This window comes from Myodes glareolus, chromosome 16 (assembly GCF_982192425.1).
Source record: "Myodes glareolus chromosome 16, mMyoGla1.1, whole genome shotgun sequence".
NCBI classification, from domain to species: Eukaryota; Metazoa; Chordata; class Mammalia; order Rodentia; family Cricetidae; genus Myodes; species Myodes glareolus.
The window spans coordinates 7,035,643-7,096,590 of NC_142041.1; the positions used below are offsets into that span (position 1 = coordinate 7,035,643).

General features: G+C 45.5%; 1 protein-coding gene across 3 annotated transcripts; it reads left to right on the forward strand.

The window, feature by feature from the left end:
- Nucleotides 1-34,354: 34,354 nt before the first annotated feature.
- Ndufaf6 (NADH:ubiquinone oxidoreductase complex assembly factor 6) lies at nt 34,355-60,707 on the forward strand. 3 transcript variants are annotated; one of them, XM_048420138.3, is made up of 9 exons: nt 34,355-34,582; nt 37,911-38,010; nt 41,176-41,298; nt 46,639-46,695; nt 49,198-49,300; nt 50,927-51,060; nt 52,533-52,634; nt 59,505-59,561; nt 60,560-60,707. In XM_048420138.3, the coding sequence occupies exons 1-9, from the start codon at nt 34,386-34,388 to the stop codon at nt 60,686-60,688; spliced, it is 1,002 nt and encodes a 333-aa protein (XP_048276095.1). In that variant the 5' UTR covers nt 34,355-34,385; the 3' UTR covers nt 60,689-60,707. The 3 variants fall into 3 exon arrangements, with proteins under 3 accessions (XP_048276095.1, XP_048276096.1, XP_048276098.1); XM_048420139.2 differs by having other exon boundaries at nt 34,443-34,582; nt 37,911-38,014; XM_048420141.3 differs by lacking the exons at nt 34,355-34,582; nt 37,911-38,010; nt 41,176-41,298 and adding an exon at nt 41,351-41,398.
- The last annotated feature ends 241 nt before the right edge of the window (nt 60,708-60,948 follow it).

The window sequence follows — 60,948 nt, forward strand, 5'->3', positions numbered from 1 at the left end:
ATACTCTCTGTTCGCTCGATTTTATAAAATTTAGTTTTGATGTTACTATTGTTTTTTAAAGATTTGTTTACTTTATGTGGATGAATACTTTCTTCGCATGTATGTCTGACGACTGCAGAGGTCAGGTGAGGGCTTCTGAGCTCCCATAACTGGAGTTATGGACGGCTGTGAACTGCCACGTGGGTGCTGGGAATTGAACCACGGTCCTCTGCGAGAACAACAAATGCTGTTAATCGCTGAGCCAACTCTCCAGCCCGTTATTTTTATTATTTTTAGTTATGTGTGTGGGTGTGTCTGCTTGTGAATGCAGTACCCACACAGGCTGGAGGTGGGGCTCCTGGAGGTGGAGCTAAGGCGGTTGTGAGGCACCTGATGTGGGTGCTAAGAACTGAGCTCTGAAAAGGAGTACGTGCTCCTAAGCACCACGCCATCTCTCTAGCCCCCTCTTATGTGGGTTTTGTTTGGTTGGTTGATTTGGTTTTGTTGTTGGTGGTGGTGTCTTGTTTTGTTTTTATTTTATTATTTTTTTTAAGGTTTTGAGACAGGGTTTCTCTGTGTATCCCTGACTGTCCTGGAACCTACTATGTAGACCAGGCTGGCCTTGAACCTGGAGGATCCTCCTGCTTCTCTGCCTCTGGGAGTGCTGCTATTAAAGACTGGTGCCTCCAGTGCCCACCTGTTTGTTTTTTGAGACAAGATCTCACTATGTAACATAGGTTGGCCTCCAAGTTATGGAAATCCTTCATCCTCAGGTTCCCAAGGGCTGGGATTAGAAATATGAGCCAGCACACCCGAGATACCGTCAAATAGGGGAAAGGACAGACTTGAGCATTAGAGACAATAAAGGTTCTCTCCACTTTTTAACCAGACAATAAAAGTAACTATATATTTATCTTTATATTATGGGATATTTAGAGGCCATAAATCTTGTCTTTTTTAAATATACATTTCCTGTAAAATATTTCAGAGCAATATTTATTAATTTAATTAATTTTAGTGAGATACAACCCTTGAATATGGCACAAAAATCAAGAAGTACCCAGTGAAGCACTAGTCTTTTTTTCTTTCCCTGGTTACAGGTGACCACCATCATTAACAATTTTCATTTGTTTCTCCCCCTTGATGTAGTTCAAGCTGGTCTCACGACTGATTGGTATGTAGTAGCCAGGGATGACGTTGAACTCCGATTCCCACTGTTTCTACCTTCCAGACTTGGTATAGTGGGTACCACCACACCAAGTTCCTTTGTACTATTCAAAGATGTTCTTTGTGATGCAATGCATACATGCATTCTCATGAATGAACACACAATGGGAGCGTGTTCTACATGTATGTACCACACTTTGCCTTTTCTCTATGTATGGATACCATTCCTGTCTCATTATATAAAATGCCCACTGTGAACTTATTTATAGATTATTTATTGTGAGCTGGAGGCATCTTGTGAGATCCTGGCAATTACACGATTCTTACTCTTTGGAAACAGACTCTTTTAGTTGAGAGTTAAAGGAACCTGGGGCATCCTGCCCTTGTCAGCTTGACACACAACCACTAAACCACACTCCTTTCAGGCACACAATGCTGCAGTTAATCAGGAGGGAGAGGAGCAGGACATGCAGGCATCTAGACGGGCTCCGATGTGTCATTAAGGGGCGAGCCTCCAGGTAGACAGGGAGAACAAAGTCATTCTCTGTCGAGGGAGCAGGAAGTACTACGTCCTATCGTTAGACAATGGCCGGGAACTGAAAGTGGCTCGTTAGAGTCAGAGAGAAATGTTGGGTTGGAGGGAAGACTGCCAATTAGACGAGATCATGGTTCTCAAGCCTTTGACCACAACTCACAGCTAACACTTCACATAACCACACAGTGTGTGCGAGCTGGAATGCGTTCGTGCAAGCACATGTAAGCAACGTAGAAAGAACATCAAACAATACCCCTACTAAATGTGCTCAGGTATTTTCCTGCTCAGTTCCAGTTAGTTGTTTTCTAAATGCTAGCCATGACTCTCGGAGCGAGTTTTGAAAACCACTAATAGGCACCATCTGCAAGCTGGGAAACTCTGGGTTATAATATGTCTGAGGACTCTGATATCCAGGCCGGTGGGATAGCTCAGCGGGTGAGGGCACTGGCTGCCAAGTTTGATGAACCGAGTTTGATCTGAGAACCTGCTTGGCCTGGGAGATAATTAACTCCTGCAGGTTGTCTTCTGACCTCCACAAAATATGTCACCAAGAGTCAGTAAGTTTAGTTGAACATTCATTATACAAGAGTGGTGTGGCGGTGTGTGCATGTACTCCCAGCACTGAGGGGCCTGTAGTAGCAAAATTTCTTCCCTCCCTCCCTCTTCCTCTCTTCTTCTCCCCTTCTCCTCTCTTCCTCTCCCCTCTGTTTTTTCCTTCCTCCTTCCCTCCTCCTCTCCCTCTTCCCTCTCTCCCTTTCTCTTTCTTTCGTATGTGCTTTGAAACAGGGTTGCTCTATTATGTGGCTCTGACTGTCCTAGAACTTGCTATGTAGACAAGACTGGCCTCAAACTCACAGAGATCCTCCTGCCTCTGCCTCTGTATGTGCCACCACTCCCAGTTTGAGACAGAAAGATTTTCAGTTTGAGGCTAGCATAGGTTGGACAGCGAGATTCAGGTCAGTCTGAATTATATAATTAGACTCTCCAAACAAAACAAAGGAAAAAGAAAAGGGGAAAGAACCATTCTGCTTGTTGTGCAGAAGATTTTTGTATTTGTTTCATTGGGACAGGCAGACTGAACTTTGACTTGAGTTTCTGATCCTCTGGAACATCTTTGTTGCTGTTGTTGAGTGTGACAACAGAGTTTGTCTTCTCAGAGTTTGGCCATCCTACCTTTAGAGAGCCAGCCTGATCAAGCTTGTGATCACCAAAACTGAGTGCCAGGTCCTGACCCCAGAATGCCTCATCAGGTAATGCTCCATTTCCGTGACCCCCAATTTAGACAACAAACACCTTGCCCTTCCCTGTCTTCCTGCAACAGAAAGGTTTCCAAGTGCCTTAAGATGCGCTCAGTCATGTGCTGTTGCCTGGCCTGTCTGCACAGGCGCTTTTGCCTGATTGCCCTAGGCTGTCTGAAGATTGGATGTTGCTATAAACTGTAGTGGTATTTCATTTGTATTTTAATAAATAAAGCTTGCCTGAAGTTCAGAGAGTAAAACAGCCACACTGATCAGCCTTACAGACCAGGCAGTGGTAAATCCCAGTAGCCACACTAGTTTTCCATAGAGACCAGGCGGTAGTGGTGCACACTTTTAATCCCAGCCCTAGAGAGGATTATAAAATGGGAGGGGACAGCTCTCAGTCACAGTCTCATTCTGAGATTCCTGGAGGCAGGATCACCATTTCAGACTGAGATAGAAGAGCCAGTGGCTTGTTGTTTTGCTTTTCTGACCTTTAGGTTGAACTCCAATTTCTGTCTCTGAGTTTTTATTAATTATGCTACAATAAACTGCTTCAATTTGTCTGTCCAGAACTGACCTCTAACTTCTGAGGCAAACTGAAGAGGAAGCAATGTGAGGAACTCAGGCATTGTCATACATTTAGGGACAAGATTTGATACATTTGCCGTGTGGTTTTATTCAACCAGGATTTCTAGGGCACCAGTTTTATTCTGTTGTTGTTTTTTGTTTTGTTTTGTTTTTGACAGGGTCTCATATAGCACAGGCTGGTCTCAAATGTGTGCTATAATCCTGAGAACTGGGATCATGCACATGTGTGCTGTAATCCTGAGAACTGGGATCATGCACATGTGTGCTATAATCCTGAGAACTGGACTCATACACATGTGTGCTGTAATCCTGAGAACTGGAATCATGCACATATGTACTATAATCCTGAGAACTGGAATCATGCACATGTGTGCTGTAATCCTGAGAACTGGAATCATGCACATGTGTGCTGTAATCCTGAGAACTGGGATCATGCACATGTGTGCTATAATCCTGAGAACTGGAATCATGCACATGTATGCTGTAATCCTGAGAACTGGGGTCATGCACATGTGTGCTGTAATCCTGAGAACTGGAATTATGCACATGTGTACTATAATCCTGAGAACTGGGGTCATGCACATGTGTGCTGTAATCCTGAGAACTGGAATCATGTACATGTGTGCTGTACCCCCAGTTTTATGAGATGACGGGGATCCTGCCTTGTGTATAGAAGGCAAGCAGTCTGCCAGCCAAGCTGCCTGCCTAGCAGCTTTGCAGGGGACTCTACTGTCACATTGAATGCAAAATTGATAGAGGTGTTCCCTGAAGAATTGGCGGAGGTGCTCCCTGGAGAATTGGCAGAGGTGCTCCCTGGAGGAGAGAGCTCCACAGCCGCTGCATTTGCCCAGGTTGGGCCACACCGGGGGTCATATTGATCTGCCCTCATTTACTTGGAAAAACAAGTGCATCAAGGAAAAGGAGAGTCAGTGATTTTTACAGCACTGAAATTATAGTCAGTGAGTTATTTTATTTGGTTTTATGAGCAGTTTGATTTTATTTTTTGAGGTTTCCAGACTGGCCGTGAACTCCCGAGCCTCCTCCTCTACCTTCCAAGGCTGAAATCAGAGGCATGTGCAGGGGTGGACTCAGGGCTCTGTGGGCGGCAACAGCACTCTACCCACTGAGCTAAACCCCTGGCCCATGAATGGCTTTATAGCTCTAGTATGTTTACTTCCTAATTTGTTTATAAAATCTAATTCTGTTCTAGGGGCTGTGGGCGTGTGGCTTTTAATCCCAGCACTCAGGAAGCAGGCAGATCTTTATGGAGACCAGCCAGGTCTATATGACTTCCAGGCCAGGCGGAGTTATACTGTGAGAACCTGTCTCAAAAACAAACTAACAAACAAAAAAATCCTATTGTTCATTTTGGTTTAAAAAATATAAAAGTTTTTTTTTTTTAAAAAAATGATTTAAAATAAATAAAAATCAAACACCCGTCTCTTAATTTACAGTTTTGTTTCTTTGTGAAGGACATACATACGTTTTTCACAGTTATTTATTTTCTTTTCAGGCCAAAAGACCATAGTTTGAGTGTTATACGTGCGCTGGCGAGTTTCCTCTTTTGCGTGGCAGGAGTCCACTTTACATCACTTCACTTACTGAGCTCTCATCTTCAGGGGTCAGCCTACAGCCAGCTGTCATCAGGTAGGGGACGAGGTCAGCCTACAGCCGGCTGTCATCAGGTAGGGGACGAGGTCAGCCTACAGCCGGCTGTCATCAGGTTGGGGACGAGGTCAGCCTACAGCCGGCTGTCATCAGGTTGGGGACGAGGTCAGCCTACAGCCACTGTCATCAGGTAGGGGATGAGGTTGGCTGTCATCAGGTAGGGGACGAGGTCAAGAACACAAACAGCATGGTAGAAGCAGGAGCTGGGAATGTAGCTCAGTGGTAGGGTACATACCTCAAGCAAAGAAGCCTACAAGTACTAACACACACACACACATGCGGCACGCATCCTGTCCGGCAGGAATGAACGCCACTAAAAACGAGAATTCCTTCCCTGGTCACGTCTTTATTCGGAGCATTCCGTTGAGGAAAATTGGGGGAAGGGAAGATAGAGCAGGGACAAGAGAAAGCTTAGAGAGAGGAAGTAGAGTCCAGAGGCAGCCGCTTTTAAACGGTGGAGAGGCTTGAACGCTGTCTTGATTGGTTAATGCCATTCTGCTGGTCTGAGCATGTGCAAGCAAGGGTGCAGGCAATGGGTGCTCAGCCCCACGTGGCCAAGCCAGGTATACCTCCAAACTGCAGGACCACCTGTGCCTCCAGGTGGCTCCCAACACACACACACACACACACACACACACACACACACACATACACGCAGACACACACACGGGGTGGGGGACTAGCTTTGTATCAACTTGACACAAGCTAAAGTTATCTAAGGGGAAGAGACTCAATTGAGAAGATGCCTCCGTAAGATCGGGCTGTTGGCAAAGCTGTCAGGCATTTTCTTAATTAGTGATTGATGGGGAGGGCCCAGCCCACTGTGGGTGGCACCATCCCAGCAATCCAGTAAGAAGCATTCTCCATGGCCTCTGTGTCAGCTCCTGCCTCCAGGTTCCTGCTGTGTTTGAGTTCCTGTCCTGACTTCCTTCAACATGGACGGTGATGTGGAAACACAAGCCAAATAAACCCTTTCCTCCCCAGTTTGCTCTTTGGTCACGGCATTTCATCGCAGCAACAGACATGGAACGGAGTGTGTGGAGTGCCACTCGGACCGGAGATGGCTCTGGGGCTAAGAGCTCGTGTTTTGCCGAGGACCCACAATTCTCAGTGCCCACATGGCAGCTCATAACCATGTATAATGCCAGTTTCAGGGATCTGGTGCCCTCTTCTCGACTTTTTAAGAATGGTGGCGAGATACTCACATACTCGAACACATAAATAGCAAAGCAAAGCACCACAAAGAACCACAGACAGTTACTGTCGTCTTCTGGGCATGCTCGTAGTTGGCTTGGGGGCTTTATTCATTGCTTTTCCTATTGCAGTGTTCTTAAAAACCCCTTGCCTGAAGCTTGCGAACTTTATGGTAGCGCATAGAGTGCAGACAGGCGTTGTGCGCTGCACAAGGTCACTGAAAGTCAAACAAGCCTCTGTTTTGTGTTTGCCGCTTTGCTCTCTAAAGCCAGTGCCTGTCCACCTCCGTATCTTATCCCCTTCATGGCACAGAGACAGGTCACCGACTCCACTGCAGCCACTTTGGATTCCAGGAACTGCAGGGCCTTCCCGGACGGACCATTCCCAGATAAGCACAGTCATCTATTGCGGGTGAAGCTGCCCCTCTCTTCCCACGGCCACAGGGATCCCCTCTAGCGATGACTGGAATTTGGAGCTCTGGGTTCCCCTGTGCAGACCCTGAACTGAGATAATGATCAAAGAGCCGGTAATTGGACCAGGGCTGCTGAAGGGTGCACACCTCTTGACCCTACCCAGTTCTTCTTACCTAAACCTGAAGCTCTTTTACAAAGAAAAATCTCAGCCATGTCTCCCTCAAGCCATTCAGCACCTTGTCTTCTACACAGCCAGACTGCCATATCTCTTCTCATTCCTCCACTGTGGCTCGACTCCTCCTGCTAGGGAGGGGTCCAGCTCTTGCTGCGATCATTGTTAACCATCCTTACTTTCCCTAATACTTTCCCCTTCAGCCAGCGTTCCTTCCCCTTGGCTTCTACGCTCCCAGCTTTTTCTATCCTCCTCCCTCTTCCTCATCTTCCCCCTTCCTCTTCAGCATAGTCTCATTTAGCTCACTCTGGCCCCCCACTCACCGTATAGGCAAGAGTGACTTTGAACTCCTGACTCTACCTCCCAAGCACCGAGATTACACGCACACAGCACAGCTCCCGGCTGTCTCAATGTCTCTTAAAGTCCCTAGCTATACATTTAAAAAAAAAAGGTAAAAGTGCCCATCATAAGATGTGGGGACGTTGTTTGTCCTGGGCTCACTGGCGTCTTATTTGATTTCCTTGGGGGCCTCTTTCCAGCTGTTAGCTCTTGTGCTAGACACCATATTCCTTCCGTGTTTGTGAGCTACTGAATAGGTTGAGAGCAGTGGCTATTCATTTACCCGAGCATTCCTTATTTCTCCGCACGGGGAAGCTGACCCATAAGACACAGCTTCTTGGCCAGAGGAAGTGCTAGCAAATCAGGAGACATGACGTGTGGTTCCTGGCCAACCCCTCTGTGACTGTGATCATTGCTTCACTTTAGCTCTGAGTCCCAGGAGATTTGGGCTCCAGGAATGGATGTAGCATCCAACTGCTGCAATGTCCTGGGTCTCTCAACGTTACTCTTTAAAATTAATTTGTTTTTAAGCTGGACATGATGCCTAAAGCCTTTAATCCCAGCACTTGGGAAGTCGAGGCAGGGGAGTCTCTGTGAGTCCAAGGACAGCCAGATCTAGACATGGAGTTCTAAGCCAGACAAGACCATACACTGAGATCCTGTGCTTGAGAAAAAAAAGTTGTTGTTTTCAATTTTTCAATTTGTTTTTTGAGATAAGCTCTTAGTCTGTAGTCCGAGCTGTGTTCTAACTCACAGCGGTCCTCTGCCCCGTCTCTCTGGTGCTGTGGTTAAAGCCCATCTCCTGCCTCTGTGGACACCCGGTGCTCACCTGTGTCACACGTGTGGTTACTGAGAGCTCTGTAGAGTTCTAGAAAACCTTCCTGGGAAGGAGGCTCAGTGAGGAAGAGCCCCGGCTTTGCAAGCATGAGGACCTGAGCTGGGATCCCCAGCCCCAAAGTAAAAAACAATAAAATAAAGGCAGGTATAACCACACGCCCTGGGGAGAAGAGGACAGACAGGAGATCGCTGGAACTTGCTTACTGCCAGCCTAGCCAAAAAAGAGGCAAGCGCCAAGGTCAGTGAGAGAGTCCATCTCAGGGGAATAAGGCAGAGAGCGGAAGAGGGAGGTGCTTGACATCCGACCTCCTCCCCTGCACACTGGTGCGCGTGTGTGTGTGTGTGTGTGTGTGTGTGTGTGTGTGTGTGTGTGCATGTGTGCGTCCTGCCGCCCTCATCCTCAACAACAACAAACCTCAGGTCCATCCAGTCGGCTCAACAGATAGGAGCACTTGCCGTCTAAACTGTTTCCAGACTACAGTGGAGGAGGGTTATAACAAAAATCCCACAAGTTATCCCCTGACCCTCACGTGTGAGTCGTGATATGTGTGCCCGTGTGCCCCTAAAATAAATAAATATTCTTTAAAAAAAGTAAAAAGAGGGATCTGGAGAGAAGACTCAGCCATGAAGAGTACTGGCTGTTCTTCCAGAGAACCCACACGGCAGCTCACAACTGTCTGAGCTCCAGTTCTGGGGAATCCAGCAGACACACATATAAGCCAAACACTAACGCATATAAAATAAAAATAAATGTTAAAATTAAAATAATAAAATGAGGAGGAGGAAAGGAAACCTCTGGGCTGCTCAGGGCAGGGCTGGTGACAGAAGCCACCTCATTTTACTGTGCCTACCTCTACTTTGAGACCATAAGGAAAACATTAACCCTGGTGTTGAGGAGTAGTTCAGACCCAAACCTTTTTTCTCTTTGGTGTCTTCTGTGTTACCTTCTGTGGTGGTTTGACTATAATTAGCCCCCATAGGAGGTGTGGTCTTGTTGGAGTGGGTGTGGCCTTGGTGGAGGAAGTGTGTCACTGGGAATGGGCTTGGAGGTTTTAAATGCTGGAGCCAGGCCCAGTGTCACTCTCTCTTTCCCTGGCCTAAGGTCTGAATGTAGAACTCTCTGAGAGCTGCCATAGTCATTGTGTCTCTGCACAGCGACAGAAACCCTAAGACACTCTCCTCCATGAGGGGCTGAGACAGGGTCTCATTCTGCCCAGGCTGGCCTTGAAATTTGATGGATTCATTCCATCTTACCCCCTGAGTTCTGAGATTATGTGTTGAGTCGTTATTGTTACCATTGTCATTATTTGGCAGGAGGGGGAGTCTGAGAAGGGTTTTTCTCTGGTGTCCTGGCTGTCCCAGAACTCATGCCAGTTCTCCCAATTCGGCCTCCAGAATGCCGAATCTGCAAGTGTGAGCCACCAAATGCTGCTTCCCTACCTTTCATATGCCCCAAGTCTGCCCGTCTCCTGTTTACCTCACACCACATCTGCCACATGCATTTCTGCCAGTTAATGTAGGTCCACCCCCCACTTACAACGGCCTAAACAGTGTCCTAAACAAGACTTTGGCTTGGTAAACAAGCCTAAAGGTGGGGTTCTGTTTACAAGGAACCTCCCTTAATCCACCCCTCCAATGTCAACCACTTCTATCTAGTTCCTGGTCAGCCTAGCCTGACTCAGCTCGAAGACCCCTCTGTTGACTGTCATGTAATTTTTTTTCCTTGATTTTCGGACGTTTTAGGTTCTCTCTTTCTCTCTGTCCCCTCCCCCATAGCCCTGGTATTTTGAGCCCCAATAAACCTTCCTTCCCATGGAGTGGCCCCGTTCAGTGGTTCTACTGCCCCCAGCTTAGCACTAAGAGGCCCAGATCACTAACACTAAGCTGGATCTGCAAGAATAACTAGGAAGGCCTTCCACGAGGCAGCCCACTTTCAGGAGTTGGGAAGACTAGCCCTGGAAGCAGTGATTAGTGTTATTGGTTGATGTCCATGAAAACTGTTCAGATTTACACTGAAAAAGAATGGACCAGTTGCTCTGTTGTTGCCACTGACAAAGCCGAAGAGGTCTTGGAGCTAGGCAGGATTGAAGCCTGTACCTGGTGCAATGATTCTGTCCTGTCCCTTTAAGAGACAAGCCACGCCCACTCACTCCCCAGTCTGCCCAAGGCAAGCTGATCTTCAGCTTCCAGCCTGAGTCCCTTCCTTCCATTTTTCTCTATCTCTCTCAGAGGCAGCTTCTGTCTCTCCCTTCCCCACATCTCCTCTTCCTCTGTTGCTCTCTCTCTCTCTCTCTCTCTCTCTCTCTCTCTCTCTCTCTCTCTCTCTTCTTCCCCCTTCTCCCCTTCCCCTCCATAACCCAACTTCACTCTGCATGGCATGCCTGTTCATCTCTGTCTCTCACCCATCTCGGCTTCCTGCCTGGGACCCAGCTGCCTTCATGGCTCGCTGCCCACTGCTGCCGCTTTGGGACCTGCAGCATTTTACTTAAACCATTACACCTGGTGTCTCCTGTTTATTTTCTCATGCTGGGGATTGAACCCAGGGCTGCACACATGCTCCCAAGTATTCTGTGACTGAACTACACCCCTTCTCACATTTCCAGGTTCATGTAAAGGTCAGAGCAAGAATTTTGAGGCCACAAAGTAAGGACTTAGGAAGACATTTTACTTCTGGGCCTTTCAGTTTCAAAGGGTGAGCGAGAGCAGAAAGGGTGCGAGATGGGGGGTGAGGGTGGGTGGGGGTGCGCAGAGGAGAGAAATCAGTCACCTGGCCTTGGCCCAGCACTCTGAGTCTTAGAGGCCCCAGAACCAAGATTATTCAAGAGCTAAATGGAGAAAAAGTAGGGATTCTAGAACTAGATGGAGCTCAGGCCCCTGAGGTTTGCTCCGAGCCCCGTCTTTCCGTGGGTTCTTGACTGCGTGGTAGCAGCGCAATGACGGCGCAGCCTTTTCAAGGCTGGTGACGGCGACTCCATAATAATGAAGCAGAGGGAAATCAGTGCCGTCGTATCCAGCTGCGTTAGTCCCAGAGTCGTGGAGTGGTCCTGCTTGGCATGATGGCCTGCTGCCGAGGTGTGCCCGCCTCTAGCTGTCATGCGGTCTGTCCTCTTTTATCCCGATGCCCAACTGGCCTACCCCAGTATGGCCATGCCAACATTTACATAGGTTTACATGTAGAACTCTCTGAATTCCAGACTTGTAGATGCAAACCCTACCAGCTGGCCAGTGCATAGCTCATGCGTATACTTCACACATCAGACAGCATCACTCATGACTGCCTTTGGTTTGCACGTGCCTTCTCTCCATTTCAGCGGCACAGAGGGGTCCTCAGGCGCCTGCGCATAATTCATAGTTGAAAGCAATGTTCTGTGTAAGTAGTTTGCTAGTCCATGCCTTTGGAGAAGTTTGGACTTCGGTCGTGAGCTCTCTTATCCTGGAGCTCCTGGGTCACTAGGTCACAAGAAACGGGGAGGATGGCGCTTCAGGGATTCCCCAAAGCAGGAACAGAGAGAGACAGAACCCCCACTATAACCTCACCTGCCCTTGCCGGCAGAGATAGAACCCTCACCATAACCTCACCCGCCCTTAACAACGGAGACAAAGCCGGCTAATGAAGGTTAAGCAGAGGAGCCAAGGGAGATGTAATTTCAGCAGAGGTCACAAAAGAGGACAAGAAACAGTTGGAATTGACATGCACGGCACAGAGCTCGGCGTGTAGCTCAGTCCCATTCCCCACTCCCCCATGGTCCTCTGTCTGGGGGGGAGTTCTTTGTCTATGTGGGGATGAAAGGGTGCTAGGGATTGGGTCTAGCAGTTCATGCACGCTAAAGCGCACTCACTCTGAAAGCCAATTTCTTCCTGACTATATTTAAAGTTTATTTAACAAGCCATTATTTATTATTTTGAATCACAAAGTAAAGATATAAATCTTGACTTATGTTTCTAAGATAGTCTAAGATAAAGGAAGGGGCTGCTTCCTTCATTCTCTCTCTCTCTCTCTCTCTCTCTCTCTCTCTCTCTCTCTCTCTCTCTCTCGACAGGGCGTGACTAAATAGCCTGGCTATCCTAGAACTCACAGAGATATATCTGAAGGACTCTAGTCAGCCTGAAAATGGAAACATGACGTTCACAAGCCTTGCCCCTTCTTCTCCGTTCTCTCTTTTGCTAAAAACAAAAACAAAACAAACAAACAAATAAAAAAAAAAAACAAAACATGAGATTACATTCCTAAAGCCAGCCCCCAAGGTCTATTCCCTTATTTGGCCACTTCCTCTTCCTGAGGTTGACCACCAAGGTCCAGCTATCAAAGTATCAAAATCCAGCAATCAAAGCCCCCTTTGGCTCACCTAACTAACATGCCCAATTAAAACGAAACACCCCATCCTAACACGGGGTCCCCTTTACCTTTGTAAAGTGCCATTTGCCTGTGTCCCCTATCTGTCTCCTCTCTATACAAGAGGCAGTCCTTTGTCCCTCTGGGACAAACATCCCTTCCCTCTCCTTTGTTCCCTTCCCCTTCTCCCTCACCCTCTCTGTCCTGTCTTGTCTCTTATCCCTGCCCTCTGCCCCTCTTTGACAAATAACTGTAAGAGCTATTACTGAACTCTTAGAGTATCTGCCTCCCTACTGATGGGATTAACGGCCTGTACCACCGCATCTGGCTTTTTTTTAAAGACTTATTTTATTTTGCGTATAATTAGTTTACCTGCATCTCTGTATGTACCACGTGTGTTCACTGTGTCTGAGGAGGTCAGCAGGAGGCATCAGAACCCCTAGGAACTGCGGTTATGAATGGTTGTGAACCACCATGTGGGCTTTAGGAACTCAACCTGGGTCTTCTGCAAGAGCAGCAGGTGCCCTTAACTGCTGAGCCGTATCCCAACCCCACTATTATTTTTAAAGTTACGTGGGGCCAGGCGTGGTGAAACTCAGCTGGTGAGCCAGTGTGTTCCAGGGACTCTCCTGTTTACATATTCATATTCCTGGGTTTTCAGATTCATATTTCATATCCACCCAGTGCTCAGATTAGTCCATCGCTGAGGGAAGTCAGGGCAGACACTCAAGGCAGGAGCCCGGAGGCAGGAGCTGATACAGAGGCCGCAGAGGAACACGGCTTATTAGCTCGCTCCCCATGGCTTGCTCAGTTTGCTTTTCTGTACACCCCAGGACTCCTGCTCAGGGGCATCACTGCTCTCAGTGGGATGCACCTTCCCATAGCAATGATTAATCAAGCAAATGCCCCACACGCTTGTCCAATCTGATGGAGGCATTTTTCTCAGTTGAGGCTCCCTCTTCCTGTGTGACTCTAACCTATGTCAACTTGGCAGAACCCTTAGCTGCAAAGGGAGCAAATCTGAGATTTTTGTGACCCTGGATGCACAGAGTAACCTGTCAGGACATACCCTTCAGTGACCTGTCGGTATTAGCATAAAAACAGACAGGTTGACCAATCTAATCAAACTGAAGTCCCAGACATAAATCCACACACCTATGAACACCTGATTTTTGATAAAGAAGCCAGAAATATACATTGGAAAAAGAAGCATCTTCAACAAGTGGTGCTGAGTAAATTCAAATTCAAATATTTCAGATATTCAACTTGATATGCCCCATTAGGTTGGTATCCATGGGGGCCTGCTTTCTTCTGAAGGGAAATGGAGGAGAGGATCCGGGAAAGGGAGCAGGTTGGCGTGGGGGTGGAGGAGGGGGAGGAGGGGAAGGCGGGGAAATTTTGTGGTTGAGATGTAATATCTGAGAGAAGAATAAATAAATAAATCTTTTAAAAGAGAAAAAATAAAAAAGAAATCATTCCCTTCTCCCTCAGACTGCCAGTGTCATGGAAAGCCAGCCATATCTGTCTTCAGTTTTTGCAGGTCTTCTTTCCTTTGGCCGAAGGCACAGAGATAGATTGTTTCCCTTAATCTTTCTTCCGTCGTTTTAGATTCCCAGAACTGCAGAACTTTCCTGGACAGTTAATTATCCTTGTTGGAGAGGCCACACCCTGGAACAGAAGCTGTCCTCTCAGTGGAACCACCTTGGGTAATAAAGATGTCCTCACACCTCTCCTGGGAGTGTCCTGACTTAGTGGTGGGTGGGGCCGCACCTTAAGCAGGACTGCTTAAGTACACACACCCCATACCCGCTACTAAACCTGTACTGTCTGTCAGTATTTGAATTCAGACTTAGGGTCTTGTTGTCTCTTTCCTTTGTGGTCACAGTGAAAGAGTTTCCTCTCTGCTTCTCACCTTGAAAGGTCTTTTCCATTGAAATACTGGGGCAAATGACTAAGCTTAGCTCTCAGAACCCTGGCTTTAACCCTAATAACTCTGGTTACCTTGAGGTGTGAGCCACTGGGCTGTACTGAACTTATTCTATGGGGTTAAAGTCTTGTGTAGGTATGAGGCTGGCTTAGTGGACACGCAGCATTGAGTGACTCTCTGGTTCTCTTTCTCCCTGTCTCTATCTCTCTGGTTTCCCGAGATAGTATCTTACTATGTAGCCCACTCTGGCCTGAAATGAGAAGCATCCCCCTACCTCATCCTCCAGGAGTTGGGATTATAGGTAGCTACCACCATGCCTAGAGTTCATTTTGTTTGAAATAGTCTTGCTGTGTAGTCCCTGCTGGGCTTGATCTCATGATCCTGTATCTTCTTCCTGTCTTTACTTAATGTTCACAATCAAACGTTTTTTAGTTTGTTAGTTAGTTGGTTTATTTTAAGATGTATTTGTTTGTAGATGTTTTGTGTGTACGAATTACTGTGCACCAGATACATGTGATGCTTTCGGAGGACAAAAGAACGCTCGGGCCCTCTGGAACTAGGGTTACAGATAGGGTAGCTGTCCTGCAGGTGCTGGAAACCAACCCTGGGTCTCAGCAAGGGCAGCAAGTGCTTCCAACGCTGCACCAGCTCTCCTGCCTCTCATGACCTAAACACAGAATATTAGCAGAGCAGGCTCTTCCTGCCTGCCCTATTTGACAGGGAGTAAGTGCTGAGAATATTCATGCATTCATTCCTTTCTGTGGTGATGCCGGGAGTCAGAGTCGGGGCCTTGAGGATGTTCTGTGAACACTCGGTCACTTAGCCACATCCCCAGGCTGGAAGGCTGGTCCCCCTGCCTACTGTGAGTCATAGGAAGGTTAATTCCCGGGTCTAGCGACCTCAGGCGCTGCCCCTCAGCACCGCCCTTGATCTTCCCTTGGGTTTTGCAACCCTTCTCCAACAAACAAAAAAATCTGACCACAGTTGAGAAATAGAGCCTAGAAAAGAGCCCCCTGGAGACACATGCGCAATCTAGGTGGGAGGATTGGTGGCCCTGGGAAGACCCAAACCCTCTGAAAGCTGACACATAAGATTGTAGCCCAGAGGACCATGGGACAGGGCCTTAGTATAACATATAGTTAAAGATGCCAGTTGTCTGCATCTCTTCAGGGAATCTCTCATTTCTCTCTCTCTCTCTCTCTCTCTCTCTCTCTCTCAATGTTCTCTTTTCTTCTTTTTTAAAATTTTATTTAAAAAAACAATTTTTTTTTCATCTTGCATACCAACCTCAGTTCCTAGTCCCTCCCCTCTTCCCGGTCCCTCTGCCTTCTCCCCCACCCCATCCACTCCTCAGAGGGTAAGGCACATTGCCTTGAGGAAGGACCAAGGCCCTCCCTACCATATCTAGGCAAAGCAAGGTATTCGTACAAAGAGAATGGGTTCCAAAAAGCCAGTACAAGCGGTAGGGATAAATCCTGATGCCACTGTGGCCCCACAGCCTGCCCCATACAAACTGTCAGCCACATTCAGAGGGACTAGTTTGGTCCTATGCTGGTTCCTTCCCTGTCTGACTGGAGTTGGTGAGCTACCATTATCTCAGGTAGACTGTTTCAGTGGGTGTCCCCATCATGGTCTTGACCTCTTTGCTCATATTCTCATTCTGCCCACTCTTTGACTGGACTTCTTCAGGAGTTCAGCCCAATGCTCTGCCTCTGCTTCCATCAGTTGCTGGATGAAGGTTCTATGGTGACATTTAAGGTAGTCATCAATCTGCTACAGGGCAAGGCCAGTTCAGGTACCCTCTCCACTATTGCTTAGGGTCTTAGCTGGTGTCATTCTTGTGGATTCCTGGGAATTTCTCTAGTGCCAGGTTTCTTGCGAGCCCCAGAATGGTCCCCTCATCATTTCTCTTTTGTAGTTAAAACTCATGGGACCCCAAAACAAGAGCGTGCTTGAGTCATGTGCTTGCTTGAGCTCACTTCCCCTCTGTGGAGCGTATCTTGCTGTGTGTTGACTTGCAGTAACTACATTTTCAACACTACTTTTCTGTGTCTTCCTCAATTCTTTGTGACACAATGTTAGACCCCAGGTTAACTTGTAAGCCCCATCTACCCGAGGACCTGTTTACTTCCAGGGATTCTGGGAATTGTAGTTCTTGACAAATAACAACAGTGCCTCATGAGAAAGCACAATGGCCTATGGGTTTTGCCTATATAGGCCCACCAACATGTGTCTGGAAACTTTACCTGGAAACTTTCCAGGTGGATGGTCCTGACCAAATTCCATGTTGGTCAGCATTTAATATTTTAATAAAAACTTGCTTTAATTTGGTCAAAATGGTGGAGCTGGTTTTTCTCTGGTGAATTTCAGGATTAATAACAAAGATTCTTGGTATCATCAAGGACGACTCACAAGACCCCTCTGTTGACACCTCCAGCTCCTATGATATTTAGTTAATAATTAATTCCATAGACAGCAGGAATTTCACTTTATAAACTCAAACACATTTTAAAAATATTGTTTATTTGCTCAAAGCCAAGTGGGCATCTGTGTGCCTTTCCTGTACTGGTGGCCTAAAGCCTGGTATCCTTGCTCAGGCTGTTTCTCAACAGATTAGGTTCCCAAACACAAACATGGGAATTAGGTCAAGGCTGGACGTCTGACCTACCTCAACTTGGAAGTCTTCACTCTTCGACTTTTGCCAGACAGATAGGCGAAGTTACTATTATTTTAGTTTGCATTTCTCTGAGTATTGGCACAATCATACATCCATGTTTCTATGACCTGAGGTCTTATTTTGCTCCTTTAAGTAATTTGTTTTAAAAAAAAAACCTTTTAGGGCTGCAGAAGTGGCTCAGTGATTATGTTTGCTGGTCTCCCTGGTCGTGAGGTAAATTCCCAGGACCTACATTGGGTAGCTCATGACTGCCTGCAACACCAGTCTGCGGGGCCCAACACTCTCTTCTGTCATCATGAGACCCATACACGTGACATCGCTCACACACACACACACACACACACACACACACACACACACAAAACCAAAAACAACAAAAACAAAAATAAATCTTTAAAGTCCCTCCTTTTGTAAATAGGGGCACTTAATTATTTCTCCCTTGTGTACACTCCATACGAATGTTCTCTTTCAACTACTGCATGTGCTTTGCCTGTCTGTAGGCTAGCGCAGAGCCCTTGCCACGCTCCTCAGCTCATAGTCCAGCGCTCAGTTTGGTGAATGACAGAGAGTACATCTCGGTGAATGCCGGAGCGAGGCACTTCTGACACCTGCCGCAGGCTGCTTTCTCACATCTACACTATCTTCTTTCTTTCTGTATATTTTTCTCTCCCCTGTGTAAACGAAGGGACAAACAGAAAGTGATGACAGGTGTGAGCCACCGTGCCCAGCTCCAGGGAGCCTCAAACTCCAAATATCCGCATTAAACACCCGAGAAACCGTCCTTTTTCCCCCAATCCTTTTCATGTTCTTGTGTGTGCACATGCCGCAGTGTGCAAGCGGAGGTGAGAGGACAACCGTCGGGGTCAGTTCTCTTCTTCCACCCCGAGGCGGAACCTCTCTTCCCTCTGCTGCTGCAGTGTGGACTCCTAGCTCATTGGTCCACGTGTTTCCCAGAGGCGTCCTGTTCCTGTCTTCCGTGTCATGGTGGCTGTGCTGGGATTAAAGATGTGAGCCACTGCATTTGGATTTTTAACGTGGGCTCTGGGGATCTAAACATAGGTCATCAGGCTTTTGAAGAAAGTGGTTTTACTCAATGAGTCATCTCACTGTGTTGCATGGGGCCTCTTGTTGGTTTCCGGCCACCCAGCTAACTTAGCCCCGAAATAACCACACAGAAACTGTATTCATTAAATCACTGCTTGGCCCATTGGCTCTAGCTTCTCATTGGCTAACTGTTATATTAATTTAACCCATTTCTATTAATCTGTGTATCGTCACGTGGCAGTGGCTTACTGGCAAAGATTCAGCTTGTCTGACTCTGGCGGCAGCTCCAGGGCGACTTCTGACTCTGCCCTTCTTTCTCCCAGCATTCAGTTCTGTTTTCTCCACCTACCTAAGTTCTGCCCTATCAACAGGCCAAGGAAGTTTTTTTATTCATTAAAGAAAAATAAAATAATGAATAAAAGAATTTATTCATTTCACCAAGAAAAGCAACACACAGACAGAAGGACCCCCCCTCCACCATCACTGTTTTCTTTTCAAATAGTTGACTTTGCAAGGTGAAGTTTTGGGTGTTAGTGTTTTAAAACAGGGGAGCCTCTTTCACTGTTCTCTCCCATCTTAGTTGGAGTTTCTATTGCTGTGAACAGACTCCATGACCGCAGCAACTCTTATAAAGGAAAACATTTAACTGAGGGGGCTTGCTTACAGTTTCAGAGGTTCAGTCTATTATCATCATGACAGAGGGCAAGGCAGTGTGCAGGCAGACATGCTGGAGTGGAGTCCTACATCTTGACTTAGAGACAACAGGAAGTTGACTGACTGTCACACTGAGAGAAGCTTGAGCGAAAGAGACCTCAAGGCCTGCCTCACAGTGATGCTCTTCCTCCAACAAGACCACACCTCTTAATAGCGCCACTCCCTTTGGGGATTGTTTTTCTTTCAAACCACAGCTACAGTCTCTGGTTAGGAACACTGTTATGTGATATGAATATAATGTTGTATCCAATCCTCATGGTATTTAAAAATTAGTGTGTATTTCTGTGCGTGTGTTGGGGGGAGAGAGTTTTGCTTTTATATATGTATATGCACCATGTTCATGCCTGGTGCCTACACAGGCCAGAAGGCAGCATGGGATCCCCTAGAACTAGAATTGCAGGCAGTTGTGAGTCACCATGTGGATAATGGGAACCAAACCTGAGGTCCTCTACAGGAGTAAAGTGCTCTTAACCACTGAGCAATCTCTCCAGCACCAGTCTGGATCTTAAATAAATAAGATCTAAAGAGAAGTGCTTCATTACCTCTATTCATGGGCTTTCTTCATTAACTTTCCTGTAGGAAATGGGGACTTCAATTACCATAAAGTCAGAGCAGAAACAAAATCAGCAGGGGGTGTCTTTCTGTGCTTCAAACAAGCCCCAGCATGTGGTTTGGTGACACATTGAGACAGAATGAAAATGACTTGAATTGAGGCTGCTGGCCCTTGCCTGTAATCCCATTACTCCTGAGACGGAGGTGGGAGAGTCAGAAGTACGTGTTGTCCTTGGATACTTACCAAGCTCAGGGCTAGCCTGGGCCGGAGGAGACTTTGCCTTAATACACAGAGAAGTTACTGAATTTATCTTGGTATAGAAGGCAGCAAAAGAGGGTGGAAAAAGCAAAGGGGCAGGGTGAGATGAAAGATGAGAAGAAAAGCGAAATGGCGTGGTAAGCCCTGGGCACAAGAGGTGCTGGGGAGGTAGATGCTCACAGGCAGGCTGCATCCCCAGGCACCTGCCCTAGGGCCTGAAACAGGAATAAACTGTCTATAGCCCACTGCACAGCTGTGCTCCACCCTTCTCCATGTGGGAGTGGCATTATCACAGGACAGCCTGGAATCTGTGTGTGTGTGTGTGTGTGTGTGTGTGTGTGTGTGTGATGTATGTATGTAAACAACAGACACCAAAATATATAGAACTAAAATACAGAATCAAATTTTGAAGTAATGATATAATATATAATATACATATAAATATATGATCTGTGTATATGTGAGTGTGTGTGTATATATATATATATATATATATATATATATATATATATATATATCACTGTTTAAAAATGTTAGATCTACCAGGTAGAGTTGCACGCCTTTAATCACAGCATTTGGGAGGTAGACTCAGGCAGATATCTGTGTGTTTGAGGCCAGACTGGTCTACAGAGTGAGTTCCAGGACAGGCTCCAAAGCTAAAGAGAAACTGTGTCTTGAAAAACCAAGAAAAAAAAAAGTTACATTCTCTGATTAGAAAAAATAAAATGAATGCAGAAAGAGTCTACCATGACCATGTGACATAATCTTCCTCCTTCACATATGCGATTTTATGTATTAAATCTACAAAACATTCCCAGAATGGCTGTGGAACCAAGCATGTCAAAGAACAAAATGGATAAAACTGCAATTTCAGTTTCTGTTATAACAGTATGGGAGGCACCCTCTAGGAAATAGAACAGCAGGCTGGCAAGGTGGCTCAGTGGATTAAGGAACTTGCCTCCGGACCTGATGATTTAAGTTGAATCCCCACAACCCGCATGGTAGATGGAGAGAAATGACCTCTACAAGTTGTCTTCTGACTTCCACAGAATTGAGGTACACACACACACACACACAGAGATAAATAAAATACATGTAATAACAAACAAACCATGTCAGACAATGGTGGCCCACACCTTTAATCCCAGCATTTGGGAGGCAGAGGCAGGTGGAACTCTATGTATTTGAGGCTAACCTAGTCTACAGAGCGGGTTCCAGGACAGACAAGGCTACACAGAGAAACCCTGTCTTGAAAAAAAACTAAACCAAACCAAAATAAAACAAACAACAACAAAAAACAAAACAAAATGTAAAACTTATAAATTAAGTATGATAGTACATGCCTTAAAATCCCAACACCCGGGAGGTGGAAGAAGGAGGAACAGATGTGTGAAGTCATTCTCTGCTATATGGCAATAAAAACCAGTCTGAGTTACAAACCACCCTGTCGAGAGAGAGAGAGAGAGACAGAGAGAGAGAGAGAAATGCGACGACCATCCTCCTACAAGCATTAAATATCAGAAATCTGACTACAGTTTATAGGTGCCTGGGCCCCGGTAAACATGCAACCAGTGCTAAATGCTCGAAAATGTTTGTTGAATCATTACATGACTAACTCTTGGGTGTAACTGTACAATTTTACATTTGACAAAGTGGTAATTATGGGTAAGTATGATAGGAAAAACACTGTGCACTCGAGTTTTTCCTACTCATAACTGACAATGAGTCCCTTAAAATCAGATAAGGTTTGACTAGTGAGTCGGGGAAGCTTTGGTTTTTGAGACATGGTGCCATGTGGCACAGGTTGTCCTCAAACCTGTAGTTTGAGTAGTGGGAGCATTTCATAAGACGCAATGATAGCTTGAAACATTTTTATTTTCTTCCTGGTGTGCCATTCTTCAAGTCCCCCGGTCGGATTTCTCAGCCAGTTGTGGGATGGCAAGGCTAGTTGGTAGCATGATGTATATTGAGCAATCCTCCTTTCCCTAGGGTAGACGTAGCCCTCTGAGCATGTGCCAGGTGATTAGAAGCCCCCCCTCCTCTGGGCAGAGACATCCCATACCAACCCAACAACGCACTTTGCTCCCTCAGCCGGGCATATCTGCACACCGCAGAAGTGCACAGCCAGGTGCCTTGCTTCCAGTGTCAGGGAGACTCGTCTTTCAGAACACAATGCTGGGCGTCCTGCCATGTCCTAGCAGTAAGAGGAAGAATGGGGCAGTCTTCCTTTGGCAGCTGGGGAAGAAGGCCGTGTAAACAGATCACAGCGGAGGCAGGTGAAGTGACCAGAAACACACACAATGTTAGGGCCTGGCTCTGGCCCAGGAAAATCCAGAAAGGAAGAGACAGATAAATATGTAAAGGATGGATAAGAGTTCATGGGGTGGCTAAAGGGTGAGAAAGCTTTGGTGACCAGGACAAACCCAAGGCTCTTCAGGTAGGTACCGGCAACCCCAGAGAGCCAGACTGTAGCTCAAGCCTAGGTCTTGGGTCACACAGTTTCTGTTGAAACTGCCCTGCTATGGTTTTCTTCCTTCCCTCCCTCCGTCCCTCTCTGTCCCTCCCTCCATCTCTCCCTCCCTTCCCTTTGACATGATTCAGATAAACCCTTCGGCGAAGTTTATAAACAACAGAGGATTGGACAGTGTTCATTTGTCAGGACTGTCCCCTGTGTAGCTCCCTTGAGAACTGACACTGCCCCAGGGTGGTTGGTCAGAGGCTGGGGTTCCGGATCATTACTGAAAGGTCTACTTGAAGACACAACACACAGGATGTTCCAGGAAGAGAGAACAGCAGAATACCACAACATTTTGCTGGCCAGATGTAACATCCTTGGTGATAAACAGGTGTAACCCCGGTTATGAAACAGCGCTGATCAGCTGAAGAAGGATTTTGAAACTGCCAGACTGCTTATTGCTCAAGAAATACCAGTTGTTTGTTCCAGAAGCCGTTTCGGGAGCACAGATTCCTTTCCAATTCCCACGATCCTTTCCCTGTCTTGGTGCAGTGCTGCCTGCCAGGAAAATCCAGAGGCCGCGTGTGTGTAGGATAGTCACCCGAGCCACCCTCACTCAGAAAACAACAACTTGTGAGGGTGCTTTGGCAGGAAGTCGGGGTACTTCTGAGTCATTAAGGGAGGACAGTTATATACACATCAATCAAACTGATCGGATAGGGGTGGGGGTGGGAATGAGAGAATGGTCTCAACAATGTTTTTACTACATTTATGTGTGTGTGAGTGAGTGTGTTGTGTGTGTGAGTCTCTGTGAGTGCGTGTGAGTGAGTGTGTGAGAGAGTGTGTTGTGTGTGAGTGTGTGTGTTGTGAGTGAGTGTAAGTATGTATGTGTGTGAGAGTATATGTGTTTGTGTGAGTCTGAGTGTGTGTTAGTGTGTGTCAGTGTTTGAGTGAATGAGAGTGTGTGAGAGAGTGAGTGTGTGTGAGAGAGTGTGTGTGAGAGTGTGTGTGAGTGTGTGTGAGAGAGAGTGTGTGTGAGAGAGTGTGTGAGAGAGTGTGTGTGAGAGAGAGAAAGAGAGAGGGAGGGAGAGAGAGTGTGTGAGTGTGTGTATGTGAAAGCGTGTGAGTGTGTGTGTATATGTGAGAGTGTGTGATTGAGTGTGTGTGTGAGTGTGTGAGAGAATGTGTGTGAGTGTGTGTGTATATGTGAGAGTGTGTGAGTGAGTGTGTGTGTGAGAGTGTGTGAGTGTGTATGAGTGTATATGTGAGAGTGTGTGTGAGTGGGGGGCACGCCTGCCACAGTGCCCATGTGGAGGGCAGAGGACAACTATGGGAAGTTTGTTTTCTCGCTCCCCATGTGTGTGCCAGGCATAGAACTCAGGCTGTCAATCCTGGCAGCCCCACCTCTGGTCTGCAGGACCACCTCCCCAGCCCACGACAGCAATCTTCACTTCTTCCTCTTCAGTAGCATTCTGATATTTCTTTGCTGTTCTGAAACGACCGTGCCTTCTGACCCGCTCATGGAACGAGGGGCCGACTGAAAGCTGCAGTGGGCACTTTTCTGCTTAGTCACTGAGTCAGCAACGGCAGGAACCTCGCCGGATGGGTTTTTCCTCAGTCGCTCCAAACTGGCAGCTGCAGACAGCACACTCCAAGGCCAGGTTCTTCTTTGCTAACTCCTTGAACCAAAGGTGATGTGAGTTAGCAGAGTCAATTGCAGAACCACCTGTGGGTTCTCAGTCTGCAGGAATCCAATGAAGCAGGCACCAGCGAATTCCCCTGTCAGGCCCTTGATCCTCCAGGGCCACAAAAGTCACTCTGACGGACAAAACTGACGAGGAACAAAAACCCAGCCCGCCTTCGTACCCAGGAAGCAATCACCAGAGAACAAGAGGCAAAGTCAAGAACACTGTGTAAACACCGAGAAAGAACATTCCTCCAAAGTAGGAAGGCGTGTTGGAACAGGGCAGGTTAAAGACTAAAGATCCAGGGCACTTGCGGAGAGGCCAGGGATGTGTCCAGTTGTATTTCACAGTCCTGTTAAGGGCGATCCCAGGCCAATGAATACTGTAAACAGAAGTTTCTCTGACCCACCCTGGCCAGCAACTGCCTCTAAATGATCACTCAGAGGCTTAATATTAGTTACAAAATTCTTGGCCAAATATAACAGGCTCATTACTAACTAGCTCTTATATTTAAATGAACAGATTTCTATTAATTTATTGCCGTGTTCCTGTGGCTTCTACCGGTCTGCTGGCATCTTGTTTCCAGGGCAGCTGGCTTGCACGTGTTTCCCAACTCCGCCTTCTCCTCCCTGTGTTCTCTTTATTTGGCTTTCCCCGCTTGGCTTTATTCTCCCTTGCTATAGGCCAAAGCAGCTTTTACTATCAACCAATGAGAGTAACACATATTCACAGTGCACAGGACATCCCACAGCAAACAGTTTCCTGAAAGTGTGTACCAAAGTGGCCTCAAGCACCCCTTAAAGCTCCACGTTTCTGCCATTATGGTCTAGGCCACAGTGATCTCTTACTCGGACAACCCTGTCCCCAGTTTCTGGCTCATTCATATTCAGAGGGAATCCCCTCCACTTCTGGTCTCTTTGAGGATTTCTCTGTTTATTTTATTTAAGTATGTGTGTGTATATGTGTGTGTGTGTGCATGTATGTACATGCATGTGTGTGTGCATGCCTGTATGTGTGTGCGTGTATGTGTGCACATGTGTGTGTGTGCACGTGTGTGTGTATGTGTGCACGTGTGTGCACGTGTGTGTATGTGTGCACATGTGTGTGTGTGTGCACGTGTGTGTGCATGTGTGTGTGTGTGTGTGTACTCCCTCAAGGGTTGGAAGGGAGAGTTACATTCCCTGGAGCTCAGAATGGTTGTGGGCCGACCTGTGGCTGCTGGAAACCAAACCCAGATCCTCTGCAAGAGCTACCAGTAAGGGCTCTTAGCCTCTGAGCCGTCTCTCCAACGCTGCCCTGCCCGGTCCTTGACATCTAATATATTTAAACCTCCCACCCCTGATTTTTGAGAACACAGAATTTACTTTGTATGAGATTTGAAAATGTCAGAGATATTAAAGACTCACAGCTTTGACTCACAGTTATGAGGTGATAATCGCGGATCTGGGCAAGGATTCAACTATAAACTACGACAAAGAGGAATTTGATTCTGTGTCGGGCTCTCGATAGGGAACTTCGCACAGGACTTGTGAGTCATGAGCAGCAGAGGGTCCTTGTCACATGCTTGCTGTGTTTGTCTTACACGCTTGCTCCTGACATGGGGCTCCTAAACCCTTTCAAATGTCACAGGTCGTAGGAGTATCTTTTGTTCTATTGAGGAGACTCTCGCTGGCTTTCTGGGAGGCTTCTGTTTAGGGACTGGTCACGTGTTCCTCTGTGTCCTTTACCGTGTCCATATCTGCGTGTTCATCTGTGTCCTTTACCGTGTCCATCACCTGCGTGTTCATCTGTGTCCTTTACTGTGTCCATCACCTGTGTGTCCATCTGTGTCCTTTACCGTGTCCATATCTGCGTGTTCATCTGTGTCCTTTACCGTGTCCATCACCTGTGTGTTCATCTGTGTCCTTTACCGTGTCCATCACCTGTGTGTTCATCTGTGTTCGTTACCATGTCCATCACGTGTGTGTTCATCTGTGTCCTTTACCGTGTCCATCACCTGTGTGTTCATCTGTGTTCATTACCATGTCCATCACCTGTGTGTTCATCTGTGTTCTTTACTATGGTTTTTACAATTTCTCGGAATCATGTGAGCTATTACATCTAATTACTCTGCCTGGGGAGAAGTCAGGGAACCTTGGATTTATAGCCGTGCTAAACAAAGCATGGGGCTCCTGGGGATCCACTTCTTGTTATATCTGTCATGGAGTCAGTCTTGAGAGACCAAGCCCTTTTAATCTGTGGAATGTGCAGTTGTTGATGTTAAACAATTTCATATGAAGGACTCTCAACTGGTGTTAGATGTATTGTGTGAGTATAGGAAAATGCAATTGCTTCTCTTTTAATAATGGAGATTATATAATTAAAGCTTTACATACATATGCCAATGATGTTCAATGTTTATAAACATTGATGTTTATTGATGTTGTTCAATGTTTATAAAGTTAAACATTTTGTTTATTTTTATTTAAGTCTCAATATTTTAAAAAGTTGTGTTAGGTATGAATTTAACATAATTTAACACAAATACCTTTTAAAATGACTGCAAAAACTGATCCTAAAAATCAGATAGGGATGTTCTCAGACATAGGGCCTTTGCCTAGCGTGTGAGAGGCCCTGGGTTCAATAGCTGGCATTGCCAATCACAATCAAACAAGGCCAATCAAATGGAAAAGTAAAGAAAAAGCAGAAGAAAACAACAGGACAAGAAAAGGGTGAGGGTGGGCTCGCCAGCTAGCTCGGAGTGAGGAAATACCACTGAGCCTCAACTCCTGAGTATAGGGAGCAGTTTTCCCAGGATCACTTTTAAATATCTCCTGTCTTCACCAAACTGTCAGCTTTAAATAATTCTACTTGCGCTGCAGTTGGCAGTTCTGAAGTCGCTGGACACTTAGGAACCACGTCTAATAACCAGTTACTGCTGACCACGTGGCCCTGACATCGGAACAATAAGTGGCTCACAACCACTCCCCAGAGGTTTCTGTTGATACAGAAGGGGTCTTGAGTACTGTTCATCAGGCCTGTCACCAAGAGGGGTGCGGGGCAGAACCTTAGCAGACAACACAATAGTACGGACACAAAATGCACACGTGAGTTCATCCCGTGAAGAGGGAAGCATCTCGGATAAAGGAGGAAGAAACAGGCTACCGAGGAAGTCGTGGTAAGACAACGGCAGAGATACGGAAGACTGTATGCTCTGCAGACGTCACCCATTCGAAAAGAACTCTTAAAACAGCAGCCCGCATCTACCCACACGCATGCATGCAGCCACAATGGAAGAAAAAGGCCATCCATGAGTTTGAAAGAGAGCAAGAGAGGGGGACCATGGGAGGGTTTGGAAGCAAGAAAGAGAAGGGGGAAATAATATAATTATATTATAATCTCAAAAGAATTATTTGAAACTGAGCCCAGTCCAGCATGGTGGCTCACGTCTGTGCTCCCAGCCCTTGAGAGAATGAGCACTGGCGGCTGCCCTGAGTCTGAGCTCATCCTGACCTACATAAGGAGCTCCAGGGCGGTTTAACTACAGGATGAGTCCTGCTCTCAAAACACAAACAAACCTCAAAACAAAAGCAAACTGAATACCTTTCTAAAGACAACACAAATCACAAGTTCAGACTCTAAAAGTGGACCTGGGGGTCGGGTGTGGAGGAGCTCGCCTTGAGTCCCAGCACTCAGGGGCAGGTAGAGCTCCGTGAGTTCCAGGCCAGCCAGGGCTACACAGTGAGACCTTGTGTCAGGGTGGGCGTGGGGTGGGGGAGAAAGGGAGAAAGAGGGAGACCATAGGTAAGTGGTTATAGAAATGTGTATTGTGTATAACAATGGGATAGGAAAGAGCCTGTAAGCAAAGACAAAAACAAAAGAAGTGGAAAGAAATCAGTGGTTTGTGTCCTAGATAAGACTGCAATCCCTCCCGAGTCAGGGCACGCGACTTCCCACAGACACACAGATTCTGAGGCCCGGGAGGCCGTACGTGCATGTGTGCGTGCTCGCACATGCGTGATGATTTCAAGATGGGAGGGAAAGATTCTTTATACCATAACCTCAGGAATGCCCGTGTGGGGTTTTTGAGGGGGTGTGAATTTTCCAATTTTTCTCTTATCGTTTGTTTTACTCTTGTCTTTATTTTTCCTATAAAATTTGAAATGAGCTTCAGGACTCAGGTATGGTGGTGCAGGCCTATAGTCTCAGCACACAGCCTGGGTACAGGTGGAGAGCCTGTCTTAAGGAACTTAAGGCTGAGAACAAAGGGCTAGGGATGGAGCTCAGGGGCACAGTGCCTTCTTAGTCTTAGGTTCCAGCCTCAGTACTGCATGTGCGCGCACACACAGACCACACTCACATAACACACACACACACATACACACACACACACAATCGTTCTGAACCCCCCATTTTTCTCATATCCACAGTTGCACCCACACAATTGTATGTGTGTGTTGTGTGGGTGTTATGTGTGTGTGTGTGTGTGTTCAGTGCTAGGGATTGAACCAGGGCCTCATGTGTGCTGGTCAAATACTACTATTGAGTTAGACACTTAGCCTTTTAATTAGTTATTTTGAAAACTGAATTTGTTTATTGACTATGCGTGTGAAGGAGTGATGGGTTGGGAGTCCTGGCTCTCCTTTACCGGATGGGCTCAGAGACTGAACAGAGGCCCTCAGGCTGGCGAGTATCCCCATCTGCTGAAACATCTCGTCAGCCTCCTTTTAGCTTTTCGTTAAAGCATTTTGGAAGTAGTCCCTACGTGCTCTTATATTTATTTGTGCCTCCTTTAGTTAGTGGAGTGACTTCTTCCTCGGAAGCTCAAAGAAGACTTTTCAAGTCTCATTGAGCAGATCAGAGAGACACTCACTCCAACTGTACCAGCCGCTGGAGTGAAGATCTGAATCCTCGGGAAGAAGAAGGCTTCTGCAGGAGAAAGCAGCTGGTAGAGTGGTCTCCTACCTCTCCTGTGCACCAGAGAGTTCTGGAGTCCCCCATTTTCCCATCTCCACAGCTGCACCTACCCAAGCCATCAGGGAGTCCACTTTGCTTCTCATCAACAAGCCCCCAGCTGGTTTCCCCACTTCTGAGCTAATCCCCAACACAAACCAGAGTTGTGTTTTTCAGATCTAAGACAGATTACATCAAGCGCCTGCTTTCACTTCCCTCGCGGTTCCCTACACGTGGTATATAAAGATCCCCAAATCTAAGCTTTCTCTGGAAAGCCAGGCAGCATTTGACCCCTGGTGACCTCTCTTCTCACAGGGCGCCTCCATTCTTGCTGTGTGAGAGCTGGTTAAATAGCCTTGTAACCACTCTCTTTGGAACAGGAACTGGATTCTGGGCTAAGGGCCTTCGCACCCGCAGCGCCCTCCTGTGGACGATCTTTCCACAAAGTCTATGCCCGGCAGTAAAATTAAAGATGGCGGTTGTTGAGACCTGTACCAGATACAAGTTTATTTCCTCCAGTTATCACCAGATAAATAATGTTGAGTAAATTCCTTAACCTTTCCGCACCTTGTTTCTCTTTCCTAGAGAATGTGGGTGAGGTGGGCCTTGGAGGCTGAGGCAGGAGGATCCCAAGTTTGAGGCCTGTCTGGAGTCCAAGGCCAGCCTACACAACTTAGGGAGACTTCTCTCAAAATAAAACAAACAAATTAATAGACATGGAATTAGTGGTCATTCCCTGGTCTGATTGAAAGCCCTGGCTTCAATGCCTAGCATCACAATAAACAATCTAAACACCAGGCGCGGTGGTGCACAACTATAACTTTAGTGTTCGTGAGGCTGGGGCAGGAGGATCGCTATGAGTCTGAGGGCTGCCTAGGCTACACGGGGAGCACCAAACCAAACGGAACAGCACAGCGAGGCCCTGCCCTAAAAAACAATCGATAAATAAGCAAAATTTAAAAACAAGGGTGGCAGCAGTATCAGTAGGGTGCCAGAAACACCCATGCAGTCGGTCTGGAGCTGGGGATGTGTTAGCCACTATTCTTGTTGTGGCAAAACCTCCACTGTAGATTAACCTAGAGGGAAAGGCTTATTCTGGTCTATGATTTCAGACCAGGAGTCTGTCGTGGTGGGCAGGCATGGCTGCAGGAGCATGCAGTGGTGGTGTCATGGTGGGACAGCATGGCTGCAGGAGCATGGAGTGTTGTCATGGTGGGACAGCATGGCTGCGGGAAGATGCATTGGTGTCATGGTGGGAAGACATGGCTGCAGGAGCATGCTGCAGGAGCATGCAGTGATGACCTCTCACATGTCATGGACCAGGAACCAGAATGTGTGGGTCCAACTAGAAGTGGCTACAGACTCTGGCCTTTAGTGAGCTACTTCTCGAGCTTCTATTTAAGAATTCCAGAATTGCCCTGTGGGGGACATTTCCTATTCAAACCAAATCAGGGGATGTTGTGCAGCATTTTCATGACCTTGAATTGCTCACACCCAAACTCCTGCTGCCTGAGAGTTAATCTTGTTCAAGTTGCTGCTTTAATTTTCTATCCTGTTTGAGTAGATGACCTGTATTTTTTCTTTTCTCTTTTTCTTTCTTTCTGTACTGGGTGGTTTTGTGTGTGGAGTCATCAGAGGAGGGAGCCTCAGCTGAGGAAATGCCTCCATGAGATCTGTCTGTAAGGCATTTTCTCATTTGGTGATCAATGGGGGGAAGAGCTCAGCCCATGGTGGGTGCTGCCATCCTGGGGCTGGTGGTTCTAGGTTCTATAAGGAAGTAGACCAGTAGACCTAGCAAGCCATGGGAAGCAAGCCAGTAAGCAGCTGCCCTCCATGGCCTCTGTATCCGCTTCTGTCTCTGGGATCTTGCCCTGTGTCCTGACTAGCAATAATGAAGTGTAAGCCAAATAAACCCTTTCCTCTCCAACTGACTTTTTGATTGTAGCAATAAAAACTCTAGGACTCTTTTCTTCTTCCCTCCCTTCTCTCTCTCTCTCTCTCTCTCTCTCCCCCTCTCGTGTGCTTTTTTGTTTTTTTTGTTTTTGTTTTTGTTTTTTTTGAGACAGGGTTTCTCTATGTAATCCTGGCTGTCCTGGAACTTGCTCTGTAGACCAGGCTGGCCTTGAACTCAGAAATTCACCTGTCTTTGCCTCATGAATGCTGGGAGTAAAGGTGTGCTCCACCGTGCCTTTATAGTGGCAGCCTATATTCCTATATTCTTATCAATACAATAGCAGTTACTACGTTTTATAATTACTTGTGATCGTTTTTATTTGCTTAAAATTTTACTTTATTCTTGTTAGTATTGGTTTTAACAGATGACAGAAGTTCTGTATCTGGGCACAGCAGCAGCTGAAGCTAACTAAAAAGAACACCTGAGAGGGGGCAGCCACAGACATCTGTGAACTTGAGGTCAGCCTGACCTACATAGTGAGGTCCGGGGCTGCATGGTGAGACTGCCTCAGTGGAGAAGGAGAAGGGGATGGGGAGGACAAAGAGCCTGTCCAATTCTGGCAGTGTAGCCTCTAACGTGTGTGTACATCCTAGCATAGCCTCTAACGTGTGTGTACGTCCTAGCATAGCCTCTAACGTGTGTGTACATCCTAGCATAGCCTCTAACGTGTGTGTACATCCTAGAATCTTAGCCGTTGGGCCAGTGTAAGCACAGAGTAGATACTTGATAAATATCTTGAAATGAACAAAATCATAGTGTAAGAATGTGTGTGATAACATTAGACTAATCAAGTAACATTGGACAGGCCATATGTCAAACCAAAATCTATGCATAAAAAGGGAAAATATCAAAATATGGACAGCAATTGTTTGAATTACAGGTTTTAGTACGACATTTTTAAAATGCCTTTGCCTGTATTTTTCTTTTCTTCTTGCGGGGTGGGACTAGGGCAGGGAGCGTTGAGACAGGGTGTTCTGCAGCCTGGGCAGTCCTCTAATTCAATACACAGGCGAGAATGACCTCGAGCTCCTGATCCCTGCTTCCACACCTCGAGTGTAGTGATTAGCACGGAGAACCAGCTTCCTCAGTGAGGGAGTCTATTGTGTTGGGTTTTTATATATGATCTATTATATACAAATAATATAAAACATGCAAAATAAAATAAAGCTTGAGGGATGGCCCAGTGGTTGAGAGAACTTGCTGGCTTTCTGGAAGTTCCCTTCTGTCTGTTGCATCCAGCTGGGTGGTTGACGACCTGTTCCTTCAGCTCCAGGGGATCTGACACCCTTTTCTGGTCTCCATGGGCACTGATCCCCCAAAATATGACATATAATCATATAATCATGAAAATAAAAATAAAACTTTAAAGGGGGTAGGTGTTGCCAAGACGGCTCAATGTGCAAAGGTCTTTATTATCAGGCATAAAAATCTGAGTTCTATCCATGTTATCCACACGGTGGAAGGACACACACACACACACACACACACATTGTTTTTTTGAGTTTTTACTAAAGGAGGGTCCTCTGATGAGAAACCCAACAGAAGGACATTTAAATGCTGGCATACTGATCCCAGAACTATAAGAAAATAAATTTGTGTTGACATTAAAACTAAACCAATACAGGACAGAGCTCTTGTGACAAGTTAGCCTGACTCTTGGCATGAGGTACGAGAAGCTCTCAACAGAGGCTGTGGAAAAATCCGGGGTAGAATAGTATCTGGACCAGCAGGACATAACTCTTCACAGTGTAGTTATTAATCAACCAAAGAACAGTGAAAAGCAGGCTATATTTGGGAAAATATGCCATTGTGTTTTGTACACGACAAAAGTCAGTGCCAGCCATTACCATAGAGTGGTAACTAAGGTGGCTTGAGGCCCAGTTAATAAATGTGCTTCTGTCGTCTTTATCGGTTCTTTTGCACAGGCAGTGAGCTTCCTGCTTTGACTGTATTCTCGGTGAAAGGGTACCTTGAGCTCAAAGACATTTCTTGATATCAAAGAATTAGACTAAGAATGTATATTCATTTTCATGTATCCACAGCTCCTTCCTTCTTTCCTTCCTTCCTTCCTTCCTTCCTTCCTTCCTTCCTTCCTTCCTTCCTCCCTTTCTCCCTCCCTTTTTCTTTCTTTCTTTCTTTCTTTCTTTCTTTCTTTTAGATAGGTAGCCCACATAGGCTTCCAAACTCACTATGTAGCCAAGGATGACTTTGAATTCTTTTATTTTTTAATTAAAATGTTCTAACTATGTGTATGTGTGGGTGCCCATGGAAGCCAGTGGCCTTGGATCCCTCCTGGAGCTAGAGTTCAGGTGGTTGTGAACCACCTGATGTGGATGCTGGGAGTTGAACTAGGGTCCTCTGGAAAAGTAACAAGTGCTATTTTTTTAAAACTAAAAATAGGGTTTTTCCCCCCCACACACAATAATTCTCGGTATGGTTTCCTCTCCACCTCCTCTCAGATCACTCCCACTTCCCCACCCGCCCACATTCCCCTTCTTTCTCCCATTTATTAGAACATAAATAAGAACTCTTGACCATGGAGCCATCTCTCCAGCTGGACACTCCATCATCGGTCCTTTTGTCCCCACCTCTCAAATGCTGGTATGACATGTGTGTGCCACCATACTTACTGAATGTTCAATTAATAATAGTTGGCAACAAGAATCATTTGCAGTATCATTTCATTTTTATTGTATTTTAAGCATCATATTAGCATATATTAACTATACATAACGGATTTCATTCTGGTATGTACATAATGTATTTTGTATTGGCCTCCTGTTACCCTCTTTTGTCTCCTGCTCCTCTGAGCCATCTCTCTATCTCATCAGGCGCTTATCTGGCTTAGCAAGCTTTCTTATGCACTGACCCATCTCTCCAGCCTCATATTGGAATTCGAGATTCTCCACAGGCAAAAAGGCTTTGATTCCTGGCTGAGTAGCTACTTTCCTTTCTTGGGTTCACAAATTTCTCCTTCTGTGTTGCTTCAGCCTCGCTGTGTAACGTAAACTGGCTTTGAACGCTCGACCCTCCAGTCTCAGCCTCTTAGTCCTGGCTTAATAGATGTGTACTTCCAAGTTTTGACCTTACCTTTATATGAAGAGAGGCAAGGCAAGTCAGCTTCTACAAAGGTCTCGGGACTGGCACTGGGGATGAAGCAAGAAACAAAATAATGATTCTGCCCTCTTGTGTTGTGAGAGACAGCCAACAGCCAGCGGGCTACAGACTGGGATTTGCTGGTTGATAATGGCTGTGTAACCTGTTGTCTCTCCAGCATCTTTGTGTTTTTCTCTTGGAGCTACACTACAGGGCTACCCAGTGGGCAACTCTGGGAGGCCTCTGGGAATATGTGTGGGTAAATCAGTATGGCAGGCTTCCGGCTGTGCAGTTACAAGCTAAGAGCCACGCACGCTCCTACTCCTGTTGAGGACCAAAGGAGGTTGGCATCTCCGGGGTGGAGGGATGCAACGTCTGCCGCTCCTTCTGCTAGAAGCAGGCACGGGCAACTTCTTTTGGAGTTCTGGAGTCCTTTGAGGGCGGACGCTAGAGAGGACAGCCCAACAGCCAAAGTATGGGAGCACAGCGACACCTGGCTCCGGTGGGAGATGCATTCTCCTTCTGCAAGGGCTGAGGGACCTGCCGGGGGCGTGGCCGCCTGCCGGGGCGTGGCCGCCTGCCGGGGCGTGGCCTCGGGGTCGGAGAGCATGCTACGCGGGTGTCATGGCGACTTCCAGGCTTGGTTCTGTCCGCGGCGCCAGGCCGTTCGGTTTGGCCGGTCTGTTCCGTCGCCGGCCGCCTCGGGACGTGTGGGACCGTGTGCGGCGGCTCCCGGGGCCCTCGGCGGTTCGGCGTAGCGTGGCGGCGGCCAGCGGGCCCGGCATTCCGGGTTCCGACCACTACTGCCTGGAGCTGCTGAGGTGAGCGGCCGCGCTGCCCCGGGACGTCCCCGAGAACGGGAGCCTGCGGGGCGGGGAGTGAGCTGGACCGCATCCTCCCCGCCCTGCCTTCTGCCCTGATCTGGGGCTGCGTCCTGCACGCCCTGCCTTCTGCTGACCTCCCTGCGGGTGCCTGTTCACGTGGCCCCGGAATCCTGTCGTGATTTCTTCCCCTGCTCAACGCGTTCCCTGCCTGAACCCTAATTCTAAGGGACCTTGCATGCAATGTAAGCATGCAACCTTTGCTTGCTTAGCACTTTTTATTCATAGGCAGCTAGTGACTTTAACACCGTTGAGTGACCTTGGGGTTCGGTGTGCTCTGCACTATTAAAAGAATTTCACAGGGGCTGAGGATTTAGCTCTGTTGGCAGAATACTTGCCTAGGATGCACCAGGGTTAGAGCAAGGGCGTCATAGAAAACCTGGAACACTTCTTAGTAGAGAGAGAGGCGGGTTCAAGGTTATTGTGGGTCACATATCAGCCTCATGAAGCTGTACTAGAAATTGTTTACAAAATTAAAGTCCAAAGCAAGTTATTTTACAGTCCCTACAAACTGAGAATCCCATCAAGGGTTGTAAGAATTAGAGCATTTAGGAGCTGGAGTTCCTGGGCACTAGGTAAGCGGCGCGGTGCATAGACATTTGTGTACGCAAAAAAACCTCATATACCTAAGAATAAGTACAATTTTAAAAATAAAGCTTTAACAATTAGAGCATTTAGTTCAATTGTTAGCACATAGTTAGGTTAGTATTTAATAGACAGATGATCACACTTTATGTCACATCAAGGGAACAAGGAATTTGCCTGAGATTTACTAGAACAATCTCGTGATGTATCTGGAAATTCATCTGGGAGTTCCTCCATAGACAGTGTGGGGATGTGGGGTGGGCCTGCCTTGGAGTAGAGCCCTGCCAACGTTTATGGTTTAATCACATCTGCCCTCTCTACCCCTGTAGTTTGCCCTTCCCTGATAACAGTGGCAACTGGTACAGTTTTGTTTGATTTGAGACAGGTTTTTTGTTTGTTTGTTTCTTTATTTTGTTTTTAAATTTTTTTATTTTTAGCTTTTCAATATGTTTTCTCTGTGTAACAGCCCTGACTCACTCTGTACACCAGGCTAGCCTTAAACTCACAGAGATCCGCCTGCCTCTGCCTTTGGAGTGCTGGGATTAAAGGCGTGTGCCACCACTGCCTGGCTGAGGCAGAGCCTTTATGTAGACATGGTTGGCTGTGTAGACCAGGCTGGCCTGAAAGTCCCAGCCTCTGCCTCCCGAGTGTCACCGTTTTGGCTTGTTGTTTGTTTGCTTGTTTTCTGCATTTGTTTGTTTGTTTTCCAAGACAGGGTTTCTGTGTAGCTTTGGAGCCTGTTCTGGAACTAGCTCTTGTAGACCAGGCTGGCCTCGAACTCACGGAGATGCACCTGCCTCTGCCTCCCGAGTGCTGGGATTAAAGGCGTATGCCACCACTGCCCGGCGTTTTCTGCTTTTAAACAGAACCACCACCAAAGCTTTATTAAAGTAACTAAATCCCCTTGGATTTGATTAGGGAAATAAATCCTAAACTTTATTAATATAACTAAATCCTCTTGAATTTGATTAGGGAAATAAATCCAAAATGCATTTGCTTCTGTGTTTGGTAGGTATTCTGGGTTTCCCTTCGTCCTCCCAGGTACTGAGATTATAGACTTTGGCTGTTGCCCTGCCATGTTTGTTTGCTACGTTTTCTTGTTTTATGTGTATGTGCTTTGGCTGAATGTATGTATGTAAGTACACTGTGTGCATGCCTGGTGCCACAGATCAGAGGAGGAGCCGTTGTGCTGAGGCCCCCTGGAACTGTAGCTAGTGCTCTTTGCTGCTGAGCCATGTCCCCATCCCCAGGATCTGGTTTTAAAATGTCTGCTTTCCAGGGCCTCTAAGCCAGTGGTTCTCAGTTCCTCATGTTGTGGTGATCCCCAACCATAAAATTACTTCATTGCTACTTCATAACTGCAATTTTGCTACTGTTATGAATTGTAATGTAAACATCTGTGTTTTCCATTGGTCCTAGGCGACCTCTGTGAAAGGGTTGTTCATCCCCAAGGGGTCGTGACCCACGGGTTGAGAACCACCGCCTAAATTTTATTAAAATAACTAAATCACCTTGGATTTGATTAGGGAAATAAATCCAAAATGCGTTTGTTTCTGTGTTTGGCAGGTATTCTGGGTTTCTCTCCGTCCTCCCAAGTACTGAAATTATAGGCTTTGGCTGTCGCCCTACCACATTTGTTTGCTATGTTTTCCTTAGGGTGCTGGAGACTGAACACTGTACCACTGAGCTACACAATAGCCATTATATTTCTATATAATAATAATATTATATATAATATCTAATTTATATAGCATAATAATTTATATAATAAACACAGCCTCTGGCTGTGTTTCTGAAAGCTGACTTGAAGTCGTGGACTTAAGCAGTTTCCTGCCGCAGCCTCCTGAGCACACACCACACCCAAGCTCTGGTTCTTTGGATGCTCACATTTCTGCAGACTCTTGTCAGGCTTCTTCCTGGTGCTGTTCTGACCAGTAAGTCTCTTTCATTCTTCGACTCTTTGCTGTACGCTCAAGATGTCTTTGGCTGTTTTACATTTTTCCTACCCCACTTGGGGCACCATTCTTTCAAGAATGTCTGGAGGCCTTAGGAACCAAAGTCTATCCAGGTAATTGGTGTTATTCATTGATGCTGGGAGTGTGGAGATTATTTGTGCTTCTAGGCTCTTTTAGCAAATGCAGAATACATGCACACATTGGTTTATATATCTTATTTCTGTGTCTATGTATATGTAATAAAAGCTTACTTAAACTATTTTCTTTATACCTGCCCCCATTGTCTTTGCTGGTTGTAGTTTTTGAGACAGTTTCATGTAGCCTAGGCTAGCCTCGGACTCCTGACTCTCCTTCCTCGGCTTCTGAAGTGCTGGGCTCACAAGTGTGTGCCAGCAGGTCCAGCTTTGCTTTCTCCTTTTGTAGCTTGTTCCAATTTCTACTAAAAGCAAAATATTCTGAAGCAATTACAAGTGCTTTGTAAATAAAAATAAAATATGGATTTCCTTTTTAACATTCTTGGGATGAGAAGCAGGTACTTTTTTTTTTTAAAGAAATACTTATAGAGAAATTTAAATGATTTAAGAACCAAGCAGCTTGGTCTACAGAGTGAGTTTCAGGACAGGCTTCAGAGCTACAGAGAAACCTGTCAAACCTTCATTGTTCCCAGTTGATTTGTGTGTGCGGCTTAGCCAGCGAAGTCTAACTGCTTTTCTCTTGTTCTGTTGTAGGAAGCGGGATTATGAAAGTTACTTGTGTTCCCTGCTGTTCCCTGCAGGATGTCGAAGTTCTGTTTCTGCACTCAGGGCCTTCAACGTGGAGCTGGCTCAGGCTGGTATTAATATTGTGATGCTGTAGAATATGCATGATACTGAACCGTGAAGACATAGTGCACGCATGACAGACACCCTTACTATGTCTGCTAGGGGCTTTCTCTCCTGGTGACGGCTCAGGCTTAGTTCAGTACCAGAACATAAAACTAGCTGGTGAACTTAATATTCCTGGAAATGATTCTGGATTTTTAAGTTACAAATTTGCAGTTAGCATTGTCTGTTAATGGAATAAACTAAGGAGAATTTTTGTTGTTGTTGTTGCTTTTTCAAGACAGGGTTTCTTTGTAGCTTTGGAGCCTGTCCTGGAGCTAGCTCTTGTAGACCAGGCTGGCCTTGAATTCACAGAGATCCACCTGCCTCTGCCTCACGAGTGCTGGGATTAAAGGTGTGCACCACCACCGCCCGGCCTAACTAAGGAGAATCTTACTGCTTTCTTCAACAGTGTGTATGTAGAAGACTGGAAAACATTGAGAATCTAGTGTGAAGTGACAGTGGACAGTGTTCTGGCAGGACGGTGTGGTGGAGCACAGAGAGTCTGGCAGACCCTGGCTGGCTTCTGTGTCAGAATACAGGGGAAGACTAGAGCCTTTTTCCTTGAGGGCAGAACATGAGCAGATACCAAATGTGTAAGATGGTGTGGAAGTGAAGGGGCTGTAACCGAATGGTCTTGGTCTTCTCAGGACAGCGAGTACAGGGCCAAACACCAGGAATGAGGAATAGGGAAGTAAGGGGTCTGGAAGAGAGTGGTACACGCACGCACACCACAACACGTTACTAAGCACAGGAGTAGCGTACGGTTAATGTATAGGACAGGCTAGTGCCACTGCTAGTGCCAAGACTGTGTACCTCCTGGGAGCTCACCTTTCCTGTGGGGCCTCGGCTGCCATCCTCTGTCCCCGCAAGTCTATCCTCGGCTGAGCCCCCTTCCTGGATACTGAGGCATCTGCACCATACCATCACTCCAAGTTTTGTTGTTGTTGTTGTTGTGGGTTTTTGCTTGTTTGTTTTTTGTTTTTTGAAACAGGGTCTTTCTGTGTATCCTGAGCTTTCTTGGAACTCACTGTGTAGACCAGGCTGCCCTCCAACTCCTTTGCCTTCTTTTTTTTTGCAGAAATCTGCCTCCTGAGTGCTGGGAATAAAGATGTGTGCCATGCCAAGCTTCATGCAATTAGTCTGATATATAAGGATATGAGAGTAGGAAAATCTTTTTTGGTTTATCATTTAAAAAATTTATGTGAAAAATTTTATGTGTATGAGTATTTTGCCAGCGGGTATGTATGTACACTGCATATGTGCCTTGTGCCCATAGAGGCTAGAAGCGGGTGTTGGATCACCTGGAATTGAGCCACCATATGAGTGCTGGGAACCAAACCCCTCTGCCAGAGCAGCAAGTGCCCTCAGCTGCCGACCCATCTGTCCAGCCCTGTTGATTCACCAGTTTTGGGGGAAAATGTATGGCTGCTCGTCCTCATACAGTCGATGTTGAATAATTGAAGTTAGTCACTTAGAAATAAAAATTAAGTTGCAGATTTGGGACCCACAGTACAGGAGCAGTTCAGAGCTGATACCTGAAGCTCCTGCAGCTGGCTCACTTCCCAGTCCTTCGCAGAAATTGTCTGACCGTGTGAGCCACGAATGCTCAATTTGACATGCATGCAGAGAATCAAAGCAATGCAAATACTGTAGTGATTCTCAAAAAGCAGATTTGGAGACACAGAGTGACAGCAGGAGAAGCTGTTTGCTGAAGAAAATGACTGCTTGTTTTGATTTTTTTGAGATAGGCTCTCTTGTAACCCAGGCTGGCTTTAAACTCGTTATACAGCTGAGGATGCCTGGTCCTATCGCCTCCGCTGCGTTGGGTACAGGTTTGTGCTACCCCAGCCTTCCACCCCTAGCTCAAGAAGAAACTATTCATTTATTATTATTTTTATATAGTTATTATTTAATGTGTATAAGGGTTTGCCTATGTGTGTGTCTGTATACCATGTGCGCAGCTGGTACCTGTGGTCGGTCAGAAAGTTCATTGAATTTCCTGGAACTGTAGTCACAGATGGCTGAGTGCCATCATGTGGGTGCTGGGAATTGAACCTGGGGCCTTGGGAACAGCAGCCCGTGTTCTTAACCACTGAGCCATCTCTTCATCCCCGAGAAACAACTCTTTTTTTAAAAAAAAATATTTATTCATTTATTATGCATTCAATATCTGCCTACATGTGTGCCTGCAGGCCAGAGAGGGCACCAGACCTCATTACAGATGGTTGTGAGCCACCATATGGTTGCTGGGAATTGAACTTAAGACCTTTGGAAGAGCAGGCAATGCTCTTAACCACTGAGCCATCTCTCCAGCCCCCGAGAAACAACTCTTAAAGCAGTGAAATGACTCAGCGAGTAGAAGTGCTTACCCCACAAGCCTGGCAGCCTGAGTCCGACCCCCAAGCCCACATACCGGTAGAAGGACAGAACTGACACACACAGTTGTCCTCTGATCTCCTCATTACTTTATATACAGTTTAACTACTAATTTAGGCATGGTCTCCTTCTGTAGCCCAGGCTGGTATAGAACTTACTACATAGCCCAGGTTGGCCCGAGCTCCAAGCTCACGGCAGTTGTTTTACCTCCTGGGTCCTGGGGTTGTAGGCATGAGCCACCACACCTGGCTTATATGTTATGTTAATAAAGAGGTTAATTAACAGCGCCGAGGGGAATGTGCACTGTCAGTTTTACACTGTGTTAGCTCAGAAAGATGTGGCCATGTGTTGACCACCATAGTAATGGTGTGGGACAATCTGATTAGCTCAGAAGTCTCCTCACAAGGCTCGGTGTTCAGACAAGTTGTCTTCATTTGTTTGTTTCTATTCTGGGTTTTTTTTTTATATTTTTTTATTCAATTTAATTAATTAGTTTATTTATTTTTTGGTTTTTCAAGACAGGATTTCCCTGTGTTGATTTGAAGCCTGTCCTGGAACTAGCTCTTTTAGACCAGGCTGGCCTTGAACTCACAGAGATCCACCTGCCTCTGCCCCTGAGTGCTGGGATTAAAGGCGTGCGCCACCACCACCTGTCTATTCTGGGATTTTAACCTAAGGCTTCCGTGCATGAGACAGATAGGCACTCTCCCACTAAGCTGTGTCTGCAGCCTAGAGCTTTAAACTCTGCTTACAGGTTAAGGACTCGGTCTCTGAGAAAACAATCGGACGGATGCGGATGCAGTTCTGGAGAAAAGCTGTGGAGGACATATACTGCGACAACCCGCCACACCAGCCTGTGGCTGCGGAACTCTGGAAGGTAACATACGTATACACACATACATAATACATAATACATACATGCATATATATACTGCGACAACCCGCCACACCAGCCTGTGGCCGCTGAACTCTGGAAGGTAACATATGTATATATACACATACATAATACATATATATATACTGTGACAACCCACCATACCAACCTGTGACTGCTAAGCTCTGGAAGGTAAAATATGTACACACACGCACATATGTATTCACATGCACGTGTATGTACTACTTTTAATACATAAGAATTGTATTTGAGCCTACTTGTTGGTGGATGGAATTTCAGTGGTGGTGAGGGTGGTGGGATCCGTCCTGAACAGTTTTGGGCTCCTTTAGTGCTCTGAGCTGCTTGGCAGGTGTGCTAGTCACTTGCCTTGCTGCAGCAAAAGTCCTCTGAGGGAGGCGAGGTGTATCTGTCCTCCAGTTTCAGGGGTACAGTCCGTCGGGCTGGGTAAGTGTAGCTTCAGGATTGGGAGAGTTGGTCACGTTGCCTCCATAGTCAGGAAGTGGGGGCAGTAAGCACTGTGTTCAGCTTGCTCCCCATTTTAGGCATTAATTTATTATGAGAGAGAGGGCGAGTGAGCAAGCCCAAGAGTCATGAAGTACATGTGGGGGCGGGAGTCAGCGCTGTCCTACCAGGTGGGCTCTGGGATTGAACCTAGGTTGCCAGGCGTGGTGGCAAGTGCCTTCACCTGCTGAGTCTTCTCAGCGGCCCTCACTTCCTTTCCACGTCTGCCACCCTCGCCCACGGAATGGTACTGCTTACGTTTACTGGGAGGCTTTTCACTTCAGTTAACCTAATCTAGATAGCTGCTCACTTGTGTGTGTGTGAGCACACGTGGCGTGCCTATAGGGTGTGTGGAGACTAGAACTTGACTTTGGATACCTTCCTCTATTGCCCTCCATCTTATATTTTTTAGTTCAGGTGTCTCACCGAATCTAGAACTGACCGTTGAGCCAGACTGGCCGGCCAGTGAGTCCCCAGGATCTTCCTATATTTGCAGCTGCCATACACACACACAGCTACCCCAACTGGGGTTGTAGATGTGTGTCGCCAGGCCTGACTTGACATGGGTGCTGGGGATCCAAACTCAGGCCCCCGCATTATCATAGCAAGTACTTTCCCCATTAATCTACCTCCCGAGCTCCGTATTTCCCTTGGGGGTGTTTACGTGTGCATACGTGTGGGCAGAAGACAGTCTTGAGCATCGTTCTGCAGGCACCAGCCACTGTTGTCGTTGTTTTTTGAGACAGGATTTCTTCCTAAAGCTGGCGCTCACTGAGTAAGCTCGTCTGGCTGCTCAGGGGGCCGAGGGGATGGCAGCTGGGATTACAGCCTACACCACCAGTCCTAGCTTCTCCCACGGGTTCTGGGAGGGGACTCGGGTCCTTAGGTTTCCGTGTAAGGACTCTGCTGATTGAGCTGTCTCACCTGACCCTATGTTTTTAGTGGAATTAAATGTACCTTAATTACATTGAATTTTTTATTTTGTGTACTTGTGTTGGGCGGGGAGAGGCGTAGGGAGAGAGGGAATCCATGTATTGGAATGGCACAGCACACACATGGTGGTTTGAGGACAAATTAGTTCTCTTCCACAGGAGTGTTTACCTCCCATTTATGTTTACCTCCCGGGGCATCGTGCTGGCCCTGTGTATTTTTTTTAAAAGTAGAAAAAGGAATTTTACCTGTATATTATAAATTACTTCTGTATTTTCTACACATCTGGTTGCAGGATGGAAACTCCAAGTCTGATGCAATGGTAGGAATGTTTCTGTCCTGTCTGCCAGGCAGCTCTTTTTGCCAGTTCTGACTCAGGCTGAGCAAAGAAAAGTGTTAATCTTGTGCGCAAGGATACTCTCAGCATTGTTAGAGAGTGCTTTTAAAGAGCAGCAGGTAAAGCCAGGCGTTGGTAGCGCACGCCTTTAATCTTAGCACTCAGAGGCAGGCGAACCTCTGGGTTCAAGGCCAGCCTGGTCTACAGAGCGACCAGAACAGCCAGGACTACACAGAGAAACCCTGTCTTGAAAAACAAACAAACAAGCAGCAGGTAAAAGCTTCCCAACCAAGCCCTGTGACCTAAGTTCATCCTTGCAACCTCAACTGAAGCTCCCGCAGACCCAGCTGTGGGTATTTTGTCTCGACTGCTAATAGACTTAGGAGGGTCAGCTCACTGTGTTCAGTACCATTCCTAGGCAGCTGCTCCTGGATTACATAAGAAATCCATATGTAAACAGAAAACTCTCAACAGATGAATCGTAAACAACTGAAAAAGACACTTAAGGAGATGCTCAACATCTTTAACCATTAGAGAAATGTAAATCAAAACAACTTTGAGATTCTATCTTACACCTGTAAGAGTGGCCAAGATCAAAAACATTGATGACAGCTTATGCTGGAGAGGATGTGGGGTAAAGAGAACACTCCAGCATTGCTGGTGGGAGTGCAAGCTGGAACAGCCCCTTTGGATGTCAGTGTGGCGATTTCTCAGAAAATTAGGAAACAACCTTCCTCAAGACCCAGTAATACCACTTTTGGGTATATATCCAAAGGATGCTCAATCATACCACAAGAACATGTGCTCAACTATGTTCATAGCAGTATTGTTTGTCATAGTCAGAACCTGGAAACAACTTAAATACTCCTAGACTGAAGAATGGTAAGGAAAATATGGTACATTTACACAATGGAGTACTACACAGCAGAAAAAAATAATGACATCTTGATATTTGCAGGCAAATTGATGGGTCTAGAAAACATCATATTGAGTGAGGTAACTCAGACCTAGAAAGACAAATATCACATGTACTCACTCATAAGTGGCTTTTAAACATAAAACAAAGAAAAACCAGCCTGCAATTCACAATCCCAGAGAACCTAGACAATAATGAGGACCCTAAGAGAGACATCCATGTATCTAAACTACATGGGAAGTAGAAAGAGACAAGATCTGAGTAAATTGGGAGCGTGGGGATCATGGGAGAGGAAGGGGGGAGGAAGAGGGGGGAACAAAGAAAAATATATAAAACAATTGAAAAAGAAATCCCAATGAGCAGAAGCCAGTGAGCAAGCCAACACGCATACACTTGTGCGGTTTCTGCTGGAAGTTCCTGCTTTGTAACTGCCTTGACTGCCTTAGCGATGCACTGAGATCTGGAAGTGTAAGCCAGCTCAGCCTTTCCTCCCTGCGTTTCTTCTGTCGTTACAGCAGCAGAAAGCAAACTGGAACAAGCCCTGAGCTGTGTCCCCAGCTCTGTTTAATCATTTACAGTGCGTGTTCTCTCTTCCTCGCTTGTCTTCCCCTTCATTCTTTGTCCCTCCTTTCTCCCCCCTCTTAACATGTACATACACACACGTGTGTATGTATATAGACTCACACAAATAATTCTTCCTACCTCATTCAAGTGTATTACATCATTTCCATATATAATATACTATGTATTTGGGGACTTGCTGATAATGGGGGTATTTTCCTACCAAGTGTAGTAGTAATAACTTTAATCCTAATTCCTAGGAGGCCAAGGCAGGAGGGCTGGAAGTCACAGCCTATGCTGTGTGACAAGACCCCATCTCAAAAGAAAACATGCAACTCCACCGCCACCCCCTGCAAAAAGGTTTAGAGACAAGTCTCTCATATAGCCGGGGCAGCTTGAGACTTCAGTCAATTTACTCCTCAACCCACCCCATGGCTCTCTGTAGCCAGGATGGCTTGGAACTCACCATGTATTCCCAGGCTGGCCTAGAACTTGTAGCAGTCCTCCTGCTTCAGCATCTTACGTGCTGAAGTTACAGGTGTGCTTCATCAACCCGTGTGACGTAGAAGCTAGGACTTTCCACACTAGGCACACACTCTCCCATGGAGTCACAGCCACCACCACCTCACACCCCGTCAACATTTCTTTTTCTTTGGTTTCTCTGTGTAGCCCTGGTTGTCTTGTAGACCTGGGTGCACTCTGTAGACCAGGCTGCCTGCAAACTCAAGAGATTTGCTTGCCTCTGCCTCCTGATTACTGGAATTAAAGGCGTGGACCACCACTGTTCATCTATTTTCTTTTTTTCCTTCCTTCTTTCTTTTTTAAAAAAGATTTATTTAGCCATATATGTGTATGAGTGCTCTATCTGCTTATATGACTATGTCAGAAAAGGATGTCGGATCCCACTGCAGATGATTATGAGCTACCGTGTGGGTGCTGGAAATTCAACTCAGGACCTCTGGAAGAGCAGCTGGTGCTCTTAACCCCTGAGCCATCTCTCCAGCCCTTCCAGCCATTTTCTGAAGAAGTATAATCAGTCTTACCTTGGTTTTTCCTTTCCGTACACTCATTTTGGGTTTGCTGTAATATTTTCTCATTAGACTTAGGTTATGGATTCTTAGTGGAGCACTTATAGGAAATGTCTTTCCCATGGTGTCCCTGCTGAAAGGACACATGTCCACCTGCCTTCCCTGGCACTGTTCTGTATTTGTTTAGGCCGTGCTCTATAGCTTAGACTCAAACTCACAATGATTCTCCTCCTGGGACTCCCAAGTAGTGGGATCACAAACGCGTGGCACCGTGCCCCATTGTTCTCAGGGTTTAAGGTGCTCTGCATTTTGGGGGACGTGGTTATTTTTGCTAATGAGACTGTGTGCTGTAAGAGAAAGACTGAATGTAGTATGTAAGAATTGAAGTCAGGTGGACAAGCAGTTCTCTACTGAGTTCTTGGTTTTATTTGAAAGTGTAATTAGGCATCTGGGAGGGCTTAAATGGAGGTAAGGGAAGAGAGAAATGTTGTCACTATATATATATGTGTGTGTGTGTGTGTATGTATACATATATATATTTGTCACTATATATGCATATATATATATACATACAAACAAATATGTATATATTTGTTGTTTGTTTGGTTTAGCTTGTTTTTTTGCGACAAGGTTTCTCTGAAACAGTCCTGGCTGTCCTGGAACTCACAGGGATCCACCTGCCTCTTCCTCTCAATTGCAGGGATTAAAGGTGTGTGCTACCACCACCCACCCAGTATCATAATTTAATATCAAAAATAAAACAAAAAATGAAGGCATCTAACATCCAAAAACAAGAAGAGAGAAAGAAAGTTGAATCACTAGATGTGTACCGGTACAGCAGGATACCGAGCCCCTGCACTTGGGAACAGCCTGATGAGCTTCTCCTGATCACGGCTTTTCTCCTGAGGTCTTTTCAGCGTGACTGCCCACTGGATGAGCTGTACCAAGTGTCCTCTTACTTACCTTTGCATTGCTTGGTGTATTTTGTTCATATCTAGAGAAGTTACTTCTAGTACTTTCTAAACATTTACAACACTCTTGTTTTTTAGGCCGTCAAGAGACATAATCTAACTAAAAGATGGCTTATGAGAATCATTGATGAAAGAGTAAGTTGAAATTGTTTAAGTCTTAAATATTTTTTCCATTTTGATTCTTAGGTTAATTATTCATGGAGGAAAGTTTTTTGTACAACTTTGTACAAATGTACAATGCACATTCCTGGCCCTTAAGTTATTGTTACTATTTTTTAAGATGGTTAAATTTATATGTATATGTGTTTTGTCTGCAAGTATACCTGAGCACCAGGCGTATGCATTGCCCAAGGAATCCAGAAAAGGGTTGAATCTTCTGGAACTGGAGCTGATGGTTGTTAGTCATTAGACATAGACATTAAGCTGAGAATTGACCCTGGGTCACCTGAAAGGGCAGCAAATGCTCGCAACCACCAGGTCATCTCTCTGGCCCTAAAATATTTCAAGACAGACTCTCACCGTATATCCCTGACTGCCTGGAGCTCACTAGTGGCCCACCTAGCCCTGAACTCACAGCAGTGTCCTGAGTGCTGGGCACAGCCTGATGCCCATCCCCAACATTTAGTGTCTGAAGGGAGACGAGTTAAAACTAAAGCCCAGGTCTCATATGGGCACCTTGTTCTGGAACTCGCGATTGATGCTCCCACTGCACATCTGGCTGCAGGTGTGCTCCCGCTGCACATCTGGCTGCAGGGGTCACAGGTGTGCTCCATCGTGTCCACCGTTGACACAGCGCTGTTGACGTGACGCCGTCCTCACCTAAGCCTCACCTCCTCGTCGCTGTCTCCTCCTCCTCCAGGTAGTAAGCTGTTACCATGGAGACGTCAAACTGTGGTACTGACAGAGAATGGACACACAGAGGAGTGGTATAGAAGGAGAGTTCAGGGGCAGGCGAACGGCTCAGCAAGTAAAAGTGCTTGCTGCAGTGGGTCCCACAAGGTGACAAGGGAGAACTGACCTCCCAAAATTGTCCTCTGACCTCTGCATGTTAACGAGCCACTGCACCTGCTGTCATATATGCAGACACAAAATTATATAAATCGATTATTATAAAGAATTAAAAGAGTATACAAGCCATATATTTATAGTCCGTTGAATGACAGGAGTATCTGGACAATTCATGGGGAAGGTATTGTTTATAACAGGGTGTGTGCACCTGCAGAGATGGGCTCTAGGGGTGGTGGTGCAGGTCTGTGCCCCAGCACTGGGCATGTGGGGCTCAGGGTTCAAGGCCATCTTAGGCACAGTCACAGTTATAGGGCAGCTTGGGTTACATGAGACTCTGTCTCAAAAGTATTAGAGCTAAATAAAAAGACTGAATCAGGACTATTGCCTCACAATGTATATAAAAGTCAGCAATATAGTTTGATGGCCCATTGGGAACCTAAAAAAAGCAAAACAAACTTTGTTGAAAACAGTGATGTGAGCTGTAAATCTTTGTGATTTGAAATTAGTTGATGGTTTCTTAAATATATCAAAAGTATAGATAAGAAAAAAGAGATAAATTAAAATTCATTAAAATTAAAGGCTTCAAAAAGTTGAAAACCCAGAGAGAATGGGAAAAACATTGGTAGTTACTTATCTGATAAGTGTTCAATTGATACATGAGTAATAAAAACTGAGAGAGAGAATTTGGGGTTCAACCTGAAGATCTATCTGAAGAGCAAAACAGCCAGCCACTGGTTCTTACCTCAACCTCAGTCTGAAAATGGCGGTTCTGCCTCCAGGAATCTCAGGATGAGAGTGAGAGCTATCTCCTCCCATTTTATAATCCTCTCTAGGGCTGGGATTAAAGGCGTGCACCACTAGGGTTAAGGGCATACACTGCCCGGTTTCTATGACAACTAGTGTGGCTATTGGGATTAAAGGTGTGTGTCACCACTGCCTGGTCTGTAAGACTGAACAGTGGGGCTCTTTTACTCTCTGATCTTCAGGCAAGCTTTATTAAAATACAATTGAAATGCACTGCACTTACTGTCTAGCATGCGTCAGGACCTTTTCAACTCAGCGATAAAACATGCAGAGAAGACATGAATGAACAATAAGACCTGAAGAAGCGAGGCCCCCATGCCTGCGGGGTTGTGCATTCATGCTGTTCTTGAGCCTTATTTGGGAGGTGATTTGTAAACTCTAATCTATAAGGCTTTGATGAGGGTGGGAATTATTTTTGTTTTTTGAGACAGGGTCTCATGAAGCCCTGACTGGCTTGGCATTTATATAGAATTTTTAAAAGATGATATAGATAATCTTTTAAATATTTAAATAGAGATAATATTATAAATATTTTGTTTTATATGTATGAGTATTTTGCCTGCATGAATGTTTCATACAGCATGTTCAGGTATACCTGAGGAGGTCGGAGGCATTGGATCCCCTACATGCTACAAACAGAAACTGGGGTCTCTGCAAGAGCAGCCAGCATTCGCAGTCCCATGCCTAGCTATGCTTTGATCTCTATTGTGCACTATACAAATCTGTTAAGTGATGTTCTTATTTATTTCAGGCAACAATAGATTAGCACTTTATTATTACTATAAAATAATAATTCAGTGGGCTTCATTTGCTTGTCTGATTTAGGAGAAAAATCTGGATGACAAAGCTTATCGCAGTATCCAGGAGCTTGAGAATTATGCCGAGAACACGCAGAGCTCTCTTCTCTACCTGACACTGGAGGTGCTGGGTAAGTTGCTTTTAAGAAGTTTTAATAACCTAGGTTCTTTTTTATGACAGTGAGACATGTCTGCTCCTGGTAGCAACAATGTACTTCAGAGAAGATAGTGAGCATTGAAGAAACTCCACATGGAGTTTACTTTCTTTGTGGAAAAAGTAATTCACTGGTCAAAAAAATATCCTTGCCTCAACTGCTTCTGGTATGCTGTCCTAATTGGACAAGCAGGACATAAAAGAGACTCCCCAACATTGTCAAGATAAGGAGGGACAGCCCTTCAGAATATCCTGCTTCATAGAAAGGTATGTCAGATATGCTAGGTCTGTAAACCAAAGATGGAGATGCCCCAATGTTGCAGAGGAACCTTGGGTGACTGCCCAGGCAGCCAGATGTTTCTGTCACTACTCACAGTTTTTGGAAGTCACTTGCTTGCACTTTCCTGCTTACTCAGTTCATACTGCTTCCTTCTTCGGTCTCTGAGGGAGTTGAAGACTAGATAGTTACAGTTTTCCTTGTTTACCTGATGCAGAAAACAAGATAGAAAGTAAAGCTGGGTGGTGATGGCGCACACATTTAATCAAGGCCAACCTGGTCTACAGAGCTAGTTCCAGGACAGGCTCCAAAGGTACAGAGAAACCCTGTCTCTAAAAAAGCAAAAACAAAGTAAATTAGGTATTAGACTCACTGAGATAGGATATATATGGAGTATTTTCTCTGAATTTGTCAAATGCTAGTGGACTAGACATGATTGATGTATTTATTGCCTGTATATATTGTATATAGTTATTGTACTTACTGTATATAGTTTTTCTTATATTAGTTATAGCCTTCTTTTTCATTCTTGACAAAAAGGGGAAATGTAGTGGCTTTTCATTTGTATTTTAATAAATAAAACTTTGTACCAAGAACCCTTGTATTATCTGTACATTATAGTCCTCTCAGAGTGCAGACTTGTCCAAGTGCTTACTCATGAGAATACTCTATGTTACACATCAAGTAGTGCCGGTGGCCTCACCTTTCCCTGCAGCACCTCCTGTGACCTGGAGGCTGTACTTCTGTTCCTCCCTGTCAAGAATTCTTCCCCGTGGTGGGGGGAGAGAACAAAATTACTCACAAAATTTTACGAGATTTTCTTTTCCTCTCCTTTAAGAATATTTGAAATGACACTTTTCCTTTGACCTTGCTCCAACTTGGTGGCATCTTATTCTTAGATTACTGGGGCCAAGGACAATAGTAATATCTCATTTGAAGAGAGTGATCTATCTTTATGTCAGACCCCAGAATACAGTCCCTCTTGACTGTCCAAGGCCTATCCTGCTGCACCCTAAAAGTAAAGTTATGACATTGTTTTGAGGGGAAAAAATGAAACACTTAAGTTTCCCAGGAAGTCTGATGAAATTCTCAGTGTATTCTTGGTGTGCTGGAGTTGGAGAGTTAACAAGTAAAGATTTGGATGCCTGCTAGCAGGAAGATGGTTGGCTCATCCCTGGCACCCACCTTCCTTCATAAATCCTATTTTTCAGATGTCAGACAGGATAAGTACTTTTCCTGGGTTCAGATGACGTCTCGTGCTATTTCTGTTGACTTGCTATGCTTCAGGGACAGTAGAGCAACCCCGTCTGGTGTCTGTAATTCTAGGCGTGAAGGATCTTCATGCAGACCATGCTGCAAGCCATATTGGAAAGGCACAAGGCATTGTCACGTGCTTGAGAGCAACGCCCTATCATGGTAGCAGGAGAAAAGTGTTCCTGCCCATGGATGTCTGTGTGCAGGTGAGGCTGTGACCTGCTAATGATCCTCCGGGGACGCCAGGAGGGGGTTGCTCTTTGTTTTGTTTAGTTTATTCCATTGCTGTTTGAAAGGGGGCACAGCACTTCCTGCTTTTGCCCTGCGTACTGAGATAGGCAAGCATGAGGCACTACAAGGAGGCGGCTTGAATAACCTGCACCTCCTTGCCAGTGACTAACTCCCTTAAGTAGCTGTAGTACCCTCACCTGGGCCTGTGTGTCACTCTATGTTATTGGTGGGAAGCTCAGGGTGAACTTGAACTCGTGAATCTTCATGTAGCTGAGGATGATGCTGAATTTCCAATTCTTCTTCTCCAGGTCTCCAGTGCTGGGATTGTAGGTGTTGGGCCACCTCACCCAGCTGGAATACGTCTACTAAAAATGTTTATCAGAGATCCAGGTGGTGGTGCACACCTTTAGTCCCAGCACTCGGGAGGCAGAGGCAGGTGGATCTCTGTGAATTTGAGGCCAGTCTGGTCTACAGAGTGAGTTCCTGGACAGCCAAAGCTACACACAGAGAAACCCGGTCTTTAAAAACAAAAACAAAAAAAAGAAAAGAAAAGAAAAAAAAAACGTTTATCAGGCTGAAGAGATGGCTCAGCAGTTACAAATGTTTACCAGAACTTTGCGGTTTTTAATGAGGTTCTTTACTGTCTGCCCTTTTGAACTTTTAAAAAAGATTTGTGTGTGCGTGTACATGGATGCCTGTGAAGGCCAGAGAAAGTCTCAGATGCTATGGAGCAGGAAGTTCTGAGCAGCAGTGAGACTATAACCTGGGTTCCTCTTTACTGAGCCGTCTCTCCAGCCTCCTTTTAACCCTTTTTGTATTTTGTTAGGCTTCTCCCTCCACACACCATGCACACTCTATTAGTTGGGGTTCGCCACAGAAACAGAACTAGTAAAGTGAGTATATATCCTAGTGGGGATTTGTGACATTGGCTTGCATCATGGGCACTGAGTACTTCAGCAGTGACTGCCTGCACCCTGGAAAAGCTGAGACCTTGACCAGTCCTCATGGCTGGACGCTTCAGCAATCCCAGCTTGGCACTGAAGGTCTGGGGGGTTCCTGGAGAGCTGCAGGCCTTTAGAGAAGCTGACTCCACTGTCCGTGAAGGATGGCGGCAGTGACAGCAGCATGGCAGATGCACTCACCAGCAAGGAGCAAAGGTGGTAGGCAAAAGCAGTACTGCTTTTCAGTCAGACATCTTTATGTCTGCCCACCTGGGAGGGCTCCCCCTTAATCCTTCCAGAGACTCCTGTCACAGACCCACCTACATGCATGTCTTAGCTGATTCTATAGCCAATCAAGTGGATCAGGAAGACCAGCCATTGCACACTTATACACAGTTTAAAAATTAGCCATTATTCTATATATGCTGCCTATCTCTGCCTGTTTTCTTAAGCATTATTGATTTTAAGTGTGCTTATAGATTCCTAAAATTATATTTTCCTCACAGCATGGTGTTTCACAAGAAGACTTTCTACGGAGGAACCATGATAAAAATGTGAGAGATGTCATATATGACATTGCCAGCCAGGCACACTTGCACCTAAAGCATGTAAGTAGCTCCTGTGCCCGGTTGTTTAGGAAGTTATCACTACTAGACAGGGCTGTTCTATGGCATGTTATGTGTGGTGGTTAGAATAGGCTTGTACCAGGCTTTCTTTTGGGCACCAACTAGCTCCAAAATCGCGACATGGAGACTTCTTATTAGTTATGAACGCTCGGCCTGGCTTAGGCTCGTTTCTTGCTAGTTCATATAACTTAACACATTTTTCTTCATCTACATTTTGTCTCTGGGCTGTTTACCTTTCTTTCTTTCTGTATGTCCTTTTCCTGCTTCTCTAGTCTGGCTGGTTGGCAGCTGCCTGACTTCTGGCCCCAGTTGTGTCTCTCTCTTTATTCCTCATTTTCTTCTCTATTGAGCCTGGATTTCTTCTCCTACTTGTCCCTGTCAGCCCCACCTATCCCTCCCCTGCCTAGCTCTTTATTAGATCAACCAGGTGCCTTCCGCTGGCAAGGTGAAACAAATACAGCAAATCTTTACATCATTAGCAAAGGCAGCAGAAACAATTGTAACACATCTTAACAGTTAAATATTTTGTAGTATAAACAAATGTAACACACCTTCACAGTTAAAGTAATATTCTGTAGTATAACAAATGTCACACACCTTCAAACAGTTAAATATTCTGCATTATAAACAAATAAAACACCTTAACAAAGTTAGAGTAATATTCTGTCATATAAACAAATGAAACACACCTTCACACAGTTAAAGTAATATTCTGCAGTATAAACAACTGTAACACACCTTCACATAGTTAAATATTCTGTAGAATAAACAAATATAACACACCTTCACACTTATTCTGTAGTAAAAACAAAAGCAACACTCCATCAAGCAGAGTAATATTCTACAGTATAAACAACTGTAACACACCTTCACACAGTTAAATATTCTGTAGTATAAACAAATGTAACACTTTTACACAGAGTAATAATCTTCAGTATAAATAAATATAACACCTACACAGTAAAATAATATGCAGTATAAACAAAAGTAACAACCTAAACAATTAGAATATTCTGCAAAAAAAACAAATGTACCACACCTTCACCATGTTAGAGTAATATTCGGCAGTATAAACAAATATAACACTCCTTCACAGTTAAATATTTTGTAGTATAAACAAAAGCAACACACCCTCACAGATTCTGCTGTATAAACAAATAGAACACACTTCACAGTTAATATAATATTTTACAGTATAAACATATATAACACACCTTCAGACAGTAATATTCTGCAGTATAAACAAATATAATACAACTTTACAGTTAAAGTAATATCCTGCAGTATAAACAAAGGTAATACTTGTTCACCTTTAAAGTAATATTCTACAGTATAATCAAATATAACACGTCTTCACACAGTTAAAGCAATATTTTGTCATATAAACAATTATAACACGTCTTCACAGGTTAAATATTTTGCAGTAAAATGAAAAGCAACACACCTTCACATTTAAAGTAAATTCTGTACTATAAACAAATATAACTCACCTTCTCAGTTAAAGTAATATTCTGCAATATAAACAAATGTAACACACCTTCAATCAGTTATATATTCCGCAGTATGAACAAATATACCACACCTTCACACAGTTATATTCTACAGTACAAACAAGTGTATCACACCTTTACACAGTTAAATATTCTGCAGTATAAACAAATATAACACACCTTCACACAGAGTAATATTCTGCAGTATAAACAAATGTATCCCACCTTCACACAGTTAAAGCAATATTCTCTCGTATAAACAAAATTAGCACACCTTCACAATTAAAGTAATATTCTTCAGTAAAAACAAAAGCAACACACCTTCACAGTTAAAATAATATTCTGCAGTATAAGCAAATGTAACATACCTTCTGACAGTTAAAGTAATATTCTGTAGAATAAACAAACATAACACACCTTCCCAGTTAAATAATATTCTGTAGTAAAAACAAAAGCAACACACCTTTACAGTTAAATATTCTGCGGTATAAAGAAATGTAACACACCTTCAAACAGTTAAAGTAATATTCTGCATTATAAACAAATAAAACACACCTTAACAAAGTTAGAGTAATAGTCTGTCATATAAACAAATGTAACACACCTTCACACAGGTAAAGTAATATTCTGTAGTATAAACAAATATAACACACCTTCACAGTTAAATATTCTGCAATAAAAACAAAAGCAACACACCTTCACATAGTTAAAGTAATATTCTGCAATAAACAAATGTAACACACCTTCTCACAGTTAAATATTCTGTAGAATAAACAAATATAACACAACTTCACAGTTAAATATTCTGCAATAAAAACAAAAGCATCACACCTTCACAGTTAAAGTAATATTCTGTAGTATAAATATAACAATCTTCACACAGTTAAAGTCATATTCTGCAGTATAAACAAATGTAACACACCTTCACACAGTTAAATCTTCCGCACTATGAACAAGTATATCACACCTTCACAGTTAAAGCAATATTCTGTTGTATAAACAAAGATAACACACCTTCACAGTTAAAATAATATTCTACAGTAAAAACAAAAGCAACATCCTTCACAGTTAAAGTAATATTCTGTAGTAAAAAAAAAAGCAGCACACCTTCACACAGAGTAATATTCTGCAGTATAATCAAAAGCAATACGCATTCATAGTTAATATTCTGCAGTAAAAACAAAAGATACACAGCTTCACAGTTAAAGTAATATTCTGCAGTATAAACAAATGTAACACACCTTCACACAGTTATAGTTATGTTCTGTAGAATAAACGAATATAATACACCTTCACAGTTAAATATTGTGCAATAAAAAGAAAAGCAACATACCTTCACTATTTAAGTATTATCCTGCAGTATAAACAAATGAAACACACCTTCACACAGTTGAAGTAATATTCTGTAGAATAAACAAATATAACACACCTTCACACAGTTGAAGTAATATTCTGTAGAATAAACAAATATAACACACCTTCCCACAGTTAAATAATAGTCTGCAGTATAAACAAATGTAATACACCTTCTGTAGTATAAACAAAATGTAACACAGCTTCACACAGTTAAAGTAATATTCTGCAATATAAACAAATATAACACACCTTTACATCTTTAAATGTTCCACAACAAGGCATGGCCCCTATGGACTATGTATTTGAAGGCTTCACACATAGCCGATGGCTTGTTAGGAGGTGTGAGCTCGTTGGCGTGGGTGTGGCTTTGTTGGAGGAAGTGTGTCACTGTGGAGACAGACATGGAGGTCTGGCCAGTGGGACACAGACCCCTGCTGCTGCTGCCTGCGGATCCAGATGGAGAACTCTCAGTTCCTTCTCCAGCACCATGTCCCGCTGTGACAGTAATGGACTAGACCTCTGAACTGTAAGCTAGCCCTAATTAAATGGTTTCCTTTGTAAATGTTTCCGCGATCCTGGTGTCTCTTCACAGCAATAGAATCCCTAACTAAGACACTATGAGTTTTTATATGTGGTAGCCTTTCTTCAACACACTGTGGATTCTGACCTTGGCAGTCTTTGTTCCAGTGTTCGTTTGATTCCCAGGGTTTATCTCAGGGACTGTTGGAAACTTTTCCTGCTCCGGAAACCCCCTCCCTGCCCTCAGCTGGTGGATGCACCCTTTTTGAGTGGGAAGCCTAAGCTTTCTCACTTGGGCCCTGGTCCACAGAGTGTGTCTGCCGTCCATGCCTGCTCCTGTCTCCTTCCTCCTGGGACCTCAGCCCCAGCCAGCCTTCAGTTGCTCCTTTTGTGTGCTGGCTGTTGCTGCTGCTGGCTGGGTTTACAGCTGGCCCAGGCTTCCTGGTTCTTACCCGTTGGGTGCTCTGCTCTCACCTAGCCTGGGGGAGAGCTCATCACCTGGCCGGCTCTCCTGTTCTGATGTCTTCCAGCCACAGCAGTGAGAGGCCACGGGAGGAATTTTCATGTTTCCCAACTGAGCAGTTGCTCACTCTGGTCTTCATTCCTTTTTGACACTTTTTTCACCTCGGAATTTACTTCAGTTCCGCTTGGCTCTGATGGCTCCTAACTGGTTCCTGAGTTCACCAGAGTCCACTTTAGTTCATTAAGAGTTTGCTCCTGGGGAAGGGTTTGGTGGAAGAGGAGGGGATAAGAGAAAATAGTAGGGGAGGAAGAATATGAAGTGTGTGTGTGTGTGTATGTGTGTGTGAAATTGTGAAAGAATCTTTTGAAACAGTTTCATTAGATAGCCCTGGATAGTCTAGAACTCATTGTGTAGATCAGGCTAGCCTCAAACTCATAGATCTGTCTCTTCCAAGTTCTAGGCCTTTCTCCCTGGAGATTGGTAGAGTAACCCACACTGAGAATTGCATTTTTCCAAAGTATTTTATTAATTTGTTGTGGCTTGTCATAGTGGCACATGCCTTTAATCTCAGAGGCAGGCAGATCTTTGAGTTTAAGACTACCCTGGTCTACAGAGGGAGTTCTAGGATAGCCAGGGCTACACAGAGACCCTGTCCTCAAACAAATAACAACAACAAAATTATTAACTTAAAAGATTGAACAAAGCTTATTTGTTGTGTTGTGCTGGAGACTGACGCCGGGGTCTTCCCATGCTAGCGAAGCTCCCGCGAGCCAGCGTCCTTGTTCTGCGGGATTTCATAGCTGGAACTAAAGCTGCCGGCTCACTGGCTGCACGCGATCCACTCCCAGAAACTGGTTTAGAGCGGTGGGTTGAAGAACCATCGCAGGCTTTGGAGGCCCTTGAGAAGTGCAAGAAGATGGAGGATGCTGGTACACGCTCAGAAGCAGAGGCCTGACCGTAATCTAATTCTGCATTCATTAATTGTATTATAGCTTCACTATGCCCCAGCTTCCATACAGACAAGAGGATCGTATTACTTTCTACCCAAAGTGTTGCTTAGATAAATGAGCTAACATAGTTACAAGTAGCACCTGCCATGTAGCAAGTGCAATATAAGTTACTTTGTATCCCCGTCAAGTAGAGCTGTGACTTTATCACTGCAGTAGAAAACCTGCAGAGGTTTTGTGTATTTGTTTCTGTCACCTTTGGGTTTTTGAGACAGGGTTTTGCTGATGAGCCTGGGTAGGAGTTCCACTGTGTTCTACACTGGCCGTGCATTTGTGATCCTTTCTTTGGCCTCCCGCGTGTTGAGATGATAGGTGTGTGCTACCGTGGCTGGATCTGGCAGTGCTTGAGACAAGAAAGACCGGGGGGCTGGTTAAGAGAGCAGATTGCGCTCACTAAAGGACCTGAGTTCAATTCCCAGCACCCGTATCACAGGAGGCTTCCAGCCACCTATAACTCCAGCTCGGGGCCGGGGAGATCCAATACCTCTGCCAGCCATGGGCACCTGCACTCACAAGCACACAGACACTCAAATGTATGCATAGTTTTTAAGGAAAGAGAAAAGATTGGGAGCTGGGAGATGAGTTGGTGCCTCTTCGCATCTCGCCCCACACAGCTTGGTCCTTGTCCTGACTGGAGCGTCTCAGGAATGAAGAAATGACAGAGTCTGAAGGCACAGCGGAGACACTAGGCCAGCTGGTCTGTGCTCACTCTGAGGGCAATTCCTAGTCACCTGGACACTTAGTAAACCGGACCAGGAAGAAGGCTTAGCTAGTGTCAGTGGGAGGTTCTCCAGGAGAGCGGTCCCAGGCTGTAAACGTCTGTACCTCTTGTCAGCATTCACAGACCAGGGCAAGGTTTTGCTGTTTCTCTGAGCCTGACTCGGGAGGATTTGCCATTACCGTGGGTCTGAGGTGGTTGTGGTAGTGATGGTGGGACTGGACATGGCTGTGCTTCCCACAGTTCCCCTTACTTAGGAGAAGGACAAAGTTCTTTAGAGAGATGTGCGTGTATGTATGTGTATGTATATATAGCCACACCCACAATGACACCAGATAACTGACTATGGCAAGATGGGGGAGAGCAAGTCACAGGCTGCATGGTGAGTTCACACAGACCACAGCAGTGCCAGTCAGAGATGCGAGACAGCGTGTGCTTGGTGCTGGTCTTCGTTCTGTTATAGTCGCTTAGAGGGAGTGACATCAGAGCCATGGGCTGCTGGAGAGTGCAAGGTGTGACTTGGGAAGGCCAGAATTGCAGTCACCATGTAAGAGGTTACTGTCAAAGCTTTTGTCTAGATGCTGTTGCTCATGGAGCGTGCCCGCTAGATGAGGTGCAGACAGAGCCTGGGACCACATCCATTCATCGGGTAGAAGGAAGCAGGGCAAAGGGCAGAGCAGGAGAACTGGGGTCTGCGTCCCAGCAGAGAAGAAAGGAAGAGCACATGTCCGTGCTGCAGAAGGGTAGAGAAAGGTGACCTCGGAGCAGAGACCACCGTGCGCAGTGCGGAAGTACAGGGTGTAAGAGACAATGCTGACAAAGACTTGGACACCGGGTTGGTCTGGCCAGTGCAGGCATCGGCCTGAGTGACCGGGTGTTCTTAGCCTAGAAGAGTCAGGCTGAGTTGAGACTAGGGGTTAGATGCAGACGTTCGAATTCCAAGAAGAGTAGCTGATACTTGATCGAGATGAAGTAATTGATGAAAAGACATGAACTCATCAGACACTGGGCAGGAACACCACTTGGGAGGGCCCTCTGTGCTCGAGCTAACCAGGAGGCCAGGCCAGGAAGTGTTACTGCGGAGCTAGGGTGGAGTCAGTGTGAGATGTAGGCGCTGGAATCCCCAGCCCAGCCCTGGAAGAAGAGGCTTTTATACAACCGAAGGAGATGAGCTGTTTCCTTGCTTTCGTGAGAGGCCCTGATCATGTCTTTAAACCGCTGCCATTGCTTTGTGCTCACTCTCAGAGGAGACCATTTCAGAAGCTTTCCATCTAACCTCTGTTTTCCTCTTCCTCCAAGGCAAGGTCCTTCCACAGAAGCGTTCCTGCAGAGGCATTTCCCGCCTTTCTTCAGACAGTGAGTGCTTGGGGGGGGGGGGGTGTCGAACTGGGACTGGTTCTCAGTTTGCTTCAGTCCCCAGGGAACTCCTTTTGCTTGTTTTCCTGCCTCCTGGTGGCTTGATTAGTCTGTGACGGTCACACCTGAGCTCTGAGCTCTCATTAGACACAGGCCCTGCACCCAGGTCACACCCTGCTTCTTTGGTGTCTGGACAGGACTGCCGAAAGAGCTTCCTTCTTCCCAGAATACTCCTGTTCTCATTGCTCCACCTCTACTTCCTGTCTGGTTTTCCCCACCTATACGTCCTGCCTGGGTACAGGCCAATCAGCGTTTATTTAAAATGCAATTGACAGAATATAGAATTGTCCCACACCACAGGCCAGTGTGTCAGGTCTTCGCTGCCTGAGGACCCAGAAGTAGAACTAACTCCGCAGCACCCTGTCTGCCGCCACTGTGTCCCACCTGATGAGAACGGACCAAACCTCTGAACTACGATTACCCAGTCTCAAATGTTTTCCTTTCTAGGACTTGCTGTGGTCACTGTGTGTCTTCACAGCACAAAAACCCTAACTAAGACAACAGCTTTAATCCCAGCACTCACAGGGCAGAGGCAGGAGGATCTCTGTGAGCTTATGGCCAGCCTGGTCTGTATACTGAGTTCTCAGCTGGCTGGGGCTCCATACAGAGACCCTGTCTTGGGGGAAAAGAAATGTTTTTCTCATGTGATTATCACCTCAGGAAACTAAAGGCTTGTACTCCCCTTTTCTTTGAAACACGGTCTTACTATGTGGCCCAGAGTGGTGTGGTTTTCACCCTCCTGTCCCAGTTTCCTCAGTACTCTCTTTAGCCCAGGTTGGTCTTGATTTCACCATTAGCACAGGCTGATACCACACTCGGGGTGGTCCACCTCTCTAGCGCTAGGATTGCGGGTGTGGCCACCATGCTAGCTGTACTTTTTCTCTCGTTTGTGTGGGAAACTTGATCATTTTATCTAGCAACCACTGTTCTCTTTCCAGGTTACTCTAGAGGACTATTTAAAGAAAATCCAGCGAGTGGATTTTGATATATTCCACCCATCTTTACAACAGAAGAATACATTACTTCCGTTATCTTTGTATATTCAATCATGGAGAAAAAGATATTAAAATAATTTCATGTTACTGATACTGGTTTACTTTTAGTTTATTGGTTTAAAAATGTGTGTTTTGGGTTTTTGTTTTGAAAGGACGAGCGCTAACGTATGTACACATGTACATTTTGTGTGTGTATGAGAGAGAGAGAGAGAGAGAGAGAGAGAACGAGAACCTTGAGCCAACTGATTCTGCTAGAATGGCTGGCCAGACAATTTAAGATCCTCCAGTCTCTGTCTCCAAACTCTGGGGTTGCAGGGGTATAAACAGAGTTT

Bases quoted from the DNA above. Each gene is read 5' to 3' on its own strand.
- Ndufaf6 (XM_048420138.3), top strand. From the start codon at position 34,386: ATGGCGACTTCCAGGCTTGGTTCTGTCCGCGGCGCCAGGCCGTTCGGT. The intron at 41,299-46,638 runs GTAACATACGTA...CTTGTTTTTTAG, and splicing joins TGGCTGCGGAACTCTGGAAG to GCCGTCAAGAGACATAATCT. The intron at 51,061-52,532 runs GTGAGGCTGTGA...TTTTCCTCACAG, and splicing joins CCATGGATGTCTGTGTGCAG to CATGGTGTTTCACAAGAAGA.